Source organism: Coregonus clupeaformis, chromosome 34, assembly GCF_020615455.1.
Source record: "Coregonus clupeaformis isolate EN_2021a chromosome 34, ASM2061545v1, whole genome shotgun sequence".
Classification (NCBI taxonomy): domain Eukaryota; kingdom Metazoa; phylum Chordata; class Actinopteri; order Salmoniformes; family Salmonidae; genus Coregonus; species Coregonus clupeaformis.
In genome coordinates, this window is record NC_059225.1 from 18,702,984 (window position 1) to 18,775,072 (window position 72,089).

The following is a 72,089-nucleotide window of genomic DNA, read 5'->3' on the forward strand; positions in this document are numbered from 1 at the left end:
ACAGTCACACTCCAAACTCCACTATGGCCAAGACCAAAGAGCTGTCAAAAGACACCAGAAACAAAATTGTAGACCTGCACCAGGCTGGGAAGACTGAATCTGCAATAGGTAAGCAGCTTGGTTTGAAGAAATCAACTGTGGGAGCAATTATTAGGAAATGGAAGACATACAAGACCACTGATAATCTCCCTCGATCTGGGGCTCCACGCAAGATCTCACCCCGTGGGGTCAAAATGATCACAAGAACGGTGAGCAAAAATCCCAGAACCACACGGGGGACCTAGTGAATGACCTGCAGAGAGCTGGGACCAAAGTAACAAAGCCTACCATCAGTAACACACTACGCCGCCAGGGACTCAAATCCTGCAGTGCCAGACGTGTCCCCCCTGCTTAAGCCAGTACATGTCCAGGCCCGTCTGAAGTTTGCTAGAGTGCATTTGGATGATCCAGAAGAGGATTGGGAGAATGTCATATGGTCAGATGAAACCAAAATATAACTTTTTGGTAAAAACTCAACTCGTCGTGTTTGGAGGACAAAGAATGCTGAGTTGCATCCAAAGAACACCATACCTACTGTGAAGCATGGGGGTGGAAACATCATGCTTTGGGGCTGTTTTTCTGCAAAGGGACCAGGACGACTGATCCGTGTAAAGGAAAGAATGAATGGGACCATGTATCGTGAGATTTTGAGTGAAAACCTCCTTCCATCAGCAAGGGCATTGAAGATGAAACGTGGCTGGGTCTTTCAGCATGACAATGATCCCAAACACACCGCCCGGGCAACGAAGGAGTGGCTTCGTAAGAAGCATTTCAAGGTCCTGGAGTGGCCTAGCCAGTCTCCAGATCTCAACCCCATAGAAAATCTTTGGAGTGAGTTGAAAGTCCGTGTTGCCCAGCGACAGCCCCAAAACATTACTGCTCTAGAGGAGATCTGCATGGAGGAATGGGCCAAAATACCAGCAACAGTGTGTGAAAACCTTGTGAAGACTTACAGAAAACGTTTGACCTGTGTCATTGCCAACAAAGGGTATATAACAAAGTATTGAGAAACTTCTGTTATTGACCAAATACTTATTTTCCACCATATTTGCAAATATATTCATTAAAAATCCTACAATGTGATTTTCTGGAGAAAAAAAATCTCATTTTGTCTGTCATAGTTGACGTGTACCTATGATGAAAATTACAGGCCTCTCATCTTTTTAAGTGGGAGAACTTGCACAATTGGTGGCTTACTAAGCCTATTCCCCCTCAGGAGACTGAAAAGATTTGGCATGGGTCCTCAGATCCTCAAAAAATTCTACAGCTGCACCATCGAGAGCATCCTGACTGGTTGCATCACCGCCTGGTATGGCAACTACTTGGCCTCCGACCGCAAGGCACTACAGAGGGTAGTGCGTACGGCCCAGTACATCACTGGGGCAAAGCTTCCTGCCATCCAGGACCTCTATACCAGGCGGTGTCAGAGGAAGGCCCTCAAAATTGTCAAAGACTCCAGCCACCCTAGTCATAGACTGTTCTCTCTGCTACCGCACGGCAAGCGGTACCGGAGTGCCAAGTCTAGGTCCAAAAGACTTCTCAACAGCTTCTACCCCCAAGCCATAAGACTCCTGAACAGCTAATCATGGCTACCCGGACTATTTGCACTGCCCCCCCACCCCATCTTTTTACGCTGCTGCTACTCTGTTAATTATTTATGCATAGTCACTTTAACTCTACCCACATGTACATATTACCTCAACTAGCCGGTGCCCCCGCACATTGACTCTGCAACGGTACCCCCCTGTATATATAGCCTCCCTACTGTCACTTTATTTTACTTCTGCTCTTTTTTTTCTCAACACTTTTTTTTGTTGTTGTTTTATTTTTACTTTTTTTGTTTAAAATAAATGCACTGTTGGTTAAGGGCTGTAAGTAAGCATTTCACTGTAATGTCTGCACCTGTTGTATTCGGCGCATGTGACCAATAAAATTTGATTTGATTTGATTTGACTAAATACTTTTTTCCCCCACTGTATATGTGATCACTGCATCCAATGGGTACGGATACAGCTTTAGAACAAATTTCTACAGTATTAGTGAAAATGTGATCAATACATGTGGATGATCTTGTTCCTGTAGTGTTTGTAAACACCCTGGTAGGTTGATTAATAACCTGAACCAGATTACAGGCACTGGTTACAGTGAGAAGCTTCCTCTTGAGCGGATGAAAACCAGTCAATATTCAGGTCCCCAAGAAAGTAGACCTCTGTTTACATCACATACACTATCAAGCATTTCCCACATATTGTTTAGATACTGACTGTTAGCACTTGGTGGCCTATATCAACACCCCAAAAGAAAAGGCTTTAGATGTGCCATGTGAACCTGCAACCACAACACTTCAATAACACTTGACATAAGAGTGTTGGGGATCGCGTGCCCACTGGAGCCGCTTCTTCTTGTTTTTAGCTGATAGGAGTGGAACCCGGTGTGGTCGTCTGCTGCAATAGCCCATCTAAGATAAGGATCGACGAGTTGTGCGTGCCGAGAAGCCGTTCTGCACACCACTGTTGTACAGCGCCATTATTTGTCTGTTTGTGGCCTGCCTGTTAGCTTGCAGGATTCTCGCCACTCTCCTTCGACCTCTCTCGTCAATAAGCTGTTTTCGCCCACAGGACTGCCGCTGACTGGATGTTTTTTGTTTGTGGCACCATTCTCTGTAAACCCTAGACACTGTCGTGTGTGAAAAGCCCAGGAGGGTGGCCGTTTCTGAGATACTTGATCCGGCGCGCCTGGCACCGACGATCATACCATGCTCAAAGTGACTTAGGTCACTAGCTTTGCCCATTCCAACGTTCAACCGAACCGCAACTGAATGCCTCGATGCCTGTCTGCCTGCTTTATATAGCAAGCCACGTGACACACTGTCTGTAGGAGCAATACATTTTTGTGTACTGTGTAGTGTACCTAATAAGATGGCCGGTGAGTGTATTTCAGCTGTTTCTGAGCACGACGATGGAGTAATGATCTTGATTACTGGAAGAGAAGTCTTGGCTAATTTGGCATATGTCTCAATTTTCACCACATCCTGTTTCAGTTCTGTTGAACAGCCTTCTCTGTCAGCGTGAGAACATAGAGCTGGTTAGAGGGTAGAAGTTGAAGTTCCGTGGCTGAGCAGCCATATGTATAATCACCTCTGGTGAGTAACGTGTTGTGTGTGTTTCTGACTGCACACAGTATGCAAAAAGGACCTGTCAAACGCATTGCGCATTTATACAAAGAAAAGGGAGGGTGTGAGCAGCTCTGGTAAAAGTGCAGGGGACACACTCTCTCACACACATACCGTATGCCCTGGCACTCACAAAAACCTTCTGACACTCACACCACCCTGGTTTCCTTCTCTGTGAATAGTTTCTACCTGATCCATCAGAAGGTAGGTCTACAGAATTATTTGATTTGCTATTGCTATATATGCTATCGTCATTATTCAGAACTTAAGACTTCTGTAATCGTGACATGAGACTTGATAGATTTTAAGGTTGTGAGGAGGATTGTGTTGCGCATTGGTGTTTTCCTGATAGTTGAATTGTCATTATTTTGTCACTCCCAGTAGATATGGACAGGTACAATCAGTCACTGTATTACAATATGTGCCCACTGTGACCGACAGTACGTATATAATGCAGTGCTGTAGTACTTACGGCTTTTGCGGTGACCGTATTACTGCCACATCGGCGGTCACGAGTCATGAATGCAGTCAAATTCCACATTACCGTTTAGTCACAGTAACTAGGCTTCTCCAAGCTCTGATGCTGCTGCTGGTCATTAGTAGCCTACCAAACGTGCTAACTGCCTGGTAATTAGCACTCTATTGTCCCTCTAATCACTCTGACATCAATGCAAATGGTTTCGAAAATCTAATCAAACACTTCATGAGGGCCCATGAGCTCATGTTGCGCAACATTTCTATAGGCAATGCAAAAACAGAAAACAGAGTGATGGCAGCTAATAAAAAGAGGAGTGTCCCATCAGCTTTCTATAGGCTAGGCCTACTATATTTATTTCTCAACTTTCCTAATATTAAGCACATTGCTTATATTTACAACAGGAGTATAGCCTACCTGGCTGGCATGAAAATAAACCACTGGGAAAACATTTTACATCATTACATTACATTTTAGTCATTTAGCAGACGCTCTTATCCAGAGCGACTTACAGGAGCAATTAGGGTTAAGTGCCTTGCTCAAGGCAAGGCACTTAACGTCCTCCATTTGCTATTTAAGTGCATAGATGACGTATTTTTTCCCACTGCCCCTGTTTCGATACAGGTGCATGATAATGGTCCATTCTAAATCAAAACAAATTTCACACATATATTATTTAGTATATGTAAAGACAAGATTAAATCAAGAATCGTCTGATGGGTGACAATATTAGCCTATCACTTGTGAATTATATATTATCACTTGTGAAAGATGCCCAGCATAAGAAACAATGTCTTGTTTTTGCGACTTTTTCAAATCATAGTCGCACACCTCATGTATCCTAGACCATAGGCCTATATGTTTTGATAAGATTTATATCACAACTAAAGTGGCCAAATAACTTCTTCAAATGAAGCACATTGATCCGCTTTACAAGGGGTGTAGAGCCTAACTGACATACAGTTGAAGTCAGAAGTTTATATACACCTTAGCCAAATACATTTTAACTCAATTTTTCACAATTCCTGACATTTAATCCTAGTAAAAATTCCCTGTTTTAGGTCAGTTAGGATCACCATTTTATTTTAAGAATGTGAAATGTCAGAATAATAGTAGAGAGAATGATTTATTTCAGCTTTTACTTATTTCATCACATTCCCAGTGGGTCAGAAGTCTACAAACACTCAATTAGTATTTGATAGCATTGCCTTTAAATTGTTTAACTTGGGTCAAACATTTCGGGTAGCCTTCCACAAGCTTGGGTGAATTTTGGCCCATTCCTCCTGACAGAGCTGGTGTAACTGAGTCAGGTTTGTAGGCTCCTTGCTCACACACGCTTGTTCAGTTCTGCCCACAAATGTTCTATAGGTTTGAGGTCAGGGCTTTGTGATGGCCACTCCAATACCTTGACTTTGTTGTCCTTAAGCCATTTTGCCACAACTTTGGAAGTATGCTTGGGGTCATTGTCCATTTGGAAGACCTATTTGCGACCAAGCTTTAACTTCCTGACTGATGTCTTGAGATGTTACTTCAATATATCCACATAATTTTCCTTCCTCATTATGCCATCTATTTTGTGAAGTGCACCAGTCCCTCCTGCAGCAAAGCACCCCCACAGCATGATGCTACCACCACCGTGCTTCACGGTTGGGATGGTGTTCTTCGGCTTGTCCATTTGGAAGACCTATTTGCGACCAAGCTTTAACTTCCTGACTGATGTCTTGAGATGTTACTTCAATATATCCACATAATTTTCCTTCCTCATGATGCCATCTATTTTGTGAAGTGCACCAGTCCCTCCTGCAGCAAAGCACCCCCACAGCATGATGCTACCACCTATTTGCGACCAAGCTTTAACTTCCTGACTGATGTCTTGAGATGTTACTTCAATATATCCACATAATTTTCCTTCCTCATGATGCCATCTATTTTGTGAAGTGCACCAGTCCCTCCTGCAGCAAAGCACCCCCACAGCATGATGCTACCACCACCGTGCTTCACGGTTGGGATGGTGTTCTTCGGCTTGCAAGCACCTCCTTTTTCCTCCAAACATAACGATGGTCATTATGGCCAAACTGTTCTATTTTTGTTTCATCAGACCAGAGGACATTTCTCAAAAAAGTACGATCTTTGTCCCCATGTGCAGTTGCAAACTGTAGTCTGGCTTTTTTTATGGCGGTTTTGGAGTAGTGGCTTCTTCCTTGCTGAGCGGCCTTTCAGGTTATGTCGATATAGGACTTGTTTTACTGTTGATAGAGATAATTTTGTACCTGTTTCCTCCAGCATCTTCACAAGGTCCTTGGCCATTGTTCTGGGATTGATTTGCACTTTTTGCACGAAAGTACATTAATCTCTAGGAGACAGAACGCGTCTCCTTCCTGAGCGGTATGACGGCTAAGTGGTCCCATGGTGTTTATACTTGCGTACCATTGTTTGTACAGATGAACGTGGTATCTTCAGGCGTTTGGAAATTGCTCCCAAGGATGAACCAGACTTGTGGAGGTCTACATTTTTTTTTATGAGGTCTTGGCTGATTTCTTTTGATTTTCCCATGATGTCAAGCAAAGAGGCACTGAGTTTGAAGATAGGCCTTGAAATACATCCACAGGTACACCTCCAATTGACTCAAATAATGTAAATTAGCCTATCAGAAGATTCTAAAGCCATGACATCATTTTCTGGAATTTTCCAAGCTGTTTAAAGGCACAGTCAACGTAGTGTGACCCACTGGAATTGTGATACAGTGAATTATAAGTGAAATAATCTGTCTGTAAATAATTGTTGGAAAAATTACTTGTGTCATGCACAAAGTAGATGTCCTAACCGACTTGCCAAAACTATAGTTTGTTAAAAAGAAATTTGTGGAGTGGTTGAAAAACTAGTTTTAATGACTCCAACCTAAGTGTATGTAAACTTTCGACTTCAACTGTACATAAGCAGCGCGTAAGTTTCAAGTTTGGGGAAGATAATTTTCACCATAAAAATGCACCTTTATAATAAAAGCATTACATGCATAATTGCATTTGCGGTCACTTTGATAATGGTGTTTTCCGCTAATGGAACATTTGCGCTTATAGCCTACTACCACGTGCGCATTGCTGCGCTTACAATGTGAAGAAATAGCCTAATAGTTTATCAACATTTTAAGCTAAACGTTCTGATCTGTTGCGTCAGCCACATTGCATAAAAAATGTCATCTTGCTCTTGCTTGCATTAGTTGTTGATCTTGTTGTTGTTGATGTGCATAACTGAGGGCGAGAGAGCCCACCTTTTCATGGTTGTTTGATCAATAGGACTGTAAAGTTCCCAAATGTATGAGGACTCCCGTGGTGTTTACATATGTGCAGAAATCCATTCAGGTGTATTTTGTGGCTTTTGGCGAATGCCTTCTAATGATCTAAAGTCGCGCTGTTGCAACTGCCTGTAAACACACAGTCCAGTTCAAAGTGAATGATGGCAGGCCTGTGTGGTAAATGGCTTGTTTGTATAAAGGCCTACTGTAGCTCTGATTGGCTATAGCGCACCGGTCTGTGTAGACTCCGGTCCTGGACAAGACAGATGTTTTTATTCGGTTTTATTTACTGCAGTGTTTATTAATTGTCCAAGCGCACGGCCGCTTTCCCACTCTATATTGCTATAGAATTTTCACAAATGCCTTAGTATACATAATTCCCAAAGATTCTAAGAATTTATGAAAATTTGAAAATGACCATATCTAAGTGGTCTCTTGTCCCAAAAAAATGTGAAGTGTCATATTCTTCCTGGGGGTGTATATGAACAGATTTTAATATGATTTCATGTTGCTAAAATGCTGTCATTTTAAATGCAACAATATTTCACACATATACGTTATTTTCAAAGAGATGGCTAACAACAGCAAGCGCGCTGCAATAAAAAACTCAGTTCCACTCACCTGATGATGATAATTTGAAACATAACTTCTTGTTGAAAGTTATTCTTGAAAAGGGAGAAGCTAACAAATTAGCAACATCCTCTTTGATAACACCTGCTGCAGCTGCTACAGAGGATGTTGCTAATTAGCTGACAGCAAAAGCTAGATAGCTAGACCGTGGGAAAACTACTGCTCGCTATTGCGCAGTGACCGGTTGGCCTTCAAGAAGGCAGTAGTTTCCATATGTTTTTGTAAAAATGGTCCCACACATTAAGTCAAAATGTGATTGGTTGATTCCACTGTCACTCCAAAATGTTGCCCTAATACAGTTGAACGGCAGATGCCTTTATCTACTGTAGCTTCTGATGGCCTAGCCAATAGCTGACTTAGCTAGCTAGATTTATCTCACCAGAGACAGCAAAGAAAAATCCTGATATTCTTTTCTCTTCAGTGGTAACCCTTTCCTTTCCAACACAAACTGAAGAGATTTAGATCAGAACATCATTGAAAATAATAATATAATTATATAATTATACTAAATATTTTATAAATCCTTAGCCCTTCTCTGAAGGCATAGAAGGCCCATTGTTCCCCACTGTGTTTGAGTTAGTAATAATTTGTAGAATGGCTCTATTTTCCCTCAGCATGCATTTATTCACTATTCTGAATGTCTAAAGAATCCATATGTTGTTCTGAAATATGAACACAGAAATGCTGGACATTTTTTACTCTTATTATGGTGGCGATTTGACAAAAGTACAGTCATGGTCTTGAATTGGACTCACATTTTTCTGGACACCTTGTTCCCCTCCCGGTCTCGGTGTTGACTCTGTCTCGCCCCCCCTCCGGTCTTGGTCTTGACTCTGACTCTATTTAGGTGGTCTCAAACACAACACTGATATAACGTCAATCCCTACAATGATGATATTGTGTGGTTGGTTGTTTACCCTCCTTATTTGAATTGATAAGAGTGTCTGCTATACTGCATTCTGTTCTCTCTCTCTCTCTCTCTCTCTCTCTCTCTCTCTCTCTCTCTCTCTCTCTCTCTCTCTCTCTCTCTCTCTCTCTCTCTCTCTCTCTCTCTCTCTCTCTCTCTCCCATTCCCCAGCTAAGATGGCGTCTCAGGTTCCCTCTAACTCTACCATGTCCGGGTCTGAGCCCAACAACCCCCTGTCCTCTCTCAACCGCCTGACCCTGGTGTCCATCTACAGCCTGGTCCTGGTCATTGGGAACATCGGGTTGGCCCTGATGATCCACATCCTCCAATCCAACATGAGATCAGTCATCACCATCGCTTTGCTCAACCTCACCCTGGCCCACTTCCTGTTCCTGCTCACCGTACCCTTCAGGATCTACTACTATGCTGCTGGGTACTGGGGGTTGGGGAAGATGCTGTGTAAGGTGGTCAGTGCCATGATCCACGTGCACATGTACATGGCTTTTGTTTTCTACGTGGTCATCCTCGTCATACGACTGCTGGGGTTCCATAGCAAGAAGGATCGCTACGAGTTCTACAGGTAGTGAAGTTAACTATGTTCTAAAAATTGTTAACTGTGTTCTACAGGTAGTTAACTCAACCGTGTCCTTCAGGTAGTTAATTCAACCGTGTTCTACAGGTAGTTAACTTAACCGTGTTCTACAGGTAGTTAACCGTCTCCTACAGGTAGTTAACCGTCTGTGTTCTACAGGTAGTTAACCGTGTTCTACAAATAGTTAACCGTGTTCTACAGGTAGGTAACTGTCCATGTTCTACAGATAGTTAATCATGTTCTACAGATAGTTAACCGTGTTCTACAGGTAGTTAAACATCTGTGTTCTACAGGTAGTTAACTTAACCATGTTCTACAGACAGACAACCGTGTTCTACAGGTAGTTAACTCAACCGTGTTCTACAGGTAGTTAACCAAGTTCTACAGGTAGTTAACTGTGTTCTACAGGTAGTTAGATTAACCGAGTTCTACAGATAGTTAACCATGTTCTACAGATGGTTAACTGTCAGTGTTCTACAGGTACAGATGTAGGATCTTAATTTGAGCCAGTTTGCTACAGCAGGAAAATAATCCTGCAGCAACAGGAAATGTGAATTATTATGTGAATTATAATTAATTAACATCTTTGTAGGGGTTGATAATTTTTTCGTTACGGCAAATCAAGTCTGAAATTTCAAAGTGGAAATTACAAACTTTAGAAGTGTTTTTAAAACTCATGTACACTAGAAGTCTGCATTTCCTGCAAAAGAGTGATCAAATTAAGATCCTACATCTGTAGTTAACCGTGTTCTACAGGTAGTTAATCGTGTTCTACAGGTAGTTAACTTAACCGTGTTCGACAGGTAGTTAACCATGTTCTACAAGTAGTTAACTTAACCGTGTTCTACAGGTAGTCAACCGTGTTATACAGGTAGTCAACCATGTTCTACAGGTAGTTAACCGTGTTCTACAGGTAGTTAACCGTGTTCTACAGGTAGTTAACCCTCCGTGTTCTACAGGTAGTGAACCGTGTTCTACAGGTAGTTAACCATGTTCTACAGGTAGTTAACTTAACCGTGTTCTACAGGTAGTTAACAGTGTTCTACAGGTAGTTAACCATCCGTGTTCTACAGATAGTTAACCCTCCATATTCTACAGGTAGTTAAACATGTTCTACAGGTAGTTAACTTAACAGTGGTCTACAGGTAGTTAACCCTCCGTGTTCTACAGGTAGTTAACCCTCCATGTTCTACAGGTAGTTAACCGTGTTCTACAGGTAGTTAACCCTCCGTGTTCTACAGGTAGTTAACCCTCCGTGTTCTACAGGTAATGAACCGTGTTCTACAGGTAGTTAACCCTCTGTGTTCTACAGGTAGTTAACCTTCCGGGTTCTATAGGTAGTTAACCGTGTTCTACAGGTAGTTAACCATGTTCTCTACAGGTAGTTATTAGTCTGTGTTCTACAGGTAGTTAACCCACCATGTTCTACAGGTAGTTAACCCTCCGCGTTCTATAGGTAGTTAACCCTCCGTGTTCTACAGGTAGTTAACTTAACCGTGTTCTACAGGTAGTTAACTTAACCATGTTCTACAGGTAGTTAACGCTCCGTGTTCTACAGGTAGTTGACCCTCTGTGTTCTACAGGTAGTTAACCCTCTGTGTTCTACAGGTAGTTAACCCTCCGTGTTCTACAGGTAGTTAACCCTCCGTGTTCTACAGGTAGTTAACCCTCTGTGTTCTACAGGTAGTTAACTGTGTTCTACAGGTAGTTAACCCTCCATGTTATACAGGTAGTTAACCGTGTTCTACAGGTAGTTAACCGTGTTCTACAGGTAGTTAATCCTCCGTGTTCTACAGGTAGTTAACCCTCGGTGTTCTACAGGTAGTTAACTGTGTTCTACAGGTAGTTAACCCTCCGTGTTATACAGGTAGTTAATCGTGTTCTACAGGTAGTTAACCGTGTTCTACAGGTAGTTAACCGTGTTCTACAGGTAATTAACTGTGTTCTACAGGTAGTTAACAGTCTGTGTTCTACCGGTAGTTAACCTTGATCTACAGGTAGTTAACCCTCCGTGTTCTACAGGTAGTTAACTGTGTTCTACAGGTAGTTAACTGTGTTCTACAGGCAGTAGAGGTAGAGAGGTGGACCATATGCCTCTCAATGTGTGTGTCATGCCATGGGGGATGGGCAAGGCAAATATCAGTTTCTCACAAAATCACAGAGGGTCTCGTCTCTTTTCCAGGAAGTTGCATGCTTTTGGCGCCAGCGTGGCAGTGTGGGTGGTGATGTTTATGGTCATTCCCCCCATCCTTTATTTCAAATACGGCACTGATGTCCACGAAAACACCACCGACAACAAGACAAACAAAATGGCTGCCAATGACTCCTACTGTTTCCAGTTCGGCAGTCACCTGGAAACCCACGTTGGTGCCGTAGTGCTGAATTACATCATGAGCTCTGTGATCATCATTGTGGCCTGTGTGATGACAGCACTACAGTGTCATGTCATGGTCCTTCTGAACAGGAAGTACGGGCGAGACTGCTTGTCTCACCAGGAGTTCTCGGCTCAGCTGAAGAGCCTGGGTTTTGCTTTGGTGCTGCTGGTGTGTTTCGTCCCCTATCACGTGTTCAGGATGTACTACCTGAGAAACCTGCAGCTGCAGAACACTAATGAGGTGTTCCTCAGTATCACGGCCCTCAGCTGTTTCGACATGCTTACCTTCCTAGGGAGGGGACACTGCTATACGTGTAACAGAACACGGTCTGTGTGACCTTTTAAACAGTACTTTAGCGCCATCTGCTGCTTATTTATATAGCTACATATGTCTTACTGTGTACTTGACTATGATCTATTTATTATCATATTGGAATTTAAAATAACTTGTGCCAATGATGTTTCTCTCTTTATGTCGATTTCAATGTTTGCTAAAACTATCTTTAAGGGCGAGATCTGGCGACATATTGGTCTAAATATTGTAATAAATAAATACATTGCTACTATTATTTTGTGAAACATGACCTCCTCTTCACTCTTTACACCCCCGTCTCGACAGAATTGGCAATGCTGACCACACACACACACACACACACACACACACCTATATTCCTTTCTCTCTGAGTTTTATGGAGGCTAGTTACTGTTTAACGTCCCCACCCTACTTTCAGTTTGTTTAGTAAATCGATGTAATGACAGCCTAAGCCGACGCCATCAAATGTGTCGCTCAATGAATTATAGGCCCATAGCTTTCCCTTCCAACCTTCCGTGTGTTGTTTCAACTCCTCGCCCACGACTCTCCCATTTCGTGCGGTGACACCGTGGGACAAGTGTCGCCTCAAAGCTGGTGGCTAGTTTACAGGTGGACTCACGTTCTGTTGAATTAATATACATAGCTGACAAACAAAGAAAAGGTAAGCGGTCTCCTTTGAAAATATACAAATTAACATTATGTATACAGTTCCATTATTACAGAATAATAGCATGATTATTAACTTTGTTGAGTGTTTAAAAGTGAGACATCAGCTGCTTTCGTACCTTACCTTGTCGGTTCAGCTGTATTTGGGTCGTAGCACTCCAAGTAGATACATTGACTTGTCACGTGGTCCTGTGTTTGTCTAGTTGGGTGTTACCCCAACTGTACAGGATAGGACAGGACAGGTAGGCTAGATGATGGGAGTTACAGTAAGGGTGAGCTAGCTCTCAGGTAGCCTAGCCTATATCCCACAGACATAAAACACAGGACCTTTCCATGGTATGGGTGGTCCTCTGTAGCTCAATTGGTAGAGCATGGCGCTTGTAACGCCAGGGTAGTGGGTTCGATCCCCGGGACCACCCATATGTAAAAATGTATGCGCACATGACTGTAAGTCGCTTTTAAAGCGTCTGCTAAATGGCATATTATTAGTTGCCTACTAAAATAAATGTAATTCATGTAGTTCAATCTGAGGGGGATAAACCTTTCCCCAAATAGAACAACTAAAGAGTGTGGTAGTTGGGCTATGCCATAGGTTAATTTACTTGTGTGAATTTAAAAACTGTGTGAAGTGAGAACTTCCTCATACAGTTCCATAAAACTTATGTTTGCTCATGGCTGTAGTCAACCTCATTGTTCTCAATGCATGTAGACCTACCTACCCATCAACTGTAGAGCTAGACCATGACTTCCTTATATTAGACCAATGGTTTTAAAGGATCATTTAATCAATTCAATGTCTTTGATATGAGACCATTGGCTCTCAGTAAGAATGTCAAAGAATGACACCAGCTTGAGATAGTGAAATTGTAATATTCAAGATATTCTATTAAAAGTAATCCAAAAGTTGGGATGCTGCAACTTTTGCTATGTAATAATATCTAAATCGGATAAATAAGCAATAAGGCACGAGGGGGTGTGGTATATGGCCAATATACCACGGCTAAGGGCTGTTCTTATGCACGACGCAACGCGGAGTGCCTGGATACAGCCCTTAGCCTTGGTATATTGGCCATATACCACAAACCCCAGAGGTGCCTTACTGCTATTATAAACTGGTTACCAACGTAATTAGAGCAGTAAAAATACATGTTTTGTCATACCTGTGGTATACGGTCTGATATACCATGGCTGTCAACCAATCAGCATTCAGAGCTCGAACCACCCAGTTTATAATGTAGAATAATCTCCCCTGGTTGGAAGAGAGAGACAGTATCTACACAACGCAGGTCTTTTCTTGAGGTAAAACAGATAAGATATCTTTGTTGCACACAGGATGGTAAAGATCACATGAAAACCCATTTCACGTCCTCTACTTGAACTAAAAGGTACTTTTTAACCGGTTTCATCAGACTCACTTCTAATGACAATCTCTAAATGAAGACCAAGATAGACCAAGATAGCTCCATATTTTTTGCATTGTGTGTGTGTGTGGTCTGTATACCTGTTATATACAGTGTTTGAAATGTTTGAAATGTCAGACAGACAGGGTTATGAGTGTTTCACACAGCGCTAGCCTGTTAGCTCTGGGCTTAATGGCCCTGCTGTAGGGTTTTAGTTGCTAACACACCAACCAGACATGTGACTACGTGTGCTGCGGGAGAGACAGGCATTGAGGCTAGGCAGCATAGACAGAGACTGTAATATGGTTCGGCTGCAGTGTTTGAAAAGAAAGTAACATGTCCACTCTGTTTGCTGCTAAAGTCATGAAGCAAACACGTTTTCATTAGCATGGTCTTCATCAAGTAACCTTATGGTTGATGCTACCTACCTCTGTCTCTCTCTCTCTCTCTCTCTCTCTCTCTCTCTCTCTCTCTCTCTCTCTCTCTCTCTCTCTCTCTCTCTCTCTCTCTCTCTCTCTCTCTCTCTCTCTCTCTCTCTCTCTCTCTCTCTCTCTCTCTCTCTCTCTCTCTCTCTCTCTCTCTCTCTCTCTCTCTCTCTCTCTCTCTCTCTCTCTCTCTCTCTCTCTCTCTCACACACACACACACACACCTCTCTCTCTCTCTCTCTCTCACACACACGCACACACACACTCTGTTTCTGTCACACACACTCAAGCACACAACTCCTTTCTCTCTCTCTCTCGGTAGTGAATTAGTGATACAGATGTAGGATCTTAATTTGAGCCAGTTTGCAACAGCAGAAAAAGAATCCTGCAGCAACAGGAAATGTGAATGAATGGAAATTTTTTGTAGGGGTAGATAATTTTTGGCCAAATCAAGTCTGAAATGTCAAAGTGGAAATTACAAACTTTAGAAGCCTTTTTAAAACTCAAATACACTACAAGTTTGCATTTTCTGCTGTGCAGGAAAATTCACAGCAATAAAAGAGTGATCAAATTAAGATCCTACATCTGTATGTGCCATTAGGAGATATTTACCACAGTTAGATTAACTGCTCTTGATATACTGTATATCCCCACACCCTCCTCCCTACCGTCATTAGTATTGCCCCAATCATAAACAGAATGATGCAGGCCATTCAATTATCTTAGATTCATTATATTACCTCAATCAGATTGCGTTCAATCTCTAACAGAGGTATTTAGTGCAGTGAAACTATGTGAATAGTAGGAGTAGAGGGTCAACCATGTCTTGTTTATGATCAGCAATACAACAGGATAGAGGGAAGATAATGGGAGTCAATTGGTGGTATCAGTGGTGTTTTTCTCTATGCTCTGCCTCCCTGTAGATTAGATGCTGTTGTATTGCTCTGCTATTGATTAGATTAGGCAGGTTATGGAGGCCACAGAATACTGGCCACACACACACACACACACACACACACACACACACACACACACACACACACACACACACACCTAATGACATCGTCACCACCCTGTCAAACTTGCCAATATGTCTCACAAACAGAGAATATCTATCTCTCCGCTATCTCTCCATCCCAGTGATAAGTGAGGGAAAGAAGGACAGATAAAAGAAAGAAAGAGATAAGTAATGTGCAACTAGGTGAGATGTCTTCGTCAAGGCCCGCCCACTTTAGATGACCAATCAAATAGCAGGGACCTTAGGTTACTTTCTGCACTCCGAAAGGTTGAAGAACTGAATGTGACAGAAGAAGAAGAAGAAGAAGAAGAAGAAATAGACAGAAAGTGATGCGAAGAACGTGGAACAAATAAAGAGAGCGACAGAGAGAAAGACAGGCAGAGAAAAAGAGAGGGAGCAGAGCCAGTGAAAGGATAGAGAGAGAGAGAGAGAGAGAGAGAGAGAGAGAGACAGTGACAAAGGGAAAGAAAGCGAGGGATGAAGTATCCGTCTGTGTCAGTGAGTAACTCCCTGTTGGACATGGATGTAGCCAACTACAGTGAGGGACTGGACCCAACATACAGCACCCTGGGCTTCGATCATGCTGACGTCCTCTACGGTGGGGGAGGTGAGTGGACGCACACGCACACACACTCAAACACGCACACGCACACGCACGCACACGCACACACACACACACACACACACACACACACACACACACACACACACACACACACACACACACACACACACACACACACACACAAACACATAGTTTACATACGTAGACATGTAGTTTGTCATTCTACTTATACACTCACACTCATTAATGCACTTAAAAAACAGTTGAATAATGCATTTATCCATTAATTAATAATCCATGAATGATAAGAGGTTTGTTAGGATATGAATCTGCAGTGTGTCATAAAGGCTTTATTGTGGGCCTACAGAAAGAGGAGAAGTTGTTATCTCAACACGTTGATGGATAAAAGGAGAATTGAAGGAAAGTTGGTCAAACATTGACTTTCTTCTCTCTGGCATTGTCAAGATGTACTCTTCCACCTTGGACGTGGTTGGTGTATGCAGGAATATTTCTGGTGTGTTTTTGTTGGTATATTTCTAAGTCTTGATCTCATGGTTTTGGTCTTGAGATCACATGGGGTCTGGGTCCCAATACACTGGTTCTTGTTCTATGTCAGTGTCTGTGGAGGTTGGGACTTGGTCTGGTTCTGAGTTTTGAAGGATTTTTCTCAAATCAAATCAAATTGTATTGGCCACATGCGCCGAATACAACAGGTGTAGACATTACAGTGAAATGCTTACTTACAGCCCTTAACCAACAGTGCATTTATTTTTTAATAAAAAAGTCAAATAAAACAACAACAAAAAAGTGTTGAGAAAAAAAGAGCAGAAGTAAAATAAAATAACAGTAGGGAGGCTATATATACAGGGGGGTACCGGTGCAGAGTCAATGTGCGGGGGCACCGGCTAGTTGAGGTAGTTGAAGTAATATGTACACGTGGGTAGAATTAAAGTGACTATGCATAAATAATTAACAGAGTAGCAGCAGCGTAAAAAGATGGGGTGGGGGGGCAGTGCAAATAGTCCGGGTAGCCATGATTAGCTGTTCAGGAGTCTTATGGCTTGGGGATAGAAGCTGTTGAGAAGTCTTTTGGGCCTAGACTTGGCACTCCGGTACCGCTTGCCGTGCGGTAGCAGAGAGAACAGTCTATGACTAGGGTGGCTGGAGTCTTTGACAATTTTGAGGGCCTTCCTCTGACACCACCTGGTATAGAGGTCCTGGATGGCAGGGTGTACTGGGCCGTACACACTACCCTCTGTAGTGCCTTGCGGTCGGAGGCCGCGCAGTTGCCATACCAGGTGGTGATGCAACCAGTCAGGATGCTCTCGATGGTGCAGCTGTAGAATTTTTTGAGGATCTGAGGACCCATGTCAAATCTTTTCAGTCTCCTGAGGGGGAATAGGCTTTGTCGTGCCCTCTTCACGACTGTCTTGGTGTGTTTGGACCATGATAGTTCATTGGTGATGTGGACACCAAGGAACTTGAAGCTCTCAACCTGTTCCACTACAGCCCCGTCGATGAGAATGGGGGCGTGCTCAATCCTCTTTTTTTTCCTGTAGTCCACAATCATCTCCTTTGTCTTGGTCACGTTGAGGGAGAGGTTGTTATCCTGGCACCACACGGCCAGGTCTCTGACCTCCTCCCTATAGGCTGTTACATCGTTGTCGGTGATCAGGCCTACCACTGTTGTGTCGTCGGCAAACTTAATGATGGTGTTGGAGTCGTGCCTGGCCATGCAGTCATGGGTGTACAGGGAGTACAGGAGGGGACTGAGCACGCACCCCTGAGGGGCCCCCATGTTGAGGATCAGTGTGGTAGATGTGTTGTTACCTACCTTTACTACCTGGGGGCGGCCCGTCAGAAAGTCCAGGATCCAGATGCAGAGGGAGGTGTTTAGTCCCAGGATCCCTAGCTTAGTGATGAGCTTTGAGGGCACTATGGTGTTGAATGCTGAGCTGTAGTCAATGAATAGCATTCTCACGTAGGTGTTCCTCTTGTCCAGGTGGGAAAGGGCAGTGTGGAGTGCAATAGAGATTGCATCATCTGTGGATCTGTTGGGGCTGTATGCAAATTGGAGTGGGTCTAGGGTTTCTGGGATAATGGTGTTGATGTGAGCCATGACCAGCCTTTCAAAGCACTTCATGGCTACTGACGTCAGTGCTATGGGTCGGTAGTCATTTAGGCAGGTTATCTTAGTGTCCTTGGGCACAGGGACTATGGTGGTCTGCTTGAAACATGTTGGTATTACAGACTCAGTCAGGGACATGTTGAAAATGTCAGTGAAGACACTTGCCAGTTGGTCAGCACATGCTCGGAGTACATGTCCTGGTAATCCATCTGGCCCTGTGGCCTTGTGAATGTTGACCTGCCTAAAAGTCTTACTCACATCGGCTACAGAGAGCGTGATCAGATAGTCATCCGTAACAGCTGGTGCTCTCATGCATGCTTCAGTGTTGCTTGCCTCAAAGCGAGCATAGAAGTGGTTTAGCTCGTCTGGAAGTCTTGTGTCACTGGGCAGCTCGCGGCTGTGCTTCCCTTTGTAGTCTGTAATAGTTTTCAAGCCCTGCCACATCCGACGAGCGTCAGAGCCGGTGTAGTACGATTCAATCTTAGTCCTGTATTGACTCTTTGCCTGTTTGATGGTTCGTCGGAGGGCATAGCGGGATTTCTTATAAGCGTCCGGGTTAGAGTCCCGCTCCTTGAAAGCGGCAGCTCTACCCTTTAGCTCAGTGTGGATGTTGCCTGTAATCCATGGCTTCTGGTTGGGGTATGTACGTACGGTCACTGTGGGGACGACATCATCGATGCACTTATTGATGAAGCCAGTGATTGATGTGGTGTACTCCTCAATGCTATCTGAAGAATCCCGGAACATGTTCAAGTCTGTGCTAGCAAAACAGTCCTGTAGCTTAGCATCTGCGTCATCTGACCACTTCCTTATTAACCGAGTCACTGGTGCTTCCTGCTTTAGTTTTTGCTTATAAATCAGGAGGATAGAGTTATGGTCAGATTTGCCAAATGGAGGGCGAGGGAGAGCTTTGTATGCGTCTCTGTGTGTGGAGTAAAGGTGGTCTAGAGTTTCTTTTCCTCTGGTTGCACATTTAACATGCTGGTAGAAATGAGGTATAACGGATTTAAGTTTCCCTGCATTAAGTCCCCGGCCACTAGGAGCGCTGCCTCTGGATGAGCGTTTTCCTGTTCACTTATGGCCTTATACAGCTCATTAAGTGCAATCTTAATGCCAGCATTGGTTTGTGGTGGTAAATAGACAGCTATGAAAAATATAGATGAAAACTCTCTTGGTAAGTAGTGTGGTCTACAGCTTATCATAAGATACTCTACCTCAGGCGAGCAAAACCTTGAGACTTCCTTAGTATTTGATTTTGTGCACCAGCTGTTGTTTACAAATATACACAGACCACCACCCTAACCCTAACCCTAACCCTTTGTAACCCTAACCCTAACCCTAATCTTAGGTCATCCAATTTATTCTCAAATGATTGAACATTGGCTAATTGGATTGATGGAAGAGGCAGTTTACTCACTCGCCGTCGGATCCTTACAAGGCACCCCGACCTACGTCCACGATATCTCTGTCTCTTTCTCATGCGAATGACGGGGATTTGGGCCTTGTCGGGTGTCTGTAGGATATCCTTCGCGTCCGACTTGTTGAAGAAAAAATCTTCGTCCAATACGAAGTGAGTAATCGCTGTCCAGAAGCTCTTTTTGGTTATAAGAGACGATGGCAGAAACATTATGTACAGAATAAATTACAAATAATGCGAAAAAACACACATAATAGTACAATTGGTTAGAGGGCTGTAAAACGGCAGCCATCTTCTCTGGCGCCATTCTCATCTCTGGAGCCATGTAGATATAGAAAACTAGATCCCTAACCTTGCATGGTTTTGGAGTGTGGTTTAATATTATTGGTGTCTTTCACATGTATCCCAGATAAAAGCACGAAAGGCTTTGCTAATCAATCATCTGTCAACATACAGATAGCAGTCAGCTAGTACATATCTGAATCCCCACTGAGTCGCTGTCCTTCTCTTCCTTTGTCAATATGCTTTGATTTCACATGCACAAAGGAATGAATGATTCTCTATTTCAACGGAGGAGGTTTTCTGATGCCAGGAGGATGCGTGTGTGCGTGTGCGTGTGTGTATGTAGGTGTGTGATGAGTAACCTTTCCTGAGACCATAAAACTTGCATTAGCTCCTTGCACTAATACCTATAGACTTCAGCTCAGCGGTCTAACCCAGTCTTTGTGTAATGTGTGTGTTCCAGACAGTATGCCAGCGGAGCCGGGCCAGTCCCAGGCAGATGTTGTGAACTCTAACTGTGCTATCTGTGGAGACAAGGCTACAGGGAAACACTATGGAGCCTCCAGCTGTGACGGATGTAAAGGCTTCTTCAGACGCTCCATACGCAAGAACCATGTCTACTCCTGCAGGTAGGGGAGTGTGTGTTTGTGTTTCCAGCCTATAGCTGCAGCTACCAGAGCCTATGTCTAACATTACACTCCTGCAGGTACAGTACACTCTTAGAAAAAAAGGTGCTATCTAGAACCTAAAAGGGTTCTTCTGAACCCTTTTTGGTGCCCGGTAGTACCTTTTGGGGTTCCATGTAGAACTCTTTCCACAGAGGGTTCTACATGGAACCCAGAAGGGTTCTACATGGAACCCAAAGAGGTTCTATCTGGAACCAAAAAGGGTGCTCCTATGGGGACAGCCGAAGAACCCTTTTGGAACCCTTTTTTCTAAGAGTGTAGTCATATTGCAACGAACAGAACTACAAGGTAGGCCCATAGAGTTACGATATTGACAGTAATCCTGTGTGTGTATCTGTCTGTGTGTCTCCAGGTTTAACCGTCAGTGTGTGGTGGACAAGGACAAGAGGAACCAGTGTCGGTTTTGCAGACTCCACAAGTGTTTCAGAGCTGGCATGAAGAAAGAAGGTCGGCCACATCAAACCAGTACCATCAGTACTACTGAATACCAATAGAATATGGCATTCATCTCCATCCATGTGCAGGCTTTTGTTCCAGCCCAGCACTAGCTCTGTACTCACAAATTAAACAAATAAAACAGTCAGTGTGAGGAGGGTATCAGGGCTGGGAGGCTGGGAGGCTGGGAGGCTGGGAGGCTGAAACTAGGTCTGCCATAAACCAAACATGATTATTCGGAGAACACTGTGTTTATGAGGGATATCAGAAAAGAATTGTGTGTGTGTTTATGGGCCCTATAACCTTGGCAGAGAGCTTTATGACACCCAATCATGTGCCTTTTCAGACATGTTGTTCAGGGATACTATTGGTTAACTTTTGACTTCACCTCTCTACACAGCCTGTTCTCCTGCATAGTTTGGTCTGAACTAGAAGTCAGCTATTCAAAATTATTATTATGATATTGTAGCAAATTCCAGGGATAGGCAAACTGGGACTTGAATCTATGTGTTTCTCAGTCCTACACCTTAGATTCTGGAAATGGTAACATGGTAATGTCATACTAATATCTCTGATCTGATGTGTGTGTGTGTGATGGTGGATGTGTGTGTATTTCAGCGGTACAGAATGAGAGAGATCGTATCAGCTCCAGAAGAAACATTCAGGACAATCAGGATCTCCCACCTATCACTCTTCTGGCCCAGGCAGAGTCACTGTCTCAACAGGTAACACACACACACACACACACACACACACACACACACACACACACACACACGTGCACACACATGTACACACACATCATCATCATCAGTGTTTCCAATCATCTGCATGACTACTCATTCTCTCTCCCCACTCTAGATCAGTGTGTCCAGTCCCAGTGGTGCAGTAGATGCATCGGAACAGAAGTCGGCTGGTGTGGGTGATGTCTGTGACTCCATGAGACAACAGCTGTTAGTGCTGGTGGAATGGGCCAAATACATCCCTGCCTTCGGTGAGCTGCCCCTGGACGACCAGGTAACAACCTGACTTGTCTGGACCTATATGACCACCTAGTAGTGACTGGAACTGAAACAAAACAGTGGTTACCAAAGTTTTGCCATGACTCAACTAAAGCCTTTTGAATGTGCGTGTGACCTTCCAGAAACACAAAGTAATGTTTCTAGCTTTAGTCCGTAGCTAATGGTTTAGAGTCAAATGAGTCTCGAGCTGAGATATGTTTGTAGCCTGTGTTTGGTCACTCATGTCATTGTTTCTCACCCTGTGTGTGTCTGTGTGTGTGTATCGTGTGTCTGTGTGTGTGTATCGTGTGTCTGTGTGTGTGTGTATCGTGTGTCTGTGTGTGTGTTTTGTGTGTCTGTTTGTGTGTGTGTGTATCGTGTGTCTGTGTGTGTGTTTTGTGTGTCTGTTTGTGTGTGTGTGTGTGTTTGTCAAGGTGAGTCTGCTCAGGGCTCACGCAGGGGAACACCTTCTACTAGGGGTCGCCAAGAGGTCAATGCCTTATAAGGACTTCCTGCTTCTTGGTAAGAACTGACCAATCACCTCTCACCTTTATCCCTCAGTAACACCCAATCAGAACCTGCCATACTGCCGTGCTAAGCTTGATTTAAAGCTGACATATCAAGGTTAACAGGTCGGTTACCCTGTAAGACTGTTATACAACCAGATAATCATTGACTCAAGTCTTTGGAGGCCTCTGACTTAAACACGTTTTATCAGAAAGAAAGACATGGAAGACACTTTTCTTGGATCGCCCCTACAGATGATTTGTAGATGGTAAAACTATCAAAATAATGAATAAGTAAATGGTGATTGTAAGTGACATGCTTCAAGTACATTCACCAACATACACACAGACACAGGCACTAACACATACATACACACACGCACACATACATCCCCCGCAACACGTGGAGAAACACACACTCAACCCCCCTACCCCTCTCCCAAAACACACATTTACCTTCACCTCCCCCTGCTCCCTCTCTAGGTAATGGGTGTGTGATCCATGGTAGCAGTGCAGAGCCGGAGATCAGTCGTGTAGCTAACCGTGTTCTAGATGAGCTGGTCCTGCCCTTCCAGGAGATCCAGATAGATGACAATGAGTATGCTGCTCTCAAGGCCATTGTCTTCTTTGACCCTGGTAAGCACGTTAACAACCACGATTCAGGCAGCCTTCCACTTTTACACACCCATATACCACACAATAGCTTCTGTATTCAACAAAACAAAGTTGATTTGAATGGTTTTGTTAATCATTGACATGTGACTGTTCTCTGTTCCCTCCGTTTCAGCAGACGGCAAAAGCCTGCACGCATTCATTTCATATCATTCACGCATCCTTTCTCTCCCTCCATCCCTTCATCTTTCCATCCCTCCTTCTCTCCAGATGCCAAGTCTCTGCGTGACCCGTCTAAGATCAAGGCGATGCGTCTACAGGTCCAGATGAGTCTAGAGGACTATATTAATGACCGTCAGTATGACTCCAGAGGGAGGTTTGGAGAGCTGCTGCTACTGCTGCCTACTCTACAGTCCATCACCTGGCAGATGATAGAACAACTGCAGTTTGTTAAACTCTGTGGTCTGGCCAAGATAGACAACCTTCTGCACGAGATGCTGCTGGGAGGTGAGTCTGTGTATTGTAACATAACATCAATAATATTAATAAGCAATATAGATGTTATGACGCTACTTGGAGGTGGGTAGTAGAGTGTACATTAACGGTTTTCCTTTGTCCTGATTGGCTGGCTTGTCTTTTAATCTCCAGGTCTGGCGTCAGAGCCCACCCAACTGCACCACCCAGGCCACACCCAGTTAGCCCAGGACCCTCTGACTGGACACACACTGGTCATCAGCACTATGCCCGCTACACACACTACTCAGATAGGTAAGATACACACACGTACACACACACAAGCATGCATGCAGTTGTAGGTAAGATTCATGAGCATTCACAGGCAAGCATTCATTATATTCCACCATGACTGCTCCATATTACTCTTTCTGTCCCTCTGGTGTGAGGCTCATCTCTCTCTCTCTCTCTCTCTGACTCCCCCCTCTCTCGCTCCCTTCTCCCCCCTCTCTCCCTCCCTTCTCCCCCCTCTCCCTCCCTTCTCTCTCTCTCTCTGCAGAGTCTCCAGACACTCCTATCCCGTCTCCTCCTCAGGTTGCAGAGATGTACAAGTCCTCTCCTAGCCCCTCCCTCCTCCTGGCTCCACCCCTCCCACACAGACTTACCGCCGAATCATCCCTCTGAGTGTACAGCACCCGCCCCCACCACCGAATAACAAAACAAATAAAACATACTGTTTGTCCTCCATGAATGCAGCCAAAAGAGCAGAAAGCCTTTTCTATGGGCCAAATCCGAATTTGAGATCTACATGTGTAACTTGTAAATAAAAAAACTTAAGTTTGGACCTCAAGTTTGCATTCTGCCCTATGTTTGTAAATATGTAAAATGTTCAATGTTTCCTCCCATATTCAGTTCCATAGGTTTTTACTCCAGTTCAGTAGTCTTGAAGTTGAATAATCTGTGTAAATTGTAGCATCTTTATAAATCATTAGAATATTCCTAAACTCAGAGCCTCTCTTATCGTGGTGTAAATGTGAGTGTATTTGAGCTTTCCCTAGGCTCATCATTGAATATGGAGCAAGAGATTTGCTAATCATCATGTATGTTATATACAGTATGTGTTACTCAAAGTGCACTTATTAGTAGTGGACTGTGTCCGGAACACATGATTGTCTGTTAATATTAATGCTCACGTGTTGCCATGTTGCTTGTGGTGTGGTGCTTTACAAATACACAAACTGGAGTATACTGTATTTGTCAATAATATAATTTACCGTACATTTAGTTCCTAATCAACTTTTCGGTGGCTTTCAGTATTTTGAGATTACTGTTATAATATGAAATTATATGAAAATTGGAAAATCTGATGGAAATTAAATTGTTTGTATGTGAAAACAATTATATTGACCTTCTAAACTGTCAAATACTGTATACAAATTAGATAATGTAAGCTATATTTTGTAACTGTATATTGTGATAAAAACAGAACACTATTTTTTTATGAATTGTAGCCTAAGCTACATGTTGCATTTGTACGCTCTTGCATGAACATGGACATAGTTATGATAAAATGCACACACGGCCTAATCTGTTGCCCAACAAAAGGGAAAAATAAGGGGGGAAAGGGTACTGGCACCCCCATGTGGTTGAAATAGAAATAACAATTCAGAATCAGAATCACCTTTATTTGCCAAGTGTTCACACCAGAGGAGGCAGGTTTGTACGTGTGTTGTTAATTTTGGCCCATTCCTCCTGACAGAACTGGTGTAACTGAGTCAGGTTTGTAGGCCTCCTTGCTTGCACAAGCTTTTTCAGTTCTGCCCACATAACGATGGTCATTATGGTCAAACAGTTCTATTTTTGTTTCATCAGACCAGACATTTCTCCAAAAAGTAAGATCTTTGTCCCCATGTGCAGTTGCAAACCGTAGTCTGGCTTTTCTATGGCGGTTTTGGAGCAGTCGCTTCTTCCTTGCTCAGCGGCCTTTCAGGTTATGTCGATATAGGACTCGTTTTACTGTGGATATAGATACTTTTGTACCTGTTTCCTCCAGCATCTTCACAAGGTCCTTTGCTGTTGTTTTGGGATTGATTTTCACTTTTCGCACCAAAGTACGTTCATCTCTAGGAGACAGAACGCGTCTCCCTCCTGAGCGGTGTGACGGCTGCGTGGTCCCATGGTGTTTATACTTGCGTACTATTGTTTGTACAGATGAACGTGGTACCTTCAGGCATTTGGAAATTGCTCCCAAGGATGAATCAGATTTGTGGAGGTCTACAATGTTTTTTTCTGAGGTCTTGGCTGATTTCTTTTGAAATCTCTGAAGCTGGAGACACTTCTCTCCCTCACTAACTTTAAGCATCAGTTGTCAGAGCACCTTACCGATCACTGCACCTGTACACAGCCCATCTGAAATTAGCCCGCCCAACTACCTCATCCCTATATTGTTATTTATTTTGCTCATTTGTACCCCAGTATCTCTATTTGCACATCATCTCTTGCACATCTATCATTCCAGTGTTAATACTAATTGTAATTATTTTGCACTATAGCCTATTTTATTGCCTTACCTCCATAACTTGCTAAATTTGCACACACTGTATATTATATGTATTTCTGTTGTATTTTTGACTTTGTTTTGTTTTACCCCATATGTAACTCAGTGTTGTTGTTTTTATCGCACTGCTTTGCTTTATCTTGGCCAGGTCGCAGTTGTAAATGAGAACTTGTTCTCAACTGGTTTACCAGGTTAAATAAAGGTGAAAAAAAAAAAATTTGACTCAAATTATGTCAATTAGCCTATCAGAGGCTTCTAAGGCCATGACATCATTTTCTGGAATTTTCCAAGCTCTTTAAAGGCACAGTCAACTTAGTGTATGTAAACTTCTGAACCACTGGAATTGTGATACAGTGAATTATAAGTGAAATAATCTGTCTGTAAACAATTGTTGGAAAAATTACTTGTCATGCACAAAGTAGATGTCCTAATCGACTTGCCAAAACTATAGTTTGTTAACAAGATATTTGTGGAGCGGTTGAAAAACGAGTTTTAATGACTCCAACCTAAGTGTATGTAAACTCACACCCGTCGCTATGGCCGGGCCATAGGGGGCCGGGCCCGCCCCCAAAAATGCTTGTGCCCCCCCCACTTGAGGGAATGTATTATTAAATATACGTACTGTAGGCTAATAATAATTGTGCCCTGCCCTCCCATGTATTTCATATGCCCCCCTTAAGACTGAGGTCTGGCGACGGGTCTGTGTAAACTTCCGACTTCAACTGTGTATATATATATATATATATATATATATATATATATATATATATACAGTGGGGAGAACAAGTATTTGATACACTGCCGATTTTGCAGGTTTTCCTACTTACAAAGCATGTAGAGGTCTGTAATTTTTATCATAGGTACACTTCAACTGTGAGAGACGGAATCTAAAACAAAAATCTAGAAAATCACATTGTATGATTTTTAAGTAATTAATTTGCATTTTATTGCATGACATAAGTATTTGATACATCAGAAAAGCAGAACTTAATATTTGGTACAGAAACCTTTGTTTGCTATTACAGAGATCATACGTTTCCTGTAGGTCTTGACCAGGTTTGCACACACTGCAGCAGGGATTTTGGCCCACTCCTCCATACAGACCTTCTCCAGATCCTTCAGGTTTCGGGGCTGTCGCTGGGCAATACGGACTTTCAGCTCCCTCCAAAGATGTTCTATTGGGTTCAGGTCTGGAGACTGGCTATGCCACTCCAGGACCTTGAGATGCTTCTTACGGAGCCACTCCTTAGTTGCCCTGGCTGTGTGTTTCGGGTCGTTGTCATGCTGGAAGACCCAGCCACCACCCATCTTCAATGCTCTTACTGAGGGAAGGAGGTTGCTGGCCACGATCTCGCGATACATGGCCCCATCCATCCTCCCCTCAATACGGTGCAGTCGTCCTGTCCCCTTTGCAGAAAAGCATCCCCAAAGAATGATGTTTCCACCTCCATGCTTCACGGTTGGGATGGTGTTCTTGGGGTTGTACTCATCCTTCTTCTTCCTCCAAACACGGCAAGTGGAGTTTAGACCAAAAAGCTCTATTTTTGTCTCATTAGACCACATGACCTTCTCCCATTCCTCTTCTGGATCATCCAGATGGTCATTGGCAAACTTCAGACGGGCCTGGACATGCGCTGGCTTGATCAGGGGGACCTTGTGTGCGCTGCAGGATTTTAATCCATGACGGCGTACTGTCTTACTAATGGTTTTCTTTGAGACTGTGTTCCCAGATCTCTTCAGGTCATTGACCAGGTCCTGCCGTGTAGTTCTGGGCTGATCCCTCACCTTCCTCATGATCATTGATGCCCCACGAGGTGAGATCTTGCATGGAGCCCCAGACCGAGGGTGATTGACCGTCATCTTGAACTTCTTCCATTTTCTAATAATTGCGCCAACAGTTGTTGCCTTCTCACCAAGCTGCTTGCCTATTGTCCTGTAGCCCATCCCAGCCTTGTGCAGGTCTACAATTTTATCCCTGATGTCCTTACACAGCTCTCTGGTCTTGGCCATTGTGGAGAGGTTGGAGTCTGTTTGATTGAGTGTGTGGACAGGTGTCTTTTATACAGGTAACGAGTTCAAACAGGTGCAGTTAATACAGGTAATGAATGGAGAACAGGAGGGCTTCTTAAAGAAAAACTAACAGGTCTGTGAGAGCCGGAATTCTTACTGGTTGGTAGGTGATCAAATACTTATGTCATGCAATAAAATGCAAATTAATTACTTAAAAATCATACAATGTGATTTTCTGGATTTTTGCATGACATTCCGTCTCTCACAGTTGAAGTGTACCTATGATAAAAATTACAGACCTCTACATGCTTTGTAAGTAGGAAAACCTGCAAAATCGGCAGTGTATCAAATACTTGTTCTCTCCACTGTATATGCTCCATCCACTTTCTTATGGGAGTGCAATCACTAGATGGCCAAGGTGTCAATATGGTCAGAGTTGATGAGAAAGTATATGAGGCGTTAACCGAGTGTTCTAAATGATATAGAGAGGTTCCATATTCCAGATGTTTCATGACCTTTCACCTGACCACTCATGTCACTGTTCTGTTCTGTGGTGTGCATCCATGGCTGTATTGCTCTGGGATATGTGGTGTGCGTCTATGGCTGTAATGGTGTGGGATATGTGGTGTGCGTCTATGGCTGTAATGGTGTGGGATATGTGGTGTGTGTCTATGGCTGTAATGGTGTGGGATATGTGGTGTGTGTCTATGGCTGTAATGGTGTGGGATATGTGGTGTGTGTCTATGGCTGTAATGGTGTGGGATATGTGGTGTGTGTCTATGGCTGTAATGCTCTGGGATATGCTCATATGTTTGTTGACATGAGTAGAGTGAAAGTTGATGCCAGCTGATGCTCAATTTGGCCCCTCATCTAAAAGAAAATGAGAAAACACAACCATAGTGTATACATAATGTACCTCCACATATACAGTACCAGTCAAAAGTTTGGACACACCTACTCATTCAAGAGTATTTCTTTATTTTTTAAAATGTTTTACATTGTAGAATAATAGTGAAGACATCAAAACTATGAAATAGCACGTATGGAATCATGTAGTAACCAAAAAAAGTGTTAAACAAATCTAACTATATTTTATATTTGAGATTCTTTGAACACTCTTCGTATTCTCTCAACCAGCTTCACCTGGAATGCTTTTCCAACAGTCTTGAAGGAGTTCCCACATATGCTGAGCACTTGTTGGCTGCTTTTCCTTCACTCTGGCTTCCGACTCATCCCAAACCATCTCAATTGGGTTGAGGTCGGGGGATTGTGGAGGCCAGGTCATTTGATGCAGCACTCCATCACTCTCCTTCTTGGTAAAATAGCCCTTACACAGCCTAGAGGTGTGTTGGGTCATTTTTTATTTTATTTTATTGAACCTTTATTTAACCAGGTAAGCCAGTTGAGAACAAGTTCTCATTTACAACTGCGACCTGGCCAAGATAAAGCAAATTGTCCTGTTGAATAATAATAATAACAAATGATAGTCCCACTAAACCCATACCAGATGGGATGGCGTATCGCTGCAGAATGCTGTGGTAGCCATGCTGGTTAAGTGTGCCTTCAATTCTAAATAAATCACAGTCAGTGTCACCAGCAAAGCATCCCCATACCATAACACCTCCTTCTCCATGCTTTACGGTGGGAAATACACATGCAGAGATCATCCGTTTACCCACAATGCGTCTCACAAAGACACGGCGGTTCGAACCAAAAATCTCCAATTTGGACTCCAGACGAAGGACAGATTTCCACCGGTCTAATGTCCATTGATCGTGTTTCTTGTCCCAAGCAAGTCTCTTCTTCTTATTGGTGTCCTTTAGTAGTGGTTTCTTTGCAGCAATTCGACCATGAAGGCCTGATTCACACAGTCCCCTCTGAACAGTTGATGTTAAGATGTGTCTGTTACTTGAACTCTGTGAAGCATTTATTTGGGCTGCAATTTCTGAGGCTGGTAACTCTAATGAACTTATCCTCTGCAGCAGAGGTAACTCTGGGTCTTCCATTGTGGCGGTCCTCATGAGAGCCAGTTTCATCATAGCGCTTGATGGTTTTTGCTACTGCACTTCAAGAAACTTTCAAAGTTCTTGAAATGTTCCGTATTGACTGACATTTGTGTCTTAAAGAAATGATGGACTGTCGTTTCTCTTTGCTTATTTGAGCTGTTCTTGTCATAATATGGAATTGGTCTTTTACCAAATAGGGCTATCCTCTGTTTACCAACCCTACCTTGTTACAACATACAGTGGGGAAAAAAAGTATTTAGTCAGCCACCAATTGTGCAAGTTCTCCCACTTAAAAAGATGAGGCCTGTAATTTTCATCATAGGTACACGTCAACTATGACAGACAAATTGTGAAAAAAAATCCAGAAAATCACATTGTAGGATTTTTAATGAATTTATTTGCAAATTATGGTGGAAAATAAGTATTTGGTCACCTACAAACAAGCAAGATTTCTGGCTCTCACAGACCTGTAACTTCTTCTTTAAGAGGCTCCTCTGTCCTCCACTCGTTACCTGTATTAATGGCACCTGTTTGAACTTGTTATCAGTATAAAAGACACCTGTCCACAACCTCAAACAGTCACACTCCAAACTCCACTATGGCCAAGACCAAAGAGCTGTCAAAGGACACCAGAAACAAAAGTTGTAGACCTGCACCAGGCTGGGAAGACTGAATCTGCAATAGGTAAGCAGCTTGGTTTGAAGAAATCAACTGTGGGAGCAATTATTAGGAAATGGAAGACATACAAGACCACTGATAATCTCCCTCGATCTAGGGCTCCACGCAAGATCTCACCCTGTGGGGTCAAAATGATCACAAGAACGGTGATCAAAAATCCCAGAACCACACGGGGGGACCTAGTGAATGACCTGCAGAGAGCTGGGACCAAAGTAACAAAGCCTACCATCAGTAACACACTACGCCGCCAGGGACTCAAATCCTGCAGTGCCAGTCGTGTCCCCCTGCTTAAGCCAGTACATGTCCAGGCCCGTCTGAAGTTTGCTAGAGTGCATTTGGATGATCCAGAAGAGGATTGGGAGAATATCATATGGTCAGATGAAACCAAAATATAACTTTTTGGTAAAAACTCAACTCGTCGTGTTTGGAGGACAAAGAATGCTGAGTTGCATCCAAAGAACACCATACCTACTGTGAAGCATGGGGGTGGAAACATCATGCTTTGGGGCTGTTTTTCTGCAAAGGGACCAGGACGACTGATCCGTGTAAAGGAAAGAATGAATGGGGCCATGTATCGTGAGATTTTGAGTGAAAACCTCCTTCCATCAGCAAGGGCATTGAAGATGAAACGTGGCTGGGTCTTTCAGCATGACAATGATCCCAAACACACCGCCCGGGCAACGAAGGAGTGGCTTCGTAAGAAGCATTTCAAGGTCCTGGAGTGGCCTAGCCAGTCTCCAGATCTCAACCCCATAGAAAATCTTTGGAGGGAGTTGAAAGTCTGTGTTGCCCAGCGACAGCCCCAAAACATCACTGCTCTAGAGGAGATCTGCATTGAGGAATGGGCCAAAATACCAGCAACAGTGTGTGAAAACCTTGTGAAGACTTACAGAAAACGTTTGACCTGTGTCATTGCCAACAAAGGGTATATAACAAAGTATTGAGAAACTTTTGTTATGACCAAATACTTATTTTCCACCATAATTTGCAAATATATTCATAAAAAATCCTACAATGTGATTTTCTGGATTTTTTTCTCTCATTTTGTCTGTCATAGTTGACGTGTACCTATGATGAAAATTACAGGCCTCTCTCATCTTTTTAAGTGGGAGAACTTGCACAATTTGTGGCTGACTAAATACTTTTTTCCCCAACTGTAACTGGTTGGCTCAAACGCATTAAGAAGGAAAGACATTCCACAAATTAACTTTTAAGAGGGCACACCTGTTAATTGAAATGTATTCCAGGTGACTACCTCATGAAGCTGGTTGAGAGAATGCCAAGAATGTGCAAAGCTGTCATCAAGGCAAAGGGTGGCTATTTGAAGAATCAGAAATATAAAATATATTTTGATTTGTTTAACACTTTTTTGGTTCTACATGATTCCATATGTGTTATTTCATAGTTTTGATGTCTTCACTATTATTCTACAATGTAATTTTTTTTTTTACAAATAAAGAAAAACCCTTGAATGAGTAGGTGTGTCCAAACTTTTGACTGGTAGTGTAGTCATACTGAATGTTTTAGTGTGAAGTATGGTATGTTTACACTGATGCCTCTCCTATTCCACTGTGTGTGTGTGTGTGTGTGTGTGTGTGTGTGTGTGTGTCTGTGTGTGTGTGTCTGTGTGTGTGTCTGTGTGTGTGTGTCTGTGTGTGTGTCTGTGTGTTTGTCTGTGTGTGTGTCTGTGTGTGAGCGTGCGAGGGAGATGACGGTGTCTGAAATCAACATGGTTAAATCTCTCTATCAACTCTATAATGAAGTAGGAAACATTGTCAGGTTAAAACAACATTGCATGGTGTGTGTGTGTGTGTGTGTGTATTTGTGTGTGTGTGTGTTTATGTGTGTATGTGTGTGTGTGTGTGTATGTGTGTGTGCAGGGGAGGCAGGAAGTACATGAGGATGGAGGGGGGCTGGTCCGGACAGGTGGCTGCGGCCCCCTCTGGAAGCTGGAGAATCTTTCCTGAAACACCCAAAACAACTTTTTCCTGCAACCTAGAGCTATAATCATTATGCCTAATTCTATGTAAAAAGTTGTTTTATATTATTCTGCATAGGTTATATTAGCTAAGATAGTTAGACAAGCTACTCTAACTTGATTGATAGCCTAAAATGACTTGTTTGCTGGTTATGAGGTTGGACGATTGGGAACCTTTCTAGCTGGTTAGCTAAAGACAACTTTATAAAATTGCTAGGTGGCTAGTATTACAGAGAAACAACAAAACATTTTAGTTTGATTTATTCACCAATAAGTAATCAATAGGCTACATAGCTTGATCACATTCATTAACAAACATACCTCCTGCCCATTACCAGCAGCTAAAATCAAATCAAACGCTGTGTGAGTCACTCTACTCTCTCTCCAGTCAGTGGGCCCCCTCCACAAAATACAGCTGACAGATCTTTTAATAAATAATTATGATAAAACGTGGGTTATTAATTTAACATCTGAAAAATAAAACAACAGGACAAATCTGACAGGGTACGTGCCTTTGTGCCCCTATGGGCATGACAACACTGAGTGTGTGTGATCCTGGCTCCTGGCCCTAGCAGACAAACCTGCGTGTTAGCATGCTGGTCACATATCTAATCTCAGACACCCCCCTAAACCCCACCCCCTAACCCCCCTAACCCCCTTCCCGCACGCTCCCACACACACACACACACACACACACACACACACACACACACCACACGTCTCACACTGACAGCTCTGTATTACGACCCAGCAGGCACATCTACCTGCACAGGACAGGATGGAGGGAGGGAGGGAGGAAAGGATAGAAGGCGGGATGGAGGGAGGGATGGAGTGGAATAATCATCTTCTCTTTTTTCCCTACATATCTTGGTGTGGTTTTGGTGAGGACGATGGCAATGGCAGAAAATTACATTAAATTAAAAAGTTCACAATTTTCAATATATTTCACATTGTACATATTCAATCCTTATCTATAATTTATATACACTGAGAGTACAAAACATTAGGAACACCTGCTCTTTCCAGAACTGCAACGCCGCATGGGTTTTTCACACTCATCAGTTTCCCGTGTGTATAAAGAATGGTCCACCATCCAAAGGACATCCAGCCAACTTGACACAACTGTGGGAAGAATTGGAGTCAACATGGGCCAGCATCCCTGTGGAATGCTTTTGACACCTTGTAGAGTCCTTGCCCTGATGAATCTAGGCTGTTCTGAGGGTAAAGGCGGGTGGGGGGGTGCAGCTCAATACTAGGAAGTTGTTTCTTAATGTTTGGTATACTCAGTGTATAACCAATCCTTTCAGATCAAGACAGTGCCTCTGCCAACAGGGGGCAGTGTGCCATACATAGCTCCACCACCAGATGGCAGTAGTGGTATAGTATATATAGGCTCTATAGTATTCCACAATGACAGTGAAGCCTCTCTTCTTTGCCGCTCCATAATTGTAATTATGAATAAGCTAGAAACCCTCAGTCAACACTATCTGACCATGCTAGAAAGAATGGAAGTTCTTAGTAAAGTTATTTTACTCATATTTGGTAGTTATTTCTGACAATGTTACGCACACACTTTGGATTCATGGTTCAGGGAATGGAAAGGAGAGAGAAATAAAAAGCATACACCTCCCTCTCTCAATTCAATTCAATTCAATTCAATTCAATTCAATTCAATTTAAGGGCTTTATTGGCATGGGAAACGTATGTTAACATTGCCAAAGCAAGTGAAGTAGATAGTAAACAAAAGTGAAATAAACAATAAGTATTAACAGTAAACATTACACTCAGAAGTTCCAAAAGAATAAAGACATTTCAAATGTCATATTATGTATATATACAGTGTTGTAACAATGTGCAAATAGTTAAAGTACAAATGGGAAAATAAATAAACATAAATATGGGTTGTATTTACGATAGTGTTTGTCCTTCACTTGTTGCCCTTTTCTTGTGGCAACATGTCACAAATCTTGCTGCTGTGATGGCACACTGTGGTTTTTCACCCAGTAGATAAGGGAGTTTATCAAAATTGGGTTTGTTTTCGAATTCTTTGTGGATCTCTGTAATCTGAGGGAAATATGTGTCTCTAATATGGTCATACATTTGGCAGGAGGTTAGGAAGTGCAGCTCAGTTTCCACCTCATTTTGTGGGCAGTGTGCACATAGCCTGTCTTCTCTTGAAAGCCAGGTCTGCCTACGGCGGCCTTCCTCAATAGCAAGGCTATGCTCATTGAGTCTATACATAGTCAAAGCTTTCCTTAAGTTTGGGTCAGTCACAGTGGTCAGGTATTCTGCCACTGCGTACTCTCTGTTTAGGGCCAAATAGCATTCTAGTTTGCTCAGTTTTTTTGTTAATTCTTTCCAATGTGTCAATTAATTCTCTTTTTGTTTTCTCATGACCAACTGGACCTTTTTTGGAACACCATTCTTTTTGTCTTACTGAGATTTACTGTCAGGGCCCAGGTCTGACAGAATCTTTGCAGAAGATCTAGGTGCTGCTGTAGGCCATCCTTGGTTGGTGACAGAAGCACCAGATCATCAAAAAACAGTAGACATTTGACTTCAGATTCTAGTAGGGTGAGGCTGGGTGCTGCTGACTATTCTAGTGCCCTCGCCAATTTGTTGATATATATGTTGAAGAGGGTGGGGCTTAAACTGCATCCCTGTCTCACCCCACGGCCCTGTGTGTTTTTTGTGTGTTTTTTGCCAATTTGAACCGCACACTTGTTGTTTGTGTACATTTTATAATGTCGTATGTTTTCCCCCCAACCCCACTTTCCATCAATTTGTATAGCAGACCCTCACGCCAAATTGAGTCAAAGGCTTTTTTGAAATCAACAAAGCATGAGAAGACTTTGCCTTTGTTTTGGTTTGTTTGTTTGTCAATTAGGGTGTGCAGGGTAAATACGTGGTCTGTCATACGGTAATTTGGTAAAAAGCCAATTTGACATTTGCTCAGTACATTGTTTTCACTGAGGAAATGAACTAATCTGCTGTTAATGATAATGCAGAGGATTTTCCCAAGGTTGCTGTTGACACATATCCCACGGTAGTTATTGGGGTCCAATTTGTCTCCACTTTTGTGGATTGGGGTGATCAGTCCTTGGTTCCAAATATTGGGGAAGATGCCAGAGCTAAGGATGATGTTAAAGAGTTTAAGTATAGCCAATTTGAATTTGTGGTCTGTATATTTTATCATTTCATTGAGGATACCATCAACACCACAGGCCTTTTTGGGTTGGAGGGTTTTTATTTTGTCCTGTAGTTCATTCAATGTAATTGGAGAATCCAGTGGGTTCCCGTAGTCTTTAATAGTTGATTCTAAGATTTTCATTTGATCATGTATATTTTTTTGCTGTTTGTTCTTTGTTATAGGGCCTAAAAGATTGGAGAAGTGGTTTACCCATACATCTCCGTTTGGATAGATTGCACTTCGTGTTGTTGTTCGTTTAGTGTTTTCCAATTTTCCCAGAAGTGGTTAGTCTATGGATTCTTCAATTACATTGAGCTGATTTTTGACATTCTCTCTCTCTCTCTCTCTCTCTCTCTCTCTCTCTCTCTCTCTCTCTCTCTCTCTCTCTCTCTCTCTCTCTCTCTCTCTCTCTCTCTCTCTCTCTCTCTCTCTCTCTCTCTCTCTCTCTCTCTCTCTCTCTCTCTCTCTCTCTCTCTCTCTCTCTCTCTCTCTCTCTCTCTCTCTCTCTCTCTCTCTCTCTCTCTCTCTCTCTCTCTCTCTCTCTCTCTCTCTCTCTCTCTCTCTCTCTCTCTCTCTCTCTCTCTCTCTCTCTCTCTCTCTCTCTCTCTCTCTCTCTCTCTCTCTCTCTCTCTCTCTCTCTCTCTCTCTCTCTTCTTACCCAGCGGAAGGCGTAGTAATATTTTTGTCATTCCAGAATGCATTTAGAACCTGCTATTCTTCTCATTCCAGAATGCATTTAGAACCTGCTATTCTTCTCATTCCAGAATGCATTTAGAACCTGCTATTCTTCTCATTCCAGAATGCATTTAGAACCTGCTATTATTCTCATTCCAGAATGCATTTAGAACCACTATATTTTAGGAAAATAAAAAAACAACAAATGATTGATGTCTGTGTCTTCCTCTCCCTCTGACACCTTAATTTCCGTAGTGGTATTACGTATATGAAGAAGGAATCATACAAACAGGCTGGAGACTCAATGACTCTGACTCTCTCTCTCTCCTCTCTCTCTCCCCTCCCCCCTCTCTATCTCTCTCTCTCTCCTCTCTCTCTCTCACAGACAAAAACATCCAGACAGCTCTTCCATTCAAGAACACCGGTCGACCTGTGGTGGAAAATGTATTCAATTCAAATTGTTGTAGCGAGGAGTAATCTTTCTCTATTAAACCTGTCACTTTTACCAATTGTTCCTTAATATCTTTTACTGCCTAGCTCTGAGGGTAGCACACAGCACATAACATAGACACACACTTTAGAGCATGCACATACACACACACACAGCGTGAGTAAGCTGCTGAAGGAGTCAGTCAGACTTAACCTTCAGATAGGAGCTCAGAAAGACCTTGGTTAAGATAGGAAGTCATATGTGTAAAATCACACCGCTCACTGCTATTGAGCTGTAGAAGTTGTTGTGTGAGGTATAATGATACGCAGGTTTGTGTGTGTGTGTGTGTGTGTCTATAGAAATCTGAATGATAATGAACCAAGTTCTACTTAAATAGTCGTATGAAATAAATGACATGCTTACAGTGAGTCCCTTTGTACTTATGAAGACAGTTCCATTCTGATTTATGTGTAAAATAATTAGATCTGGAGGTATTTGGAGAACAAGACGTGCTTCGCTATGCCACTGAAAGGTAAATTATTTGCACTTGGTTAATTTTTTATGACTAAACTGGAAACAGTGATGTAACAGTCTAATGAACACATGATAAACCAGACTGTGGTTCACACTTGAGGATTTGATGATGAATTTGCCCCTATATAGTACATAAAACTGATAGAGGATTAACTATCTTTCATATCCCTTTCTAAAGCATGCTCATGAGAATCTACAATGAAAGTGCTTTTTAGACCAGGAGTCGGCTCAATCTGGATCCAGGAAACCGTCCCTTTAGTTTAAGTGTATCTAATGGAACATACACAGATCTACATTTACATAATAACAATGTTCCTTTAGGCTTTCTATTAACTTTCTATTAACTATTGTCTGTTTTAGTTTATGTTAAATAGAGGTGAGGCCTTTTATCTTTCTCTACAGCACATATTGGTTGCTGAAAGGTTGCTGGTTCGAATACCAGAGCCGACAGGGTGAAAAATCTGTTGATGTGCCCTTGAGCAACCTTTCAGCAACCCTAATTTGCTCCAGGGGCACCGTACTACTATGGCTGACCCTGTAAAACAACACATTTCACTGCACCTATCTGTTGTATGTGACAATAAAACATATTTATTTTATATTGACCTCAGGATACTAAAGCAGTAAAGGCTTCCTCTAACAGAGAATAAACATGTACTGTACATTATATTTATGTTAGTTTATCCTGTCTATTAATGAGGCTATTTGTGTTGATGTCAAACGGAGGTGAGGCCTCTGATCTTTCACACACAAACACACATGCACGCAAACACACACAAACACCCACACACACACACACACGTTGACCTCAACATTGACACGAAGCCTCATCCCTCTCGCATCTTTTCATCAAAGCAGTCCTCTGTCTCTCTATAACTTTATCTATCCACCCATCTCCTCCTGAGTGATCTCATTTGATTAAAGGGCCTTAAAGAGGGGAATTCACCAGATGAGACACAATTTAAAGCCAGGTAACTCAAGACTCCAGTCCTTGTTATGCATGCTGAATGCACCAATTTACGCAATGTGACCGAATCGCCCATAGATGGCAAACCAAGCTTCACCCTCTCTGCATTGCTGGCAGAGGACCAATAAACAAAAGCTAGGTTTCGACGGTGAACAATTATCCCTCCATTTGGAGAGCGAAGGAGCAAGTTCTTAATAATTGGGGCTGGCTAGAGAGAGGGATGGAGAGACGGAGAGATAGAGAGATGGAGGGTGTAGAGTGCATTTCTACAAATGCCAGGTAAACCCACAAGTAGCAGGAAGCCATCTCCTCAAGTGCTCTCTTGTACTTTCCATCCTCTCGCAATCACTCTCCTTTCTTCTCTCCCTCCTTCTGAGAACCATAAGATGGTCTGTATCACCTCCAAGTCAGGGCCCATCTTCCCAAATTTTTTTAGCTGCGTTCTCAAATGAATCATGCCTTTAATCTCATTCATACAAAGCCCCCTACTTCAGAACTCAGTACTTTTAATGGATTTTTAAATGGAGGAAGATGTAATTTCTCTGGTAGTGGGTGATGTGTTTGTATCGCTGAGTGTTTTGTTGTGATGTTGTAGTTGAATAGTTGAGTGTAGCGAGCTATATGACGACCATTTCCGTGATTTGAAAAAAAGAGCCTGATCCTTTCCTGAAACTCTTCAATATTGCCTGTTACCTAAAAGGCCACCGATGTATTTAGTCTCATAGATTGTCAATATATGCTCAAACTTTCAAGAAAATATCAAGTGCAACTGTTGATATGCAACAACTTGGTAAAGCTATCGGGTTAGGGCTAGGGTTAGGGTTATGGTTAGTGTTAGGGCTAGTGAAGTAGAACGGAGATTCAGCATCACAGGGAGGAAAACGGAATAAAACAAATTAAAAAGCGTCTATTGCCAACGTGTTTGGGCTTTTGGATTTCATCAGGGTTTTTACAGAAGTAAAACAGAATGATATTTATACATTTCAAAGGACCAATCACAATGAGTATGCAAATAAAAACATGATGGAATTGTTAAAACAGTTGTAGAATGACCAACCAATAGATTGTGAGTACATATTGGGTTAGGGATACACCAGACTGTGGTGTGATTGTATTTGGCTTATGGTGCCTTATACAGTGGGGAAAAAAAGTATTTAGTCAGCCACCAATTGTGCAAGTTCTCCCACTTAAAAAGATGAGAGAGGCCTGTAATTTTCATCATAGGTACACGTCAACTATGACAGACAAAATGAGGAAAAAAAATCCAGAAAATCACATTGTAGGATTTTTAATGAATTTATTTGCAAATTATGGTGGAAAATAAGTATTTGGTCACCTACAAACAAGCAAGATTTCTGGCTCTCACAGACCTGTAACTTCTTCTTTAAGAGGCTCCTCTGTCCTCCACTCGTTACCTGTATTAATGGCACCTGTTTGAACTTGTTATCAGTATAAAAGACACCTGTCCACAACCTCAAACAGTCACACTCCAAACTCCACTATGGCCAAGACCAAAGAGCTGTCAAAGGACACCAGAAACAAAATTGTAGACCTGCACCAGGCTGGGAAGACTGAATCTGCAATAGGTAAGCAGCTTGGTTTGAAGAAATCAACTGTGGGAGCAATTATTAGGAAATGGAAGACATACAAGACCACTGATGATCTCCCTCGATCTGGGGCTCCACGCAAGATCTCACCCCGTGGGGTCAAAATGATCACAAGAACGGTGAGCAAAAATCCCAGAACCACACGGGGGGACCTAGTGAATGACCTGCAGAGAGCTGGGACCAAAGTTACAAAGCCTACCATCAGTAACACACTACGCCGCCAGGGACTCAAATCCTGCAGTGCTAGATGTGTCCCCCTGCTTAAGCCAGTACATGTCCAGGCCCGTCTGAAGTTTGCTAGAGTGCATTTGGATGATCCAGAAGAGGATTGGGAGAATGTCATATGGTCAGATGAAACCAAAATAGAACTTTTTGGTAAAAACTCAACTCGTCGTGTTTGGAGGACAAAGAATGCTGAGTTGCATCCAAAGAACACCATACCTACTGTGAAACATGGGGGTGGAAACATCATGCTTTGGGGCTGTTTTTCTGCAAATGGACCAGGACGACTGATCCGTGTAAAGGAAAGAATGAATGGGGCCATGTATCGTGAGATTTTGAGTGAAAACCTCCTTCCATCAGCAAGGGCATTGAAGATGAAACGTGGCTGGGTCTTTCAGCATGACAATGATCCCAAACACACCGCCCGAGCAACGAAGGAGTGGCTTCGTAAGAAGCATTTCAAGGTCCTGGAGTGGCCTAGCCAGTCTCCAGATCTCAACCCCATAGAAAATCTTTGGAGGGAGTTGAAAGTCCGTGTTGCCCAGCGACAGCCCCAAAACATCACTGCTCTAGAGGAGATCTGCATGGAGGAATGGGCCAAAATACCAGCAACAGTGTGTGAAAACCTTGTGAAGACTTACAGAAAACGTTTGACCTGTGTCATTGCCAACAAAGGGTATATAACAAAGTATTGAGAAACTTTTGTTATTGAACAAATACTTATTTTCCACCATAATTTGCAAATAAATTCATAAAAAATCCTACAATGTGATTTTCTGGATTTTTTTTCTCATTTTGTCTGTCATAGTTGACGTGTACCTATGATGAAAATTACAGGCCTCTCTCATCTTTTTAAGTGGGAGAACTTGCACAATTGGTGGCTGACTAAATACTTTTTTTCCCCACTGTATATAAAATAGATGAACTGGCAGTACAACCTCATATAATTACCCAGCTGTAATTGACTGGTATTCACACATTCTTCCCAAAAGACTAATGTCATCTAATTAAAGAGAGAGAGTTGACAGCCTGATGTCACCTTCATTAGGTCCCCACTGGAAGTGTGATGTCTTCAGAGTTCCTGTCAGACACATGCTCTGCATGCAGTATGCTGTGATGTCTCTGTCCATGTTGCTCTTTGGGCAGTATTTCTGTCACATGTATTCAGAATACATATTTCAAATACAGTTTTTTTTATAGAAAAGTGACCGAATATTTACATTTACATTTTAGTCATTTAGCAGACGCTCTTATCCAGAGCGACTTACAATTAGTGAGTGCATACATTTTCATACTGGCCCCCCGTGGGAATGACAATAATGTTTAAGGGACTCCACAAAGAGACTACAAAGTGTCGATGTTCAGGTCGACATCAACCCACCAATAAATGCTGGAATGGACTCCTCCATGCCTGTCCGAACACTCAACTGGCTGTCTGTGTGTGTGTGTTGATCTCTGGTGGTGTGTGTTTATCCTTCCCAGGGCGGGCTACGTCGTCCATCCACGTCTGTCTCTACATGATACAGCATGTCAGCCAGTGTGTGTTCGATCACCGCTCCCCAGCCCATATCACTCATTGGCTGGTACTTGATGTCTTTTGGAGGGTGTTTGAAAAGTGGTCCAAAGTTAACCGAAACCGTGCAGCCCCGGTAGAGAGAGAGATGGCAGGGAAGTAGAGTAATATATTAAGTAAGTAAGAAGTAAGTAATATATTTTGTAATTTGTATTTCACTGGCCTGAGCTACAATCCACTGTGATTTGTAACAAGATACTTTCAAGACCTGTAATTAGTATTTTCAAAATACTTCTATACATTTTCTTTTTTGCGGTTCACCATTTTGTGGCCCCCCTTTCCCCCTGCATTGGTATCAGAAGTCTGATGGCATTATGGTGTGATAAAAGTGTCTGCTAAATGACCAACATTTTAACGCAAAAAAAATTGTAAAAATGAACACTATTCTAATGAGCTCTGCCCCCGAAACAAAGCCACTAATAATACCCAGCATGCTTTGCAATTGTTCATTTTTACATTTAGATTAACATTTTGGTCATTTAGCAGACACAACTAAGGTAGATAAACAGTCACATTCCACATATCCCAGTCATATCAAGTTTTAAAAAATGTGTTACCGTTACAATGTTGTTGTAGTGAAGGCATGTACTTGCAAATGCATTTTGTATTTCGAAATGACAAAATACCTCAATATACCTCTATTTTATCTAAATACAATACTTTGCAAAAGTATTTTGTATTTTAGTTTGATACAATGGTCTTTAGAGTATCTTGTATTTGTAACAAGATACATTTTGATGTATCTTTTGCCCATCTCTGCACGCATGCACGTACGCACGTTAAAGAGAGTGAAAGAGAGAGAGAGAGCGATAGACTTCATTTGTCTTTCCAACGTCGACACAAACGAGTGCTCTCCGTTGTATCTGTGTCAGCTAAGCTTCATTATCTTGCCTGACTGTAGCACTGTGTGTTAGCTCCTCTAGTCACTAGCTCACCAGAGTGTTTGGTGTAAACTCTCCCTCGTTGACCTTTAGGGGTGGCGATCGATAGGAGGATATTTGGCGTGTGTTCTACCATCTTCACGGACTGAAGAGGCTCACCCCACTTCACAGAGTCATTTAGGAGGGCCTGGGGGGAGGGGAGGGGGTGCAGTGTGTGTGTGTTTGTGTGTGAGAGAGAGAGACAGCGAGAGAGAGAGAGAGAGAGAGAGAGAGAGAGAGAGAGAGAGAGAGAGAGAGAGAGAGAGAGAGAGAGTGTGAAAGTGGATGATTGTGTGTGTGTTCATGATAGAAACAGAGCTAGAAGAGAGGAGTGGTGAGGGAGTGAGTAGTTGAATTGGTCCTACATGCCTTTTAGGTTAAATCAATAATGATCCATTCATTGAGGGTCTCTCTCCTGGCCAAGCTGCCTCGTCCAATAACAGCTGGGGAGAGAGGCAGGTGGTGGGGAAACTCACACAAGCACACACACACACACTTACACACCGAGCCCACACCCCGGGGTGTAGCAGCAGTCTACAGGGGGTCTGTGACAGGAAGCTGTCTGTCTGTGGCTTACTGAACACTGAAGGAGCTTTCCCTCTAAGCTCTCTCCCCCTCTTCCTTCTCTCCACATCCCCTCATCTTTCTATCTCTCCATTCTGACAGGCCTAAATCCCTATTTTCCATCTTTAACAGATGGATAATCCTTGGCGGATTCTGCGTATCTTGCTGTTTCGGGCTAATCATCTGACATGACGTTTTAATATGATAATGGCTGTTAACACCTGTCCAATTAGCTAGATTTTTATGCACCTCAACCTCAGAGAGGACGCCATGCCGCGTTGCTAGCTGCTCACACATTGATAGATGTAAACACTCTGGCTATGGTATTTTGTTATACATTGAATGCTAATATTCTATTCAAATCCTAGTTTAAGGAAGTGTAATTGATGGGGCTTATGAGAGACAGGGAGGAAGGTAGGCACAAAGGATTTTAAACTATGGTTGATTTGGGTAAGGGTTGTCATGTTATTTAATTTATTATTGAAAATTTTTATGTGGTGTTTTTGAGTCTCGTCTTAGTTTCTCTATGTGTCTCGTTGGATGTCGTTGATTACTTTTTAAAGATGTAGTGAACAGAAAATTCCAGACATGTCCCAACTTTCTGTTGAAAATTGAGAACAAAGCTGATATTTGGTTCTTTTTGCATACCAGATTAGTGAAGCAGCAGCCTAAAGAAAAGTTTTGAAACCACATTGAACTAATCTTGTGGAGACATTGGGTACATCCCAGTATCCTACAGTTTCTTCCTAGTAGTAAGCATTGTTTATGCACACATCTTTTGGGGGGAATAGCATTTATTAAGCATTTCTAAATTAGTGTTGTTGGTAGCATTTTTTTATCACTCACCACATGTTATCTCAACCTGCGTTCAGCACTTACCCACCTGTGTCAATCAATAAATCAATCAAATGTATTTTATAAAGCCCCTTTTTGTGTGTGTGTGTATGTACGTATAGCTTAGCCTATATGTGTATACAGTCCGCATGTATAAAGGACTGTATGTAGGCCTGTGTGTACAGTATATTTGATTTGTAATATGGGTGTGTTGTTAGAGATAGATGGTGCTAGACGGTGGACCGTTGCCACACTTTAAAGGCTGGGTGTGATTGAGAAGCACAGCTTGACAATAGCAATCTGAAAATCACAGTAGGACCTCAGACTGGCCAATCCCACTCACAGCTTCTGACATTCACTGAATAAAAAAAACCGAAGGATAGTTTGGATTGAAGTTCACCATTACGGTAATAGAGTCCGCCCCCACCACTACACACACAAACTCACACTCACACACACACACACACACACAGATCATACTGTAGTTAATGAGTATGTATTGTCCCAGCCAAACCCTCAAACCCACATACCGTGTTTCTCTGTTTGGAGAGGAGGCGACTGGGTGGGCTGAGGTTGACAAACGGAGGAAAGGCTGAGTACTAACTGTGTGTGCATTTGTATTTTTTCATGTGTGTTTGTGTGTGTGTGTAAACTATAATAGCTTTCTAATGGTTTTACAGGAATACAGTAATGCTATTCACCCCAACAGGGCAGCTACTGGGTGGTCCAAAGTTAGACAATACACGTATCCACTTACTAAAATATAATGTCCCTGTTTAATACTTTACTTTATTAAATATTAAACTATTACCCATGTACAAGTCTATACTATTAGAGCTGATTCCATAAATCTATCACTCCCATAAATATCTTTTTTTTTCTTCATTGGAGGAGGGGGGGAAAGAAAGAGGGAGGTAGGAATAGAGGAAATGAAGATGGAGAGATGAGGAGAAGAGGAGACAGAAAGGGAAAGAGATGCAGGATCTATCAAGCTGTGCTCTGACATCTCTATGCCCTGTCTTACAACAGTAGTCACTAGGAGGGAACATAATAACAGGGAAACAAACATCAATAGCATCTTCAGCTATTATACTATGGGATACAGATGTATATGGGATATAGATGTTTGTTTACATCCATAGCAGTGTTCTTCTCCTCCCCTATGCCAATGGAGACCAGGAAACACTGTCAACCAATGTTATTGAAGACACACAGCGTGTGTGCTTATTAATGCAACATCTTCACCAGTCAACATCCCTGGTTCAGAATCTTTCTCTCACTTATGGTGTAAATGAACATTTACAGACTCTGTGCGCCACCATTTTATGGATTGCCCTGCCTTATTAATTCATATGTGTGTGTGTGTGTGTGTGTGTGTGTAACCGGGGTAATTATGAGTGCTAGGGGAGATCAAAGGAGCCACATTACAGCACAAGTCTCCATGTTTCAGCTGGGGTGTGTGTGTGTGTCTGCAGTGGGCCTTGATGCTGTAAGCTCTCCTGGTTAATATTACAGGGTGGAAACACTACAGCGTGTAATCTGGCAGTTATCCCGGCAGAGCTGCACAGCACACTGTCACACATGTCAAGAGGGGGGAGGAGGAGGGGGATGGGAGGGTGGAGGGAGAGAGGAAGGAAGAGAGAGAGAGAAGAGAGAGGAAGAGAGAGAGAGAGAGAGAGAGAGAGAGAGAGAGAGAGAGAGAGAGAGAGAGGGATAGAGCGGTATGGGGTATCAAGTGGAGACAGCGAGAGAGCTGAGAAAAAGATGATCAGTGAATTTAACTGAGATAAAGAAGAGTAATTAATTGATGATTCAGTGGAAATATCCACTTTTTCCCCAAATAAAATCTTCTCCTCTGTTTGTTGTCATTGTATCGTAACTGTAAAGCTAAAAACCTTATCAAGTGTATTTTGTCTAGTATGGCACCATATAGCGTGCGTGCGCGTGTGTGGGGGGGGGGGGTGTAACAAACCGCCCGAGGCCAATAGAGAGAACGTCCGTCTCATGTCACCTTGGCAACGGGAGTGAAGGAAGATGTGAGGAGGAGAGAGGAGAGGGCCCTGTTGTATTACCCCTTCCTGCCACTACAAGGCTTTCCTCAGGCTTCTGTCCATTCTCTGGTTGCTAGGCGCCCACCATGCGGTGTGTGTGTGAGACATCTTTATGATAAACATGGTATGCAGAAAAACTGTGTATTAAAGAACACAAATTATTATTACATCCTCAGGGCAATGGTACTACTGCATCCCAGTCTGATGGATGAGAGGGCTGTAGGTGAGAGAGAGAGAGAGAGAGAGAGAGAGAGAGAGAGAGAGAGAGAGAGAGAGAGAGAGAGAGAGAGAGAGAGAGAGAGAGAGAGGCAGATTAATGTATAGAGTAGGGGTGAAAATCAGATTTCTGTTATGAGAATAATTTAATAATTCAGGGATGCAATATATGATCACAATGATAAAGATACAGGAATATAAATGTATGTAATTGTTTGTATATGTGTGCATGCGCTAGTGCATGTGTGGTGTGTGTGTGTGTCATTTGGCTTAATAACAAATGTCAGGGCCCCCTGATTGGACAATTAAAACCAGCAGGGTTCCAGTGTTTGACGGGAGAGAGTGTGACATCCATCATAGGAAACAATCACCCTCTACCCTGCAGGAAACCTGTGTGTGTGTGTGTGTGTTTCACCCTAGCTAAAGCTCCTATGCCACTGTAATAATTGTCTCTCCATTCTGCAGCTGCCTAGAGTGTCATAGTGTCTGACCATTCAGAAAGAAGAGAGGGAGGAGCTAGGGGAGGGATGGAGGGTGGAAGGCGTGAGGGAGGGAGCGAAGGAGGGGAGGAGAGATGGAAGGAATAGTGGAGGAGATTGAAAAGAGGTATGGATGTGTTTATTGAAAATGTATAAACATTTCAGACATGGAATTAAGCTTTACATTTTTTGGGGGGTTCATAATTGAGGACCCTATCGTTTTCTACTACTGACTATTTCAGATGTATCCACCGTACTACCTCAGAATACTACCAGGACTGTTCTTTCCTTACTTCATCAGCAGACATGACTAGTGGATGAGAAAGATAGGGGGCAGTATCAGACCAGAGAACACTCTGCTCTGAAACCTCACTGACGCACACACTGTGGCAGTCACACACACGCATGTACACACACATGCACGTACACACACACACACACACACACACACACACACACACACACACACACAAACACACACACACACACACAGCAACTAATCTGCAGTCTAACACAGCGCTGAATTAAGAGCTGTAAAGCATGTCATTAGAAAATAAAATACATTTCAGTTTTCATGAATACATTTCATGAATTGGCTTTGGGTCTTTGTTATTGGTTTGATGAAGATAACTTTGAGTTGGGTGGAGCCAGTGGAGGCTGGTGGGAGGAGCTGTAGGAGGATGGGCTCATTGTAATGGCTAGAATGGAATAAATGGAACGGAGTCAAACATTTTACATTTTAGTCATTTAGCAGACGCTCTTATCCAGAGCGACTTACAGTTAGTGAGTGCATACATTTTCATACTGGCCCCCCGTGGGAAATGAACCCACAACCCTGCCATTGCAAGCGCCATGCTCTACCAACTGAGCTACAGGGGACATGTTTCCAAACGTTTGATGTGTTTGGTACTGTCCCATATATTCCATTTCAGCCATTACAAATGAGCCCATCCTCCTATAGCTCCTCCCACCAGGCGCCACTGGTGTGTGCATGTGTGCGTGTGGATGTGTGTGTGTGTGTGTAAATGTGTGAACACCATGAGGAGTGTATTGTGTCTTTGGGTGGTCTATTGTGGTTCAGCTCTTAAATCTACCCAATAATGGAACAGAAAACCAGGCCCAACCACAAGAAGTACTGTACAACACACTCTACTGTTAGTTAGAGAGGAGGGGAATGCGTAGGGGGAACAGGGTGTGATGGGGTGGGGTGAACCAAAGTCATGGGGTGAAACAAAAGGGAAAAAATGGTTGCAGTGTAAGAGAAAATGAAGAAAAGGAGTGCCGCAAAAGACAAAAATGAAAAAGGATAGGCTGCAGAAAATGACAAGAAAATAAATGGAAGGGATGTACTGAAAGACAAACATGAAAAAGGAATGGCTTTATAGAAAGAGAAGATTGAAAAAGGGAATGGGTGTAGAGAGAGAAGTAATCGTGGTGGCGTTTAGGGAAATATCAGGCTGAAGTCAAATAAACTCAGAATGAATGTCTTACACAAACACAGAGGATTCCAAACTGTAACCCTAGGATAAGAACTACCACTGGAGAGAGAGAGAGAGAGTGTTACCATTGGAGACTACTGTGTGTGTGTGTGTGTACTGAAATAGAGTCTATGTCAGCAGTGGTAGATACCTTCTCTAAAGCTATGTAATTACAGTCTAGCATTTTGCCATTCATTCATCCAATCTCAGGTTTAAACTTAGAGTATGCACACACACGTGCACCACAGGAGGTTGGTGGCACCTTAATTGGGGAGGACGGGCTCGTGGTAATGGCTGGAGCAGAATGACTGGAATGGTATCAAACACATGGTTTTTATGTGATTGATGCCATTCGTTCCAGCCATTATTATGAGCCGTCCTCCCCTCAGCAGCCTCCACTGAATCACACACACACGTAGTAATTGAACTTCAATTTGCAGGTGGTAGTTGAACTAAATTCAAACCTTTTAGTGTTTTCAGTAGTTAATTACTTTGTTGCCATGTAGCAGTGTAGCTAACTACTGGAACTACACACTACTTTTTTGGCAAAAATACAATAAAATGTGGGTGAAGTAGACAATCATTTCTGACATTACAGATTTACATATGATAATTTTTCACAAAGTAGTTTGGATGTAGTGAACTTCTTTTCCAATGTAACTTCAGTTAAGTAAACTATATTTTTTCTTAAGGGCAGCTTTAGTGTAGCTTTAACTTCTTCCAGTGTGAAGTAATTGGTAGCTTGGTAAACTATGTTTTTAGAGTAGCTTCCCCAACACTGCTCTTCTAACACACATGAACAGGGCCAAGGTAAACTACAGGAAATAATTACACAGCAATGTTTCCATCTCCGTTACTAATGTAGAAAATATGTCAGAAAAGAGAGAAAGAAGAGAGGGAGAGAGAGGAGGAGAGAGAGAGCAGGAGAGAGAAAGAGAGAGAAAGAGAGAGAAAGAGGGATGAGTTGTCAGACTGGATCAGTTAAATAAACTTGTTAATCATCTCCTGCCTGGTCCACTTACTGAAGCCATGCCTTCAGGACTCACTCCCCCCTATCTGAGATACCTACTGCAGCCCTCGTCCTCCACATACAACACCCGTCCTGCCAGTCACATTCTGTTAAAGGTCCCCAAAGCACACACATCCCTGGTCGCTCCTTTTTTCAGTTCGCTGCAGCTAGCGACTGGAATGAGCTGCAAAAAACACTCAAACTGGACAGTTTTATCTCCATCTCTTCATTCAAAGACTCAATCATGGACACTCTTACTGACAGTTGTGGCTGCTTCGCGTGATGTATTGTTGTCTCTACCTTCTTGCCTTTGTGCTGTTATCTGTGCCCATTAATGTTTGTACCATGTTGTTGTCATGTGGTGTTGCTACCATGCTGTGTTGTCATGTGTTGCTGTCATGCTATGTTGTTGTCTTAGGTCTCTCTTTATGTAGTGTTGTCTCTCTTGTCGTGATGTGTGTTTTGTCCTATATTTTTATTTTTAATCCCAGCCCCAGTCCACGGAGGCCTTTTGTCTTTTGGTAGGCCGTCATTGTAAAATAAAAATGTGTTCTTAACTGACTTGCCTAGTTAAATAAAGGTTAAATAAAAATAAATAAATAATATTCTCTCCTGACCTGCTGACTGCTGCAGAGGAAGAGCATGGCTGAAGCTCTAGATCATGAAATACACTTGTGAAACAGTACATATACACTGAGTGTACAAAACATTAAGAACACCTTCCTTATAATGAGTTGCACCCCCTTTACCCTCAGAACAGTCTCAATTTGTCGGGGCATGGACTTTACAAGGTGTTGAAAGCGTTCCACAGGGATGCTGGCCCATGTTGACTCCAATGACTCCCACAGTTGAGTCAAGTTGGCTGGATGTCCTTTGGGTGGTGGACCATTCTTGATACACACGGGAAACTGTTGAGTGTGAAAAACCCAACAGCGTTGCAGTTCTTGACACAAACCGGTGCACCTGGCACCTACTATCATACCCCGTTCAAAGGCACTTACATCTTTCATCTTGCCCATTCACCCTCTGAATGGCACACATACACAATCCATGTCTCAATTGTCTCAAGGCTTAAAAATCCTTCTTTAATCTGTCTCCTCCCCTTCATCTACACTGATTGAAGTGGATTTAACAAGTGACAGAGAGCTAACATTAATAATATGCATGTCAATCTCTCCTGGCTCAAAGTGGAAGAGAGATTGACTTCATCACTACTTGTATTTGTGAGAGGTATTGACATGTTGAAAGCACCAGAGCACCGAACACCCATGCATACCCCACACCGCATGCCACCAGAGGTTTCTTCACAGTCCCCAAGTCAACAACAGACTATGGGAGGTGTACAGTACTACATAGGGCCATGACTACATGGAACTCTATTCCACATCAAGTAACTCATGCCAGCAGTAAAATTAGATTTTAAAAACAGATAAAAATACACCCTATGGAACAGCGGGGACTGTGAAGCAACACAAACATAGACACATGCATACAAACACACAATGACATACGCAGTATACACACAGGTACACATGGTTTTTTGTTAAAGATATGTGGTAGTAGAGTAGAGGCCTGAGGGCACACACTTAATATGTTGGGAAATCTGTTAAGAATGTATTGTAATGTTTTTAAAATGTTGAACTGCCTTAATTTTGCTGTACCCCAGGAAGAGTAGCTGCTGCCTTGGGGATCAATAATAAATACAAATACAAATACATCAATAAGGGATCATAGCTTTCACCTGGATTCACCTGGTCAGTCTATGTCATGGAAAGAGCAGTTGTTCTTAATGTTTTGTACACTCAGTGTAGATATCCTACGGCAGGGTTCTTCAATTCCGGTCCTGGAGGGCCGGAACACTTCTGTCTTTTATTTCTACCTGGTAGTTAATTGCACTCACCTGGTGTCCCAGGTCTGAATTAGCCCCTGATTAGAAGGAGAGGATGAAAAACAGAGGTGTTTCGGCCCTCCAGGACCGGAATTGAAGAACCCTGTCCTACGGTATACAGACTTAACCTTCAACAGACACGTTTTTAAATGCAGAATAGGAGTATATGGAATGAGCTTGGCAGCTCAGGATGAAAGTCTCTAGTTAACAAAGACAAAACTTTGTTACCCTGACGTTGGAATGCAACCAGGACAAAAGCATTTGGGAGTCTCTTTATTTAGCGATCTAATTCCAGTCTGGTTGAGATGTGCACATTTCTGCCATGCTTTGATAGGACCTTAGGGACAGACATGTTTTAGTTAAATCTGAAGAGTCCAGTTGAACAGTTAATAAGAAAGTTTCAGCATTTGGAGAGGGAACGTCTCAGCTTATGACAGCCGTAGGTAATTAGTACCATATGGCCATTTGCATATGCGAACCCAGTGACAGGTTGCATGTATCTGATTAGAATAAGAAGACATATCTCAATGTGATATATTCCCCAACCTGAATACATGAATATGTCCTGCTAATTATCTAAAATCTTGCAAATGATCTACTTAAATATTAATTTCCTTTCACTTTGCATTGTTTGCTGCCCGCAAGCTATTTTGTCAGTGAGAGCGGTGTGTGTGTGTGTGCGTGCTTGCGTGTGTGTGTGTATGTGTTTTGCATATGCCTGTGGTGTGTACTGTGGTCCTCAGATGGCCTGGTGCTGTGTGAGTTTTGATTACACTAACAGGATTAAAGTTCATATTTAACGATGTGATGTCTGACAAGCAGTGACATCTGGAAACACAAGCAGGACACCAGGTGGAAAATAACCTCATAACCCCTCTACTACTCATTGGATTTCAACATTAATAAAGTCAAATAAATCCAGTAAAAAAATAGCCATGCCTTCATAAACTCTTTAGAAGACCAACCCAGAAGGCCTAGGATATAGATAATTCAGAAATCATTCAAATGCAAATGTCATGCAAAAGTTTTATGCCACATTTGGCAAGCACCAGATGTAAGGACATTTTGTATCAGCCTTTATGTAGTATAACTTTGTCTTTAAAGGATTTTTGAAGCATTTACGTAGCGCTTATGAAAACTCCACAAACCCTTTATAAAGTACACTTAATTGTTACCCAAAGATATATGACTTTTTCTGTGTGTTTGATGGTTAGATATGTATGGATACCATTTGTCAATTTCATTCATACATGTAAATTGCATCCGTACATATGTGTAATGGAAAATGACTTTAGAGTGCTTTGGACCATCCACAATTGAGGTTAATTGAGTGCTTGATTGATCTGTGATTGAAGCTTGTAGCTTTCATGTTCACCGTCCAGTGCATTGAGAAATTAAAAGCTTCTGCATCAAACCAGGCAAATAACATAGGCCTGATGATGATGACTTGTCTGCCATAATTGCCTGCTAGGTTTGATGTAAAGCAATCATAATGTTCACAGTGAAGTGGATGGATTTGTTTGGTGGATCAGAAAGCAATTTGTGTGCGTGTGTGTGTGTGTTTGTGCGTGTGTGTGTGGGCGCATGTACGTGGTACAGCTGAGGGTTAATGGGGGTCTAAGTGTAACTGTACAAAGCTGTGTTGCACCTGAAAGCATAAATCAATCATCAACAAAAATGACAGGACATCGTTGCTTCCATCCAGACTCAATGAGCCTAACACTACACAGACGTACCTCCACCATGCATTAAGTTGTGTACCATGATTGTTTTCTTGTTGGTTGTTTCAGCCTGCATTGCAAGGCATTTGTTGTTTGATATATGTCTGCAGTGCCACAGACATTTGTTTTATGATCATTATTATTTAAATGAGATATGGCTGTTTTTTTTACGTCTTAAATCAGTGAGCGTAAATCCAGAGCTCTTGCATTTACAAATGACTCGCCACGTAAACAAAGCTTTCAGTTTTCTGTTTACTCCAATGAGCTCTGGGTACATTAGTAGCATTAGCTATGAAACCACAGTCAACTAGTTACTAGTGGATTGACATTGTTAAAGGAAAACTCCACCCAAAAACTATTTGGGTATTTGTTTCATTAGTCCATTGTTGATTTAGTCCCAAAATGTTTTGCATGTCAGCATTCACGTTTTCAAGATACTGTATATAACTTTCAAAATACCAAATTACAGCTGTATTTTGAAAGTTATTTATCTTGAAAACTTGATCGCTGACATGCAAAACATTTTGGGATTATATCAACAATGGACTAATGAAACAAATACCCAAAAATAGTTTTTGTAGAAATGTTCCTTTAACTCTTGAAACTTGTATGAAAAACACATTTGGTAAAATCTTTACACCATGGTCAAATGAAATCACAAGATGTTTGGGTACTGTAAAAACCTACTACTATTTCTACCAATATGACTCCCCTAGGGTTTCAAATCAAATCACATTTTATTTGTCGCATGCTTTGTAAACAACAGGTGTAGACTAACAGTGAAATGCTTACTGAAACCACAGTAAGCCCCTTCCCAACAATGCAGAGAGAAAAAAAATAGAAATGATAGAAAAATTTAAAAATAATAACACAAGGAATAAATACACAATGAGTAACAATAACTTACTTGGCTATATACACGGGGTACCAGTACCGAGTCGATGTGCAGGGGTATGAGGTAATTGAGATAGATATGTACATATAGGTAGGGATAAAGTGACTAGGCAACAGGATAAATAATATAAACATGAACAGCAGCGTATGTGATGAGTCTTACGAGTTAGTGCAACAAGGCTCAATGCAGATAGTCTGGGAAGCTATTGGTTAACTATTTTAACTAACTATTTAGCAGTTTGGGGTTTGGGGTAGAAGCTGTTCAGGGTCCTGTTAGTTCCATACTTGTTGCATCGGTACCGCTTGCCGTGCGGTAGCAGAGAGAACAGTCTATGACTTGGGTGGCTGGAGTCTTTGAAAATGTTTAGGGCCTATAGGTCTTAAAGCCAGGGTTAGGTTTTAAGACTAGGGTTAGGTCTTAAGACTAGGGTTAGGTCTTCAAGCCAGGGTTAGGTCTTAAGACTAGGGTTAGGTCTTAAGACTAGGGTTAGGTCTTAAGACTAGGGTTAGGCCTTAAGACTAGGGTTAGGTCTTAAGGCTAGGGTTAGGGCTAGGGCTAGGGCTAGGGCTAGGGTTAGGGCTAGCTAAGCACCGCCAAATACAGCACTATTTTTTTTATTTTTTTTTATTTCACCTTTATTTAACCAGGTAAGCCAGTTGAGAACAGGTTCTCATTTACAACTGCGACCTGGCCAAGATAAAGCAAAGTAGTGCAATAAAAACAACACAGAGTTACATATGGGGTAAAGAAAAAAACATAAAGTCAGAAAATACAACAGAAAATATATATACAGTGTGTGCAAATGTAGCAAGTTATGGAGGTAAGGCAATAAATGGGCTATAGTGCAGAATAATTACAATAGTATTAACACTGGAATGCTAGATGTGCAAGAGATTATGTGCAAATAGAGATACTGGGGTGCAAAAGAGCAAATTAAATAACAATATAGGGATGAGGTAGTTGGGTGGGCTAATTTCAGATGGGCTGTGTACAGGTGCAGTGATCGGTAAGGTGCTCTGACAACTGATGCTTAAAGTTATTGGGGGAGATAAGAGTCTCCAGCTTCAGAGATTTTTGCAATTCATTCCAGTCATTGGCAGCAGAGAACTGGAAGGAATGGCGGCCAAAGGAGGTGTTGGCTTTGGGAATGACCAGTGAGATATACCTGCTGGAGCGCAGACTACGGGTGGGTGCTGCTATGGTGACCAATGAGCTAAGATAGGGCGGGGATTTGCCTAGCAGTGATTTATAGATGGCCTGGAGCCAGTGGGTTTGACGGACGAACATGTAGTGAGGACCAGCCAACAAGAGCGTACAGGTCACAGTGGTGGGTAGTGTATGGGGCTTTGGAGACAAAACGGATGGCACTGTGATAGACTACATCCAATTTGCTGAGTAGAGTGTTGGAGGCTATTTTGTAAATGACATCGCCGAAGTCAAGGATCGGTAGGATAGTCAGTTTTACGAGGGCATGTTTGGCAGCATGAGTGAAGGAGGCTTTGTTGCGAAATAGGAAGCCGATTCTAGATTTAACTTTGGATTGGAGATTCTTTATGTGAGTCTGGAAGTTGAGTTTACAGTCTAACCAGACACCTAGATATTTGTAGTTGTCCACATACTCTAGGCCAGACCCGTCGAGAGTGGTGATTCTAGTCGGGTGGGCGGGTGCTAGCAGCGTTCGATTGAAAAGCATGCATTTAGTTTTACTAGTGTTTAAGAGCAGTTGAAGGCTACTGAAGGATTGTTGTATGGCATTGAAGCTCGTTTGGAGGTTTGTTAACACAGTGTCCAATGAAGGGCCAGATGTATACAAAATGGTGTCGTCTGCGTAGAGGTGGATCTGAGAGTCACCAGCAGCAAGAGCGACATCATTGATATACACGGAGAAAAGTGTCGGCCCAAGAATTGAACCCTGTGGCACCCCCATAGAGACTGCCATAGGTCCAGACAACAGGCCCTCCGATTTGACACACTGAACTCTATCTGAGAAGTAGTTGGTGAACCAGGCGAGGCAGTCATTTGAGAAACCAAGGCTATTTAGTCTGCCAATAAGAATGCGGTGGTTGACAGAGTCGAAAGCCTTGGCCAGGTCGATGAAGACGGCTGCACAGTACTGTCTATTATCAATCGCACTAGAGCTGTGATGTACTTAAGTAACTGCCTCTGAGTAGTCACTACTTGGGAGACTTCAAACTAAACTAAGTCCCCTCAGGGTTGGGTTATAAAAAAATATCAGAAACTTTGAACATCCCACGGAGCACCATTAAATCCATTATAAAAAATGGAAAGAATATGGCACCACAACAAACCTGCCAAGAGAGGGCCGCCCACCAAAACTCACAGACCAGGCAAGGAGGGCATTAATCAGAGAGGCAACAAAGAGACCAAAGATAACCCTGAAGGAGCTGCAAAGCTCCACAGCGGAGATTGGAGTATCTGTCCATAGGACCACTTTAAGCCGTACACTCCATAGAGCTGGGCTTTACGGAAGAGTGTCCAGAAAAAAGCCATGGCTTCAAGAAAAAAATAAGCAAACACGTTTGGTGTTCGCCAAAAGGCATGTGGGAGACTCCCCAAACATACGGAAGAAGGTACTCTGGTCAGATGAGACTAAAATTTAGCTTTTTGGCCATCAAGGAAAACGCTATGTCTGACGCAAACCCAACACCTCTCATCGCCCCGAGAACACCATTTCCACAGTGAAGCATGGTGGTGGCAGCATCATGCTGTGGGGATGTTTTTCATCGGCAGGGACTGGGAAACTGGTCAGAATTGAAGGAATGATGGATGGCGCTAAATACAGGGAAATTCTTGAGGGAAACCTGTTTCAGTCTTCCAGAGATTTGAGACTGGGACGGAGGTTCACCTTCCAGCAGGACAATGACCCTAAGCATACAGCTAAAGCAACACTCGAGTTGTTAGGGTTGTGGGTTCGTTTCCCACGGGGGGGCCGTATGAAAAATGTATGCACTCACTAACTGTAAGTCGCTCTGGATAAGAGCATCTGCTAAATGACTAAAATGTAAAGATAAAATGTTTAAGGGGAAACATTTAAATGTCTTGGAATGGCCTAGTCAAAGCCCAGACCTCAATCCAATTGAGAATCTGTGGTATGACTTAAAGATTGCTGTACAGCGGAACCCATCAAACTTGAAGGAGCTGGAGCAGTTTTGCCTTGAAGAATGGGCAAAAATCCCAGTGGCTAGATGTGCCAAGCTTATAGAGACATACCCCAAGAGACTTGGTGGCTCTACAAAGTATTGACTTTGGTGGGGGTAAATAGTTATGCACGCTCAAGTTTTCAGTTTTTCTGTCTTATTTCTTGTTTGTTTCACAATAAAAAATATTTTGCATCTTCAAAGTGGTAGGCATGTTGTGTAAATCAAATGATACAAACCCCCAAAAAATCAATTTTAATTCCAGGTTGTAAGGCAACAAAATAGGAAAAAAGCCAAGGGGGTTGAATACTTTTGCAAGCCACTGTACATGGCCAAGTGCTCCACACACACGCAGACCTGCCCACTAGTCCCCTACGCTCCAGCACACATCTCATCCAGGATAGATCCTGATTGGTTTTCCTCTCTGTGAGTATTGTCTGTAATTGAGTTTGACAGTGGAAGCCTGCATGTCCTGTAGCTATGTTAAACGCCCAATTTACATCTTCATTTACAATTCTACATGGATAAAAACCAATTAATTACACCAGACCGGGAAAGACATTCCAGTCATGGATTTTTCCCCGTTTGTGTTTTAATTTTGTCTTCCGGGCAACTGACAAGGAATTGTTTTACTGGAGCTGAGTAGTTTAAGTACAGAGAAGAGTCCAGACATCACAAGTAATGGTATGCATCCTATGTTAAACCAACAGCTACTGACTATGGTACTGCATAAAATATGGCTATTGAGTACCTATGTACACTAAATATATACCCAAAATATTATTGTGAATTGCCTATGGCCAAGGTAAGTAGAAAATCATGTTAGGTGGTTTTTGAGTGTACTAGCCTTTAACAGAGTGGCCAATTTCATTTCAGAATCAGTCAAACATATAGCCTATATATATACTCAAATCAATGTCTGGAAGCAAAACAAATGAGAGGATTACTAAAGCTTTTCTGCGTGTCATGCAAATAACCTGACACTACAACAGAAGAAAGCAAACCCTGCCGACAACATGGCAGTTTGTCTCCAAAGCAAAATCAAAAGGGAAAAACCTAAAAAATATATAAATAAATAAAGGCAAAATGTATCTGTATACATTTGGGTTGCCTTTTATTCTTTGGGATCAAGCAGGTTGTTGTCAGGTGCATCAAGGCAGCTTCAAAGCATCTGTAAGTGGATGGGAAGTGGTTTCTCTGAGCGTTGGGGAGAACAAAAGCATTTCAATCAACATCCCCTCACCATTCAAACGCACCGACGCACGCACGCACGCACACACACACACACTACTGTGTTTGCTTTTCAGATGAACCAATCAACGACAACACTGACCATATAATGCAAGAGCCATATGCACTTTATGAAGTTAGCACGGAGAGAACTAGAGAAAGAGGGAGAGTAATGGAAGAAAAAATCACATCACAAATGCAACTATCTTTAGAGAGAAGAAGAAGAAGAGAAGAAGAAGAAGAAGAAGAAGAAGAAGAAGAAGAAGAAGAAGAAGAAGAAGAAGAAGAAGAAGAAGAAGAAGAAGAAGAAGAAGAAGAAGAAGAAGAAGAAGAAGAAGAAGAAGAAGAAGAAGAAGAAGAAGAAGAAGAAGAAGAAGAAGAAGAAGAAGAAGAAGAAGAAGAAGAAGAAGAAGAAGAAATATATTATATGAATTTGCGAACCATCTCTGTCTGTGTGGGGCTGTGCTGGGATGTGTGAATGAGAAAGGTAAAAGGTAATTTCACGGATAAAGAGGAGTCCTAATGCAGAAGGGTAATGTAGCAGGGGATGAACAAAGGCAAACTCACATCTCTTTAAGCTTGGCTGGAGAGAGAACCTTTGATGCTTTGAAAATGATAATAAAAATCTCAAAGTCAGCCTACGAACACAATACTATACCCCCCATATCCCCTCTACCCTCCTCTCCAGCCCCCAGCCCTCTACTCTTAATACAGCCGCATACAGACCATCTACAGGGAAGAAAGACCCCAAATTGTGACACTTAGGGTCCTTAAATTACCCGGAGAACAAACACAAAAGTAGAAGGAATAAAGAAACTCATTATATATGAGATTAGATGACTCTTGTGGACGCAAAGAGATCAATTTATGTTAAGAATGGTATCTTATATATCATATAATGCTTTATTAAAAATAGATATTGTAATAAAAAATTCATAGATCGCTCTCATGACAGAGAGAGATTATAGAATGGGTCTGATGACATCGTTGGGAGCCATTTTGGAGTCAGTGCTTTTCTGTTTCCTAGAGGAAGGTAAACCTTCTGTCATATTCTTCTCTTTGTCCTGTGGACAGACAGACGATGAGGAACCTCCTTCCTCTTCCTCTTCCTCCCTAAGTGCCAGAGCTCCTGATCCCCTGACCTCCTCTTTCAGTGAAATTACCCATTAACCAACCTAATGTGTTTAGCTAAGCCATTGTGTATGTGTGTGTGTGTGTGTCTGTCTGTCCATCACCTCTTCTCCTCCCTGTTTCTCTTTCTTATTCTCAGAAACATCATTTAACTCTGGGTTTTCAACTCTAAACTATCTTCCATCCCTCCATCTCTTCATCCCTTAGTTCTGGGTGTTGGATGCACATCACCCAGGGAGCTTTCCCTTGCCAAGTCGCCTCTGCTTGTTCTGTGAAGATTTAGGCCTGGGTTGCTGTCAAGCACTTTGTGACAAATGTATTTGTAAAAAGCCCTATAGAAATACAATTTGATTGATTGATTGACCTATCTGTGCCCTCATCATCTCACAGGATAGCTCCAACTGGAGTCAGACAAAGTTACATTTAAAGTGGAACTGACAGCATTTAAGCAACATTAAATCTTATTCAAATCTGTTCATATACACCCCCAGGAAGAATATGATGACCTTTTTTACATGTTCTGACAAGCGACCACTTAGATATAGTCATTTTCATGTTTTCATAGTTTCATAGAATGTTTGGGAATGACGTAGAGCAAGGCATGTGTGAAAATTCTATATCAATATAGAGTGGGAAAGCGGCCGTGCGTTTGGACAATAAATAGACACTGCAGTAAATAAAACATGACAGTGTTGTCCAGGACTGGACTCTACACAGACCGGTGCGCCATAGCCGATCAGAGCTACAGTAGGCCTATACGCAAATTTGTCACACGGCCTGCCATCATTCACCTTGAACTGAACTGTGTGTTTACAGGCAGTAGCAACAGCGCGACTTTAGATCATTAGAAAGCATTCGCCAAAAGCCACAAAATACACTTGAATGGATTTCTGCAAATATGTAAATACCACAGGAGTCCTCTTACATTGAGAACTGTACAGTCCTATTGCTCAAACCACCATGAACAGGTAGGCTATCTCTCCCTCAGTTACCTATGCACATCAACAAGATCAACAACTAATTTTAACCAGAGCGAGATGAGCTAAAATCTAACGAGGGAACAGTAGATAAACCCTATCAAACTTTTTCAGCTTGTAGTTGGCCGACAAAATTGCACTGATAAACGATGGGGAATAGTAGCCTGCTTGCCCTTCTGCAGCTTGCCTGCCAATGCATGCTTGTCCCAACCCACGTTTTGACAGCTGAATGGGAACTTGCCTGCCTGCCAGCCCTTTTTATTGATGCCAAATACATTTGATTGATAACTCAGAGATATACTAACTGTGGATAACAGTCGTTCAAGTTCAGCATAGCTAGCTAGCAAAGTGAGTCACATTTCTTGCTAGCTAACCAAATGACACCTACATCTCTAGCTGTAGCCACCGAAAAACGATTTCGGGGAAAAGGTTGGCCACTCACCCACTCGCCCAATGACGTCATCCTCCCAGCAGCTAGCTAGCTAGCTAGCTAACGTTAGACTCAGTGCTTTTAGTTTGCTAAACATATAGCTACATAAATAGATAAGCTAGCCTATTAGTCACGCTATGACTGACTTGTGATCATTACCCTTGCTAGTTTGATATTCCCAGCCTTAATTACTTTCGTATGTTTTTTGTCCCAAATATATATATATTTTTTTACCAGGTAAGTTGACCGAGAACACATTCTCATTTACAGCTACGACCTGGGGAACAGTTGCAGGGGAGAGGAGACGAATGAGCCAATTGGATGCTGGGGATGATTAGGTGGCCATTTTAGCCAGGATAAGTGCCATGGGATCTTTAATGACCACAGAGAGTCAGGGACCCCGTTTAACATCCCATCTGAAAGACTGCGCCCTACACAGAGCAATGTCCCCAATCACTGCCCTGGGATCTCCTTTTTTAAACCAGAGAGAAGAGTGCCCCCTACTGGTCCTCCAACACCACTTCCAGCAGGATCTGGTCTCCCATCCAGGGACTGACCAGGACCAACCCTGCTTAGCTTCAGAGGCAAGCCAGCGGTAGAATGCTGGGTGGTATGCTGCTGAGTCTGAAACTGAAACTGTGCATCCCAAATGGCTGGAGGCAGCAAACACTGTACCAGCTGTGATTTACAACCTGATAGCAACACTTGTTGGACTACCAAGAAATGTATTGGTGAATTGTATGAATCATGCATTGAACTGCATCCATCTATTCTGCCAACAATGCCTTCCTCTAAGTCATGGAATTTTGAGTCAAATTGAACCTATTTTTAAAACCTCTTATGAAGTTAGTTTTGTAGCATAAACTGGGAATTTGATACAGTATTTCTGACTGATATTATGATTGTCTGTTTGTTTCATATCTGCAAAGTAGTTGAAACACTGTCAGTTCCACTTTAAGGGTTCACAATAATTGGAATGGTTCCACACTGAAGTGACAATTTGTTTGTTATTTACAGTAAGATATTAAAGTTCGAAACATATTTAATAATATAATCATGAAAAGACATCCTGGTGTATCCATGCCTTAGCTCTATCAGCTCAACGTCTGTATATTTGTCGTTAGATACACGTTTTAGACTTCCCGTCATATAGATTAAATTGCCGCATGAAATGTCCTTGCACGGTTTCTCATTGCTTATTCTGTCTTGGTTTTAACGCCAATTGCACATAGAAAAAGGCTTTTTCTCTCAGTTCTTTCTCTCCCCTGACCCCTCCCAGTATCACTAGACCTCAAAATTGCATTGAATATATAAATGCTAATGCTAATAAGCGCTAGCAGCAGAAGATAATGTCCTTGACTGGAACAAGAAAAGATCCTTTTCTCTTACATGACTCGCTGGCTCTGAATAACATTATAAAGGTTCACATTCAAAGCTCTCATTTGTCTTCCTTTTTTTCTTCATTTATTTGACTCTCCAGTTCTCAAAGAATCTCCTCCTGCAGCAGAATTCAGCTGAAGTGTAAAATATTAATTCATTTATCTTTGGGTGAGAAGCACTTGCTGTCTCCGTAAAAAATAAAGAAATCCAATGACATCCGTTTGCCATTAGTGGAAGCAACAGAGAAACAATGGATTCCTTGGAGCCTAACATCATTCCTCCACACATATCTAACAACAGCGTTCTTAGCTCTTTGGAAGCTTTTCACTGCAGGAATTAAACTATAATGCTTGTTTCAATGACATGCATGTTAATGTCTGAGGCACAGTTTTGTCATTTAGAGAGAACATAAAGAAACACCATTTACAAAATGGCCTCACGTGGAACGTCGAGGCCGTCTTTGGAATCATCAGATAGAATACATTGAGAGAATCTCAATTGCATACTCCACGTGTCCTCTCTCCTCTCTCCTTCTCAAAAACTCATTGGAGGAGAAGGTCAGAGGGGAGGGACCTCTGGTTTTCTCATCCAATGGGTTTTGAGAAGGAGGTGAGGACAGAGGACATGAGGTGTATGCAATTGAGATTCTCCCCAAGAGTTCTAGAATGGAACCTCATCTCATCGTGGATGCTGATTGGTCTAATGTTAAGACTGTCCAGAGGGGTCCTGTAAGCTTCTTAGGTCTACCCAGATGGGGCCTGTCAGCAACAATGGAGGAATTAGATGAGTCTCCCCATGCAGGCGAAAGCCCAAACCAGCCATGACTGGGAATCAACATAGAATATTGTTTCACATTAGATTTCAGCATCTTCTGAAGAAAGAACTAAGCTGTTCGGCAGACTTTCCTGAATGTTTCTTTAGAAATAAATTATTACTCTGGCTTTTAGCTCAGAGAAGAAACCTCTCTGGAGAGGGTGAAGCAACCAGGTACCAGTCTCCCACCTCTCCAAGTAATTGCACCGTTTGAAGGCAAAGACATCAGAGACCGAACTATTAACATTGTGCTAACTTTATGTTTCTTTTCCCAAACTTTTCCTTTATTTGGCTTCCTCTCCTCTGGTGGGGGGAAACAGAGGAGAGATTCATTATATATCATTCAATCCCCGGGTTAGTCCATCAACCTTCAATCACTCACATCCTTAATTCTCTTGATGCCCAACTTTATATCCATCATCAAAACATCGCTCCCAGATACAATATGCATTGCAGTTAGTTTGTTGGAGAGAAGTTGAGTAGTTGTCTTTATGGTTTAAGAAAAGTTCATAATGTGAACTAAATTATGAAATAAAATGGTCAAAAAAGCAAACTGTGAAATGAATATCTAAGAGTGTACTTATATAAAAATCAATTAGTTTGATTGGAGCTGTTGCTAGGGACAACATATGTTGTCAGATTTCTAAGTGCTGGGCTGGAACAGATTTCTTTCCACCCTGTGGGTCTCCATTCTCCAGGACCATGGTTGGACCACTACTTTAGTCTGGTACAGCGACAGAGAGAAACCTCAGTGGAGGAGAGGAAACAAGGGACACAGTCTGTAGGCCAAGCTTGAGAGGCAGCACGCGTTTCCTTCCTTCATTAATAAGGTCAGAGTTCAGTTCAGCTCAGCGCTAGTAGCCAAACACATACAGTCTTCTAGGATAATGTTCACCACTAGCAGCCCAACACACCCAGTTCAGTCCAGATTAATGTACTAACGAGGTCATACCAGCAGGCCAGAACAGAGCCGAGCAGCCCTGACTGTTGATAGAAATGCAATCAGCCCCTCCTCGTTTATTAACCACATTCACCCTAAAACATGCCCAGGTACTTTTAAGCCCTAAAGCCAAGTAATGGGCCTCTACTAAGTTCATAATGGGCTCTCCCCTTACACGCTGCATTAAAAACAATCAAATAAAACCTTGTAATTTTTGGTCGAAAAGTAAGAAACACTCACCAAAATGCATCATGAGGGCCCCAAATGCCCACAGTTTAAGACATTAAGATCATTTAACATCGTCAGCTGGACAGGGTAATGGGTTAGATGGGGCTTCATCTCTTTGACTGTCTGCTCAGTAGTGGCTAATATTTTTATCCCTCTTTCCCCATGTACTTTACCCATTAAAGAGTTGAAATGTATGAAAATTGTGTGTCAATTTGTCAGTTATTTCTCGCTAAATGTTGTAGCACTTTACTGTCATTTGCGGTGATCAATGCTTAATGAATTAGCGATATTTCACCTCGGCTTTAAGGCAGACGTGCTTAGCACCTTCCCAATCCCTCAGAGACTGTCGCTGATGGAGGCTTCCACCCCTAATTTATGAAAAGTGAGGAGCTAAGCAGGACCAGCCAGTCTAGAAGTGCTAGCTTTTTGCTAAATTGCTTTTCGTAAATTCACTTGAGCTGAAACGGAACTCAACCTCAACTTTCATTAAACAAAAGATGAAAGTATGTCTTGAGAAGTGGGGAAAAGAACAGAAAAAACAGGGAAAGAGTGAGAGGAAGAGAGGAGAAGGGGGGGAGGAGAGAGAAATTACTGTAGCTCAAAGCAGTGTTTACATAGTGGTTTGGGCGTCCTAATACCCTGATGATTGCAGAGTGTCTAGAGCGATTCCATTTACCATATTGAATTAGCCAGGGCCCAGTGTCGATGCACTAGCCATCTCCCTCCCACCAGGACACGGCGTCTAAGCATCACAATCCAATTAAAGACATTTGTTAAATAATGTAATGATTGCCTAACCATACTCTCCCTCCGACTCAATTCATTTTCCAGAAGTAAAAATGCCATCATCTTGGAGCTCAGGGAAAGGTTATGTAGATTGATAGAATTAATTGTCCGGCTGGGGAAAAATGGCATTAGAACACTTAGTGTTGATTCGTCATGATGGGCCATTCATTCCTCTAGTCAGTTAGCATCAAAACGTTTTAATTTGTAACTCGTGATCATGTCTGAGTCTCTCTCTCTGCCAAAAGGGAAGCAAATATCCCTCAAATTGATTCAATGAGACCATTTAGTCTCCAGATAGCTGGACAGTCACACGACTTTTAATACAAGCAACTTTGATAATACTTTAACGTGCTATCACTGTGTAATTATTACTGAATGTACAGTTGAACAACTGTTACTCATTGTTAAACATTGCTTTGTAACTCTATGAGGAGAAAGAAAAACATAAAAGACGAAGCAATATAGGCAGTCTAGGAAGATTTGAATTCTGTTGAATTCATTGTTGAGTTTATGTTTAAATGATGCTAAGAAACCCATGAGAAAAGGTCTAGATGGCCATACGAGTGTAGACGCAAGCAGGTTTCCACAGTAACATATTCACGGTACAGTGAGGATGGGATCAATAAATCTGACTGGAGATCTCTAGGGGTTCATACTTGCGAAGTTCAAGTTCAAGTTTAAACTTTTTCTCAGTCTCAAAATACTAACACAATAAATGTAATTCTACATTTCAAAGATTTATTTTTTATCTCACCTGGGATTCAAACTTGCCACCTATTGCAAAATGTACTAGGAGCCAGGCTTGCTACACTGCGAGATATTCATCCAGTTGAAAAGTTGTGTGTTTTATTAACTTTGATTAGCAGATGGTGACGTTTGAAAAGTGTTCAATCATGTCCAACTATGTCAACATTTGTAATTGGCTGATGCTGAATTTGTTACAGGAAATAATCACTGCCAGCTGGTCAGGTTAGCATAGGGCTAAATGTGCCATGTTATCTAATGGGAACAGCTAATATGTAGCATTTTATCAACTACGTCGACGATTTGAATTGGCTGATGCAATATTTTGAGACTGAGATAAATTATAAACGTAAACGTTTTCTAATATTCACAAATATGGACCCCAGAGGTTTGTAGTTGAGGACTGCTATGGCCCTATGGGAGCAGCCACAGCCACAGCCACACCTATCATTATACCCTATGGGAGCAGCCACAGCCACACCTATCATTATACCCTATGGGAGCAGCCACAGCCACAGCCACACCTATCATTATACCCTATGGGAGCAGCCACAGCCACAGCCACACCTATCATTATACCCTATGGGAGCAGCCACAGCCACAGCCACAGCCACACCTATCATTATACCCTATGGGAGCAGCCACAGCCACAGCCACACCTATCATTATACCCTATGGGAGCAGCCACAGCCACAGCCACACCTATCATTATACCCTATGGGAGCAGCCACAGCCACACCTATCATTATACCCTATGGGAGCAGCCACAGCCACACCTATCATTATACCCTATGGGAGCAGCCACAGCCACACCTATCATTATACCCTATGGGAGCAGCCACAGCCACACCTATCATTATACCCTATGGGAGCAGCCACAGCCACACCGATCATTATACCCTATGGGAGCAGCCACAGCCACACACCTATCATTATACCCTATGGGAGCAGCCACAGCCACACCTATCATTATACCCTATGGGAGCAACCACAGCCACACACCTATCATTATACCCTATGGGAGCAGCCACAGCCACACACCTATCATTATACCCTATGGGAGCAGCCACACGTATCATTATACCCTATGGGAGCAGCCACAGCCACACACCTATCATTATACCCTATGGGAGCAGCCACAGCCACACACCTATCATTATACCCTATGGGAGCAGCCACACGTATCATTATACCCTATGGGAGCAGCCACAGCCACACACCTATCATTATACCCTATGGGAGCAGCCACACGTATCATTATACCCTATGGGAGCAGCCACAGCCACACACGTATCATTATACCCTATGGGAGCAGCCACACGTATCATTATACCCTATGGGAGCAGCCACAGCCACACACCTATCATTATACCCTATGGGAGCAGCCACAGCCACACACCTATCATTATACCCTATGGGAGCAGCCACACGTATCATTATACCCTATGGGAGCAGCCACAGCCACACACCTATCATTATACCCTATGGGAGCAGCCACACGTATCATTATACCCTATGGGAGCAGCCACAGCCACACACGTATCATTATACCCTATGGGAGCAGCCACAGCCACACACCTATCATTATACCCTATGGGAGCAGCCACAGCCACACACCTATCATTATACCCTATGCAACAACTTCTGCATTTGAATCGCAGGACCGCTAAGTCTACCACATCTCTCTGCTTCACATGCTGTTCTTTGTTAAACTGAGACTAAATACAGGACATCATACTTTCGCTTTGCTTACTTTCCCTGTCCATCGATGTTGATGATGACTTTTCTCCCAGAATGCTTGAATTGACTGTGCCATTCCATGTTCTCTAGCATGCTTAACCAGCTGTCGCCTACTCTTTACCTGACAGAAAACAAAACCCAGCTGACAGAAGTAGGCTGCTACAAATTGTGTTCATCTGCAGAAAGTGGTGTCTTTGAAAGGGACAAAACAGAGTCAGCCACTTTGAACAAGAACACTCAAAAATACATGAATGCTTTTAAAAAGCCAAACAACAAAATATATATATATATATTTATTGTGTTTGTTGAACTTCTCTCTCTCTTCTCCCTTCCCAATGTCATCTTGCTCAGCTCGCTCTGTGACATGTTTCTTATTCTTTCTTTGAAAATGAAAAACCCAAATGATCAAACTGTTTCGTATCAAAGATAGAGGCTGTGTGCTGTGTAACTGTGGGCTCATACACAAATAGTCTAAATGAAAAAGGAAGGACAGTTGAAAATGAAAAATCTGGCACGTTCAACTCACACATACTGCAGCCTTCATGGCTACCAGTTTTGCCTGTTTTTTCCCCGTTTTTTTCACATTCCCCCCCCAAAAAGGGAGAAATAAATAACTGCAATTTACACTCATTTTCACCTTTCTGTTGTGAGTGTTACTCTGTCCTGGGGTTGGTGTGACGGGGGCCATGCGTGCGTGAGAGAGAGAATGGGAAGACTCCCCCCTTTGTCTCCCCCTTACCCCCTGCAATGAGAATGAATACCGTCCCTCGTTCTGTCTGTCTGTCTGTCTGTCTGTCTGTCTGTCTGTCTGTATGTCTGTGTCATTTCACACATGCCCCAGTTTCCCTGTTTTTACTAAACAATGACAGGACGAAGGAAGGAGAGCTCAGCACACAGCAGTATGTCTATATGTTATCCATACCGATCCACTGTTACCTCCCTGGGCCTTCCTTCTGTATCATGTCCCCTAATCAAATTCGTGAAAACGCGTTCATTTAAGATATATTTCTAAAATTATATTTGTTGTTTGTGGATGAATTTACTTCTGCCAGATGCCTTTTATGAACCATCGCGCTACGTTTCTGCCCACTGAATACCATTCAAAAAGCCTACAAAAGATCAAAAACTACAAGGCTACTTGCTGGAAAACAATGCTCCACTTGCATACCGTATCTGGACAATTAGCTGCTAAACGTGAGCAGTGTGTGTGTCTGAGATGGAGGGTAATATGTAGGTGGAGAGAGAAGCTCCCCAAGGTCCTGTGGGCCAATGATTACAAGTTAGATAGCAGCTCATCTGTTCATACTGGAATCTATACCCACTGCAGTGTGTGTGTGTGGCTCCACTGAGAACTCTCTAACCTCCACACCATCGGGGCGTCTTAATGCAATGGAAAGGTCAGCTCATAATCACTCTCTTTAGCCCACTTCACATTTTAATTGACTGTCTTCCACACACACACACACACACACACACACACACACACACACACACACACACACACACACACACACACAGGGAGAGAGGGAGAGAGAGAGAGAGAGAGAGGGAGAGAAGAGAGAGATACTTACCACACACAACATGAATTCAAATGAGTTAAAGCCACTCTGATACGCAAGAGGGATCAGTAGCTAATATTCACACACACACTGTGTAATGAAGGTAGAGGGAGTACACAATCACGTATGTACTGTATGATTGACTTCAATTTCATGGAAACAATACAAACACAATGTTGAGTGTGTATGTGTTTGAAGGTTATAGTTTAGGAGTTTGAAGGTTAGAGAGTGACCGTAGACCACATACTATAGACCATATACACAAAGGAAAAAGGTTGTATGGTGGAGACAGAGAAGGAGACAGAGAGGTGAGTTAAAGGCAATCAGAGAGCTCAGGTCTACATGGGTCTTTATGATTGGCACAGCTCACAACAACACAGCTAGCTAAGCGGTTATATTAACACACCATATCAGGGCCGCCATCACATCGGTGGAGTCAACGATACAGAGAAAGCAGGCATAATTATCCCTGCTCCAAATGAACTGTCATCAGCACCTTCATACAGAGAGCGAGAGAAATCTAATTTCCCTTCTCAAATCACATTCATAGTCTGGGACTGGCAGGTAGCGCAGGAGAGAGGGAGGGGGGAGAGGGAGATGAAGAGAGAGAGCGTGTGTGTGTCTTCCACAGTAGGGACTGAGGGCCATCAGGGCCAGGGGACCAGGGCTTAGCACAGATAGCCAAATATTATGGTAATACAAACGTCCATCTATAGAGCTGCAGCTAATCAGCCGGAGCCACTATTAAAGAGACAGATAATTAATTATAGAGTACGGGGTTATCCTGCACGCCTATTGTCTCGCTCAGAAAAAGAAGAGACAAGGCAGAGAAAGGGAGAGAGAGAAGAGACAAGGGGATAGATGGAAGAGAGAGAGAGAGAAGAGACAGTGGGATAGATGGAAGAGAGAGAGAGAGAGAAGAGACAGTGGGATAGATGGAAGAGAGAGAGAGAGAGAGAGAGAGAGAGAGAAAGGAGACTGGTCCCGGAGTCTGTGTTTAACATGGGAGAGATAAGAGATGGACCCTGACTCACCCCTCAGAGGGAGGAGAGAGAGGGGAAAGAAAGAGGGAAAGTGGGAGGGAGGGGAACGAGGGCGAAGAAAGTGTAAAAGAAACTTGAAAGAATGTCATTAAGGCAAGCAGAAAAAGGGCCACTGTGTGGAAATGTCCTTACAATGTCCTTTCTCTCCCTCTCTTTCTTTCTCTCTGCGTAAAAAGGGAATGTGTGCCGTGGACTGGCTTGTTTGGGCAGGAGGAATGGGCTATCTGGGCTGGAGGTGTGATATTGGCTCATGGCTGGTGCACATCTCATACGCCCTTTGACCTTTCTTTACAAAAGTGTTTTTCCGCTTCTTAGATTTTCTGAGATTTACTGTTGTCTGTGAGTTCACATAACATCCTTCTGCAAATGAGGTTTTCTCCATGTAAGACTGTGTGAGAAAGGAGGCCCATTTTAAATTGTGCTTCTAGCGTGCATGTGTGTGTGTAACATGTCCTCTGTGGAAATAGAAGAGGGACTGAAATGTAATGAGACTGGTTCATGTTTTAATCATGAGGAGGAAGTCTGGCAGAGACTGAGAGAAACGGAAAGACAGGCCTGCAACCCCCCCCAAACACACTCACACACGCAAGCACGCAGATGCACACACACACCTAAACATGGTAGAGATTAGGCCCTGTTTACATCGGCTAATGTCTCTTAGCAGGTGTTTACTTTAAAGTATCGGCTCTGCATAAGAAAGCTGATGTTGAGGCTGTCACCAGTGGCACACACACATACTGTCAGTACACACAGACCTACACACACACATACAGACACACACTCGTAAACGTATGTCTAGTCGGTCTTACAGGATGTGTATTATTACATTACCTCTCAGACATAAATAGGTGAGGTGATGAAAATACAGCACGATGCATCCCACTACACTTGAGAAGATTATGAGAGGGAGGTTTGCCACCCTAAACGCTTCTGCTAAAATGTAATTTTCACAAAACATAATGATTCTATTGTAGAGGGGTCGAGTGAGTGAGACACACAAACGAGAGAAGATAGAATATGACAAATGAGATAGAGGTGGATGAGAGGAAAGAAGAGAAGATGAAAGAAGGAAGGCTATGAATAGACTGGTGGTGAAAAGAGACTAAACGTGTTGTCAGTACACATCTGAGATTAGACAAACCTGTCGGAGGATAGAAGAATGAGAACTGTGACGGGACTTCTTCTGACATTCACTCTCTCTCTCCCTCTTTCTGCTCCTCTCTCTCCCTTCTCCTTCTCTCTCTTTTGGACCCCAGGAAGATTAGCTGATGTTATGGCGTCAGCTAATGGGGATCCTAATAAAAATTCTAATTTAAATTCTCTCTCTATCTGTCCATAACTTTTAATGCTAGCAATCAATTGACCTCTATTGTCAGATAATCCTTGACCATGCTTAATTCATTTAGCCCTACTCAGAGTTTCATTTGACTTTGTCCCCTATCTCTACAATGACAGACCACCAAATAGGACTTCTCTACTCTCAATAGACTCACTTCATTTCCATCTCTTCACTATGAATAGAGCTCTGCATTTTTTTCAGACTTCTTTTTTAACCTGTAATTTTGTTCTCCAGTACCAAGTACTGGAACTGATGAGCACAATCACCTTTGATTCTGTTCAAACTTCTGCCTTTAAAATTGAAGAAATAGGTTTCATTAATACCGGATGTTTTAGTGTCTGTATTTCAGCCTGACAGAGACTCTAAGTAATGTTGTTTGGAGCGAATATGAATGTGATCCTGATTCAATGCTAATGAAATTGTCAAAAAAAATGAAATTCTCTCTCTCTCACTAATGAAACTCTAAGACTATTGTATCCTTCCCTCCATTTTACTAATCCTTTCAGCTGAAAGATACTGTGTCTTATTGAAACACGTCCCCTCCTCCTCTAACCTCCCCGTTTCCCTCCATCCTTCTTCTCCTCCCCTAGTCCCCTTCCCTCTCTTACCTCAATCTTCCTTCTCCTCCCCTAGTCCCCTTCCCTCTCTTACCTCAATCTTCCTTCTCCTCCCCTAGTCCCCTTCCCTCTCTTACCTCAATCTTCCTTCTCCTCCCCTAGTC

The 72,089-nt window shown here is 42.5% G+C and overlaps 2 protein-coding genes across 3 annotated transcripts; both read left to right on the forward strand.

The window, feature by feature from the left end:
* Positions 1–3,061: 3,061 nt before the first annotated feature.
* On the forward strand, positions 3,062–12,013 carry LOC121549520 (probable G-protein coupled receptor 141). The gene is made up of 3 exons (XM_041861311.1): positions 3,062–3,415; positions 8,687–9,095; positions 11,290–12,013. The coding sequence occupies exons 2-3, from the start codon at positions 8,692–8,694 to the stop codon at positions 11,816–11,818; spliced, it is 933 nt and encodes a 310-aa protein (XP_041717245.1). The 5' UTR covers positions 3,062–3,415; positions 8,687–8,691; the 3' UTR covers positions 11,819–12,013.
* Positions 12,014–12,266: 253 nt separating this feature from the next.
* hnf4g (hepatocyte nuclear factor 4, gamma) lies at positions 12,267–24,238 on the forward strand. 2 transcript variants are annotated; one of them, XM_041861630.2, is made up of 10 exons: positions 12,267–12,455; positions 20,159–20,324; positions 20,734–20,828; positions 21,435–21,541; positions 21,678–21,833; positions 22,252–22,339; positions 22,807–22,959; positions 23,206–23,442; positions 23,584–23,703; positions 23,948–24,238. In XM_041861630.2, the coding sequence occupies exons 2-10, from the start codon at positions 20,164–20,166 to the stop codon at positions 24,070–24,072; spliced, it is 1,242 nt and encodes a 413-aa protein (XP_041717564.1). In that variant the 5' UTR covers positions 12,267–12,455; positions 20,159–20,163; the 3' UTR covers positions 24,073–24,238. The 2 variants fall into 2 exon arrangements, with proteins under 2 accessions (XP_041717564.1, XP_041717563.1); XM_041861629.2 differs by lacking the exon at positions 12,267–12,455 and adding an exon at positions 15,531–15,910.
* Positions 24,239–72,089: the final 47,851 nt, after the last annotated feature.

Excerpts from the sequence above, each read along its gene's own strand:
- LOC121549520 (XM_041861311.1), top strand. The coding sequence starts at position 8,692 with ATGGCGTCTCAGGTTCCCTCTAACTCTACCATGTCCGGGTCTGAGCCC. Across the intron at positions 9,096-11,289 it reads GATCGCTACGAGTTCTACAG|GAAGTTGCATGCTTTTGGCG; the intron begins GTAGTGAAGTTA and ends TCTCTTTTCCAG.
- hnf4g (XM_041861629.2), top strand. The coding sequence starts at position 15,781 with ATGAAGTATCCGTCTGTGTCAGTGAGTAACTCCCTGTTGGACATGGAT. Across the intron at positions 22,960-23,205 it reads CATTGTCTTCTTTGACCCTG|ATGCCAAGTCTCTGCGTGAC; the intron begins GTAAGCACGTTA and ends CCTTCTCTCCAG. Across the intron at positions 23,704-23,947 it reads TACACACACTACTCAGATAG|AGTCTCCAGACACTCCTATC; the intron begins GTAAGATACACA and ends CTCTCTCTGCAG.